General features: G+C 42.9%; 1 protein-coding gene across 1 annotated transcript; it reads left to right on the forward strand.

Moving 5' to 3' along the window:
- Window positions 1-31,623: 31,623 nt before the first annotated feature.
- On the forward strand, window positions 31,624-38,415 carry LOC146640187 (general transcription factor II-I repeat domain-containing protein 2A). The gene is made up of 2 exons (XM_085351216.1): window positions 31,624-31,750; window positions 37,466-38,415. The coding sequence occupies exons 1-2, from the start codon at window positions 31,624-31,626 to the stop codon at window positions 38,413-38,415; spliced, it is 1,077 nt and encodes a 358-aa protein (XP_085207342.1).
- The last annotated feature ends 26,794 nt before the right edge of the window (window positions 38,416-65,209 follow it).

Genomic DNA, 65,209 nt, shown 5'->3' on the forward strand with positions numbered 1-65,209 from the left:
GTGGCTGCGTGCAGCGGGGCTAGGGGAGGGTCTGTGCTGACGGACGTGGGTTACTGACCTGGTAGCCTGGCTGCCCCTGGGTGGGTCCGGGATGGGCGTGAGGTTCTGGGGGCGCTCCGTCTCTGGGCTGGGGCCCTGGCTGGGCCTCGGGGGCTTGGGTCCTGGTTGGTTTGTTGCCGGGGTTGTGGGCGAGTGGGTGTATGGGGGCCCAGTCCTGGCGCAGGGTGCCGGCGGTGTATCAAGCCACCTGGGGGGCTCTTCAACTGTTGGGGGAGATTGTCACATCTTGCAGGAGCTCTCCTCTCTTCAGGAACTCACTCTGCAGGAGGGGGAGATATAGGAGAGGTGGAGGAAGATCTCAGCCTGGGCGTCTATTGTCTTGTGTAGTCTGGAAGATGAGTGGATGATGGGGTGGGTGCAGTTTTCTCTGAGGTGGGGTCGGGTGGGTTGTCCCGGGCTCTGTGGGGCCGGGCAGTGCTGCTGCACTGGGCCCCGGTCCAGATGGGCCTGGGCCCCCTTTCCCTGGTGGGTTGCAGAGTATGGGGGTGCCTACTGGGGTCAGCAGGGGAGCTGGCCCCAGGGAGGGGTCACTTGCCCCTCCCTTCCTTCCCTCCCCATCTCCAGCTGCCTCCCTCTTCCCGCTCCACCGCAATCACCCACACATGCAGGGCCTTGGGGTAAAGATGTGTCACCAGGGTGCAAGGGAGACATCCCCCCCTCTGTCCCCTTCTGGCTGCCTGTGCCTCAATTTTATCTCACAACTTAGACATTCACATTACTCACACTCTCATAACACATACATATAGGATCATGGGGGTGGGCACGATACACGGAGTCCAAAGTACCATCAGGGTGTACACCCCACCCCTGGCATCGTTGCCCACCTCTCAATTTTAAATACACGTAGACATTGAGGGCTAGCAGGAGGGACTATGCGCTTACCTGCTGCTCTCTGGCAGGTAGCTCCATGCCCTCCTGGGTTTTAAATGCACCTTAGAACGCACATGCATCAACACTACATATGAGCGGGCGGAGGGAGGTTTGGAGTCTTCACACACCCCCGTTCTCTGCAGCCTGCTGGAGCGGGGCGGCTAGGAGGAGAAGTTGGCTGTCCGATTGGGGTCTGGAATGTGGGGCCTCCCTGCTGCTGTGATTGTGTGTACAGTGTCTCTCTATGTCTGTCTCCACGTTGGGTGAGTGTTGAGTAATTGCATATGAGAGCATGAGGGTGGGAATGGATGTTTGTATCTGTGTGTGCCTGTTTGTCTGTGTCCATATGTCAGGTTGGGTATCAGACGCCACCTCTCTGGGGACATCTCAGGTCCTCCAAGGTATGGAGGCCTTCCCCCCCCCACCACTTCCCCTACCAGTGGCAGACACCCTCAGACATCGGTGCGTTGGTGGTTCTTTGTGTCCGGGGTGGGCGTCCAGGTACACACCGGCTCACTCCTTGGTGGCTGCTTGTCGGGGCCTGGAGCCTGGGGCTCACTCAGGCCACTTCGGGGGTGGGGTGCCCTCGGCTTCTCAGCCTGGAGCTCGGTCACTCTGGCACCGCTGGCTGCTCACGGAGCTCACGGGCACGTCACTGCAACCACCCCCCCCTGACTTCCGCTCCACAGCTGCTGAGTGACCCCTCATCTGGGACTCTCCTCAGCTCTTTCTGGGATAGTGGCGCGGCTGCCCCTCTGTTGGTCTTCCTTGGTCTCTTGTGTTCTGAGGGCCTCTGGATGTCTGGAGTTTTGATCTCCTCCATACCTGCTTTATGTCCTGGTGGACGGGGCTGTGGCCCCCCCCACACCCTCTAACAGATCATTACATGAAGAACCTTTTAAAAACAAGCGCGTTCATGCTCCCAGGTGTACACATGGGTGGTCACACACACAAACTACACCCTTTTGGCTCCTACCTCAAAGCACACTGTGCGCTGTCGATCTTACATGCTGTACAATAATGTTTAATATTTAGTATTTACTGTTATATTCCCATATATCATAGTGATGTTGTTTATTATGTTGCTCTCGTTTTCTTCTGCTTGTTTTCTTTTTTCATTCTCAACAGGTGAAATTAAAAAAACAAAAAAAAAAATACAATAACATGTAATATTTAGTATCTACTGTGTTAGCCAGTTTATTGTGATGGTATTGTTTGTATTATGTTGCTCTTTGTTGTTTGTTTTCTCTTCTGTTTTCTTTTTATCTCCATACAGGTGATCCAGGTGTTTTGTTTGTTTTTCTTCTTTTTTTTCTACCCCCTTTCTCACCATCTCTTCTCCCCTCTATTTTTCTTTTTCTCTCTCTCTTTCTTTCATTCTTTCTCCCTGTCATATCCCCCAGTCATGTCTGTCTTTAAAAAACGAAAATGAAATAAATACATAATTATAATAAAGGTCAATCAAATGGACCAACATGGCAAGGCCATGATGATCCACTTGGTAAAGTAAATCCACTTGGCATCTTTCTTGGCCTTCAGACAACAATTCTGATGGCTAAAGATCCAAATGGGACAGACAAAAAAAAGAAAAGAAAAAGAAACGGGAGCTGGAAGCATGTAAATACAATAATAACCACTGCAGCCAAAAAGAGTGCCTGATGAGTCCAGTTGTAAGTACGCTATTAAGACTCGACTGTACATGGTGTTCGTGTTTTCCTCTGAAACAATAAGTTCAGTTGGAGCAGCCTTTCAATGCCTCTCTCTGTCTCTCGCTAGCAAAGTTGACCCAGACAACAAAGTAAGGCTAGTTTTCGGCTACGCGCCCGACGTATTAGCCAGAGGTCCCTTTACTACGGTTCGGAGCCGCGGACCTGTTTTATATACGCGCGGAATAGTTTTCTATACGAGTTGTGGTTGCTCGTTTTCCTTTTGTTTTGCTTTGTTCATTTGTCTCTTTTAATTCTATTTTGTTGTACTTTTTCAACATGTTCAAAATAAAGATTCAATCAATCAATCATTCAATCACTGCAAAAAGTGCAGCCTTACCTAATGTCCACCTACTGTTACTCATTTTATATTAAGATTTAAACATCTAGTTGGTATGTCGAGTAGCCTTCAGTAATAGTAATAAATCACACAGCAATAGGACATTCATGTAGTTGTAAAAAAGCAAGATAATATATTAAGTAATCCAAAGTATTCAGAATACGTTACTTGAGTAACATAACGGAATACGTTTCAAAATACATTTTGGGGCATGTAATCTGTAATCTGTAGTGGAATACATTTTAAAAGTAACCTTCCCAACACTGCTCTTGTTTATCATCAACAGGAACACAGTGGAAAGAAACTATATCATTCGGATTATCTGCATTGGAAGGAACTACTTCCTCTTCCGCCTTTCATAGTAATGTGCGAAATACGGCTGTATAAATGTGTAGCAGCCCCTGGCATGCACACTCGCAACAATGGCTGAACGTAAACGGAGTCATGTGTGGGCGTATTTTACCTCCACAAACAGCCAAGACGTGGTTTGCGATACATGTGGCAAGACAGTGAGGTGTTGTGGCAACCAGAGATGGGCAGTAACGCGTTACTGTAATCCGATTACTTTTTTCAAGTAACGAGTAAAGTAAGGGATTACTATTGCAAAAACGGTAATTAGATTACCATTACTTTCCCGTAGGAACGCTGCGTTACTGCGTTACTAAAACCGTGATTTTTTTGCGAGAATGTCTCATGACAGTGACGTAAGCAAGTGCGACGTTCGTGAAAACAGCTGCGTGTAGATCAACAACCGATCATATATCGAGTGCGGGAGAGAGTATGAGCGTGCAGCATTTAAAGCTTGGAAGTACTGACCTTACTTTGAGTTTGATTCCATAAAAAGTGACAAAAACATTAGCGTACCTTGTGCGTGGGAAGAAAACTTCTTTTTACAGCGAAAAAAACCCCTAAACTTCCAAGCAAGCACCGAGTAGCTGCGACGTGATGGGAAACTCACAGAGAAACTCGCGGATTCTTCCACTGACCACTGCGGCACACCTGCAGTGGCGCTCCTAGCCAGTTTGGCGCCCCCTCCCCTTCTCACACACACACACACACACACACACACACACACACACACAAAACATATTAAGGATTGTACATTAACATAAAATTGTTGTACACACACACACACACATATGAAGAGAGAGAAAGAGTATGCATAGTATGCAAACGGCTACCAAACAGCCATCATAATTCGTCATACAATGAGAACAGTACGAATCAACAACTGACAATGACTAATTAATATTAAAATCTGTAACATAATGTATTGTTTAGAGTTTAGTCTGTTACTGTTGCTATTTTTACCATTTCTTCTGTAACTCACATAATTTCCTTAGGGATTAATAAAGTATTCTGATTCTGATTGTTTCAGGATGACCTGCCATTATCCAATGACACATCTGCTTACCTGCATCTTTTGCTCGTTTCTCCTCCTCTTCTTTCCTATTTTTCTAAACTGAGCACCTGATGGCTTTGAACTTTTCTTGTCCATCTTCCATTGGTTTTAATTTTGCACTCCAGTATGAACACCCATCTCAACCCAAGGATCACCACAACATGATCTAACACACCTACACCTTAGTTCACAGATTAACTTTGTCTAGGGTGCATTTCTGAGATTTCACACAACCCAGGATTCAAATCATGAATACATAATGGGTTTGGATTTACAACATTATAAATGAAATGTGCTCTATTTGGAAGCAGCAAGCCCCCCCCCCTTTCGACGGCTTGTATGTGAGACTTTAAATCATCAAACTGTAAATTTTAAATTGTTATTGATCCCTTTACCCCTGGTCCTAAAGTGTATATTTATTTTCTTACTCTTCTTACATATATTTTTTGTTTGCTTGCACTGCTGTAACTGGAGCCTTGTCGTCTCGTCTCTCTATATCAGGGGTCCCCAATCCCAGTCCACGTGGGCCGGTGTCCCTGCAGGTTTTAGATCTCACCCTGGGTCAACACACCTGAATCACATGATTAGTTCATCACTAATCTGAAGACATGGAGAACTGAAGACATGTTGAGAAGGTAATTTATCCATTTAAATCAGCTGTGATGGATCAAGGACACATCTAAAACCTGCAGGGACACCAGCCCTCGTGGACTGGGATTGGGGACCCCTGCTCTATATACTGGACTGTATGTAGCGGAGATGACAATAAAGTTTACTTTGACTTGGCGCACCAAGGGCTCTCACGCTCACTTTTCGTGTATAATTTCGAAAAAACATTGGTGCAAATTATAAGTCTGTATCATAATGTCTGGTATTTTTGTGTATGCTGATTTATTTTTATTTTGTTTTACTTTGCGAGTTGGTTATTAGATGCTGCTCCAGCCGGTCAGAAAATCCCCCGCCGCCCCGTGCTCTCCTCTCTGCGCCGCAAACAGCAGGCGCACCTCGCAAACGAAGGGCGTCCTTACTCCCAGCAAATGGGCGATAGAAAACCGATCGGTGCCTATGCCATTCCCAATATGCGCTGGCTGACGTCGGGGCAGCATGAGTACAAGCATTTTTTTTTTTTTTTGCCGATGCCCGTGATGCCGCCCCCACCACGATGCCGCCCCGGGCAACCGCCCGTGTCCCCCCGTATCTAAAACCGCCACTGCACACCTGCACCAGGGTAAACCTCCGCCTACCCTACTCCTGCTTTACAGGTGAAAATAGAGCAAAAGGACCGCTGAGTCTTTGACTTTATTTATTTTCTGCTGTGTTTTACTTGCATCTATTTGAAAGAGTGAGTGTAAACACAAAAAATATTTTATTTTATGTGCTGGAATGTGCAGAAAATAAGTTTAAATATTATACAAATTTCTTCATTTTTGCTTGATGCATAAAGTTAAAAGATTAAAACTAATAAAACAAGTTTTAAAAAGAGACTTTTCCATTTGATCACATTTTGTATGATGGATTATGCAGAAAAAGTAGAATTGGGCTGAAAGATCTATCGCTTTATCACCTCTTCAGGTTGTAAATCGGGTTTTTAAAAAGTAACTAAGTAATTAATTACTTTTGAAAATAAGTAATCAGTAAAGTAACGGGATTACTTTTTGGGGGAAGTAATCAGTAATTAGTTACTGATTACTTTTTTCAAGTAACTTGACCAACACTGGTGGCAACACCACTGACCTCGTCAAACCCCTCAGAGTAAATCATATCCCAGAATATAACGAGCGTATGTTGAGCAAAACTGAAGAGGAGGAGAGGGACAGGTGCTGCCAGGGCGAGACAGACGTCTCTCACGGAGTCCTCTAGTGCTGCAGACAGGCAACATGCTCAAATGGCGCACAACTTCAGTTGTTTTTATTTCTATATGATAATTCTGCATTACTAAGTGATATACTCAAAAATGGCGCCGGTGAGGTCAGCTGCCGTGCTGGATGCTCTGCCCTAACTTCTCCACTTTTTGCAGTTTTTCATCACTTTTTGCTATATCTGCGATAATCTTGCATGGGCATCATGCAAAACACACAAATCCGCTACAGTAGAGACACTTTGGTTTCTATTGGTCTGCAATACACGAACATTTCACCATGTTTAACTCCGGACCCAACCTGGCCAAAGGAGATCCTGAGAGAGAACAAAGGACGCGACCCTAAGCGACGGCCTCGAGGTAAAAGAGCCGGCATCAGGTACAGGCTACGGGCTCGCGCACACCGCGCACCCATGCCCAGTATCCTGCTAGCCAATGTTCAATCCATCAAGAACAAGCTTGATGACCTCAGAGCCAGAATCAAGTTCCAGAGAGACATTCGGGACTGCAACCTCCTCTGCTTCACCGAGACTTGGCTGAATCCAGCGATACCAGACCACGCCGTGCAGCCGACGGGGTTCTTTTCGGTTTACCGCATGGACAGGACAATGGAGTCGGGGAAGAAAAGAGGTGGTGGAGTATGTTTGATGGTGAACAACAGATGGTGCGACAGCACAAACATCTCCCCACTCACACACTCTTGCTCGCCCAATCTGGAGCTTTTGATCGTTAAGTGTCGCCCTTTCTATCTCCCTCGGGAATTCACTGCGGTCATTGCCTGCACTGTTTATATTCCGCCTCACGCGGACTCGAACACTGCCTTATGTGAGCTACATGAGGCTCTCACATAGGGATGGGTACCGGTGTCCGGTGCCATGATGGCACCGGTTCTGACATAAACGGTAGTAACCAGACCGAAAAGCAGCGCACATTTCGGTGCTTTATTTCGGTGCTTTTTTTTTCCTGAGCTGTGATACACTTCTAGCCAATAATTTTACGTTTCCGAGGATAGTAGGCGGGTCCAGGTACGTGCGTTCTTTTAGAGCAGAGCTACAGATTAAAAATGTCCAAGGCGAAGCGGTCAAAAGTCTGGCTGTACTTCACAGCAAAATATGCAAACTCAGCAGCAACAAGTGCTTTAAGGTGATACCGTGATACTGTCAAAGGAGGTAACACCTCAAATCCGATGAAACACCTGGCGACGCATAGCGTTTTTTTTTTTAAAGCCCAGAAATGCGCCGTATTTGATAGCTTGCTGCGAGACCTCACACCGAGCGCATCTACTGCGGGTGGGTTGCCTGTTATGCAACATCCCCCAAAAACACGAAGAGGAGAGTCCTGGCCCCTAGCCCTGCCAGTGTAGCAGAAATGATGAGAATGATGATGCAGCAGCAGCCGTTCTTCTCTGCGTGAGTAGCTTCATGTTGTTCGAGTGTAATTTACGTTGAGTAGGCTAACCACGTTATTACATTAATGCATGTAAGGTGAACTAGCAAACATCATCATAGCTACATGCGGCTGTCCTCTTGTTTGATGGCAGATACTCCCTTCACCCTGGCCAAAAAGGCTAAAATGACCAAAGAAAAAGTGGAAAACAGTTAAACATGAGAGGTTTTGGACAAAGTTTGTGTTTTTTTCTTTTTTTTTTTTCTTTTTTTTTGCCTGTCCCGTTTGGCTCTTTTGCCATCAGAATTGTTGTCTAAAGGCAAAGAAAGATGCCCAACGGATTTACTTTACCAAATTGACCATCCCAGCCTTGCCGTAATGGTCCATTTGATTCACCTTTTATTGTTTATTTTATTTTCACTTACTGAATACGGGACAGACTTGACTGGGGTAAAGAAGGGGAGAAAGAAAGAGGGAAAGAGAAACAGCTGAGAAGAGGGACGGGGGAGAAGGGCAAAAGACAAAAACCAACAGAACGGGCAGAGAAAAAAAATGCATATATCAATCACCTGGGTCACCTGCTGAGAAAGAAAAAAGAAAACAAGCAGAAGAGAACAAGAGTAATAGAATAAACAACATCACAATGATATATGCGAATATGACAGTAAATACTAAATATTAAACATTATTGTGCAGCACATAAGATCAACAGAACACAGTGTGCTTTGAGGTAGGAGCCAAAAAGGGTGTAGTTTGTGGGTGTGATCACCCGTGTGTACACCTGTGAGCATGGACGTGCTTGTTTTTTGTTTTTTAAAAGGTTCCTTCATGTAATAATCTGCTAGAGGGTGTGGGGGGGCCACAGTCCCGTCCTTCAGGGCATGAAGCAGGTATGGAGGAGATCAAAACTCCAGACATCCAGAGGCCCTCAGAACACAAGAGACCAAGGAAGACCAACAGAGGGGCAGCTGCGCCACTGTCCCAGAAAGAGCTGAGGAGAGTCCCAGATGAGGGCTCACCCAGCAGCCGCGGAGCAGAAACCAGGGGGAGTTGCAGTGACGCGCCCGTGAGCTCCGCCGGCAGCCAGCCGTGCCTGAGTGACCGAGCCCCAGGCCGAGAGGCCGGGGGCACCCCACCTCCGAAGTGGCCCGAGCGAGCCCCAGGCTCCAGGCCCCGACAAGCGGCCGCCAAGGAGTGAGCCGGTGTGTACCTGGACGCCCACCCCCGGACACAAAGAACCACCAACGCACCGATGTCCGAGGGGGACCGCCACTGGCAGGGGAAGTGGTGGTAGGGGGAGATAGGCCTCCATACCTTGGAGGGCCTGAGATGTCCCCAGAGAGGTGGCGCCTGACACCCAACCTGACATATAGACACAGACATACAGGCACACACAGATACAAACATCCATTCCCACCCTCATGCTCTCATATGCACTTACTCCACACTCAACCAACGTGAAGACAGACATAAAGAGACGTTGTACACACGATCACACTCCCCAAGCGTACTCTACAAACCGGGTCTAGGTGCCCTTGCCCCTGGAGGGGGGAACCGCACCCAGACCCAGGTGGTGTTACCCTTTTCCCTACGGTGGGGGGAGGCAGACCGCCCCGACTCTGCAGCAGCAGGAAGGCCCCACACTCCAGACCGCAGTCGGACGGCCAACTCCTCCTCCTAGCCCCCCCGCTCCAGCAGGTCGCAGAGAATGGGGGTGAGAGAAGACTCCAAACCTCCCTCCACCCGCTCATTGTAGTGTTGATGCATGTGTGTTCTAAGGTGCATTTAAAACCCAGGAGGGCTTGGAGCTACCTGCCAGAGAGCAGCAGGTAAGCGCATGGTCCCTCCTGCTAGCCCTCAATGTCTACGTGTATTTAAAATTGAGAGGTGGGCAACGATGCCAGGGGTGGGGTGTACACCCTGATGGTACTTTGGACTCCGTGTATCGTGCCCACCCCCAAGATCCTATATGTATGTGTAATGAGAGTGTGAGTAATGTGAATGTCTAAGTTATGGGATAAAATTGAGGCAGAGGCAGCCAGAAGGGGACAGAGGGGGGGGGGGGGGTAGCCTCCTCTGCACCCTGGTGACATACCCCTACTCCAAGGTCCTGCATGTGTGGGTGTTTGTGGTGGAGCGGGAAGAGGGAGGCAGCTGGAGATGGGGAGGGAAGGAAGGGAGGGGCAAGTGACCCTTCCCTGGGGCAAGTGACCCTTCCCTGGGGCCAGCTCCCCCGCTGACCCCAGTAGGCACCCCCATACTCCGCGACCCGCCAGGGAAAGGGGGCCCAGGCCCATCCAGACCGGGGCCCAGTGCAGCAGCACTGCCCGGCCCCACAGAGCCCGGGACAGTCCTCCCAACCCCACCACAGAGAAAACTGCACCCACCCCACCATCCACTCATCTTCCAGACTACATAAGACAATAAACACCCAGGCTGAGATCTTCCTCCACCTCTCCTGCATCTCCCCCTCCTGCAGAGGGAGCTCCTGAAGAGAGGAAAGCTCCTGCAAGATGTGACAATCTCCCCCACCAGTTGAAGAGCCCCCCAGGTGGCTCGATGCACCGGCGGCAACCCGCTCCAGGGCTGGGCCCCCATGCACCCACCCGCCCACAACCCCGGCAACACACCAACCAGGACCCAAGCCCCCGAGGCCCGGTCCGGGTCCCAGCCCAGAGACGGAGCGCCCCCAGAACCTCACGCCCATCCCGGACCCACCCAGGGGCAGCCAGGCTACCAGGTCAGTAACCCACGTCCGTCAGCACAGACCCTCCCCTAGCCCCGCTGCACGCAGCCGCGAGGAAACAGTCACCTGAGAGCCAACAGAGCCCCTAACCGGACATGACCGCTACCCCGGGTTGAGCCCCCCAAGGAAGATGCCTCCGGGGAACCCCCCGACGCCCTAAGCCTGTCCCTACCCCCACACCAATCACAACAGTGAAGGCGGGACCAGACTATGACCCCCCACCCCCACTAGGTGATGGAGCTGATCAAAGGAGCCCAGAGCAATTGATCTGATGTGGTGGCAGAGGCTGTATCAAGACTAATGTAATCTAATAGATAATTTCTATATTGGTTAGAATTAAGATTATTTTTATTTTTCCAGTTCATGAGGACTGTTTTCTTGGCTATGCATAGGGCAGTGAAAACCATATGGGAGATATTCTTTTCTGAAGTGACATTATCTAAACTGCCCAACAAACACACTAAGGGGGAAGTTGGAATGTTACATTTCAGACACTTCGATAAGTCTTCACATATCTCGCGCCAAAACTTCTGAACTGGTGGACAGAACCAAAGAGCGTGGATATAATTGTCCGGTGAATTGGTTTGGCAGTGTGAGCAGTTGTTGGTAGACGTAAAGCCCATCTTGAACATCCGATGACCTGTATAGTGCACTCTATGTAATATTTTGTATTGAATTAATTGAAGACTGGGATTTCTAATTAGATTAAAGGTTTTTAAGCAAATCTGAGACCAGAAGTTTAGGTCCAAGTTAACTGATAAATCCGCTTCCCATTTTGCAATAGGAAGTGATATTGATTCATCTGTTTTAGAAAGCATTCTGTATATTTTGGATAGTAATTTGGGGGTTTTAAGAGTAAGAAATTGAACCACACTTGGTGGTGTTTGTAGTTCAACTTGACCCGGTTTAAATTTCTTTTTTACTATGGATTTAATTTGTTGATATTCTAAAAATCTTTTCTTGTTGATCCCATATTGTGTAACTAGTCTGTCAAATGAAATAAATTCTGTTCCTTCTAGTATATGTTCTAAATATTTGATTAGTGAAATAGTTTGATTTGATTAGTGAAAAGTTTGTGTTTTTTCCATTGTTTAAGCACTGCTCCCAGCCAAGAGTGATACCATATATGCCCCATAGCTGCAGAAAAGGCTAACATTGTTATCTTTTTACAAAAAACAGCTGACCATGAGAGGTTTTTGGACCAATTTTGTGTTCTCCATTCTTTAAGCACCGGTTTGAGCACCGTTTGAGCACCGGCACCGTTTCAAAAGTACCGATTTGGCACCGGTATCGGATAAAACCTAAACGATACCCATCCCTACTCTCACACATCAACAAACACTTCACCAAGATGCCGCACTCATTGTTATGGGAGATTTTAACAGAGTGAATCTCAAACGGACATTTCACAACCTTCACCAGCACATCAACTGCCCCACCCGGGACACGAGGACATTAGACCACTGCTACACCCCGTTCAAGAACTGTTACAAGGCTCAGCCCCTGCCGGCATTTGGAAAATCGGACCATTCCGCCATCTTCCTCATGCCTGCTTACAAACAAAGGCTAAAGCAGCAACCACCAATCAGGAGGGAGGTCGCTCGCTGGACGGACCAATCGGTGGCCGCGCTGCAGGACGCACTGGATGACGCAGACTGGGACATGTTTCGGCGCAGCTCTGATGACATCAACATGTTTATGGAAGCGGTTGTGGGATTTATCGGGAAACTAGCGGACGACACAGCAGAAAGAACTATCATCCGAACGTTTCCCAACCAGAAGCCGTGGGTGGATAAAAACACCCGCAATGCTCTGAGATCACGCACCGCTGCCTACAATGAAGGGCTTGTCTCCGGTAATATGGACCTATACAAGGCTGCGTCCTACAACGTGCGCAGCGCGGTCCGAAAGGCAAAGCGGAGCTACGGGTAAAAACTAGAGTCACAGCTACGACAGTGCGACTCTAGGAGCCTGTGGAAAGGACTGCGGACTATAACGGACTATAAACGACCAGCTTCTTCAATGATGAATGCAGATGCTTCACTGGCTGATGAGCTGAACACGTTTTATGCTCGCTTCGACGCCGCAGCAATTAAAACAACAAACGGCTGCGCGCGCTCGGAGTGCACCAGTGAAGAAAATGCATTCGTCATCACAGAGCATGCCGTGAGGAACACCTTCAGGAGGGTGAACACCAGGAAGGCAGCAGGACCAGATGCAATCCCTGGCTGGGTCCTTAGAGCCTGCGCTGATCAACTAGCACCGGTGTTCACGGAGATCTTCAACCTCTCCCTGGCCCAAGCTGTGGTTCCCACGTGCTTCAAACAGTCCATTATTGTCCCTGTTCCAAAGAAACAACAGCCCGCTTGCCACAATGACTACCGTCCAGTAGCACTGACTTCAATTGTGATGAAGTGTTTTGAAAGACTGATGAGAGATCACATCACTTCTTCACTTCCTGCCACCATCGACCCACTTCAGTTTGCTTACCGGACTAATCGTTCCACAGACGATGCCATATCTCACCTGCTCCACACATCCCTGAGTCACCTGGACACTGGCAGAGGGAATTATGTTAGGATGCTGTTCGTGGACTACAGTTCAGCATTCAACACAATAATTCCCTCTAAGCTTTTCACCAAGTTGACGGATCTAGGACTCAGCTCATCACTGTGTCAGTTGATCCTCAACTTCCTCACAGACAGACCCCAATCAGTGAGGGTGGGAAAACAAGTCTCCCCCTCCATCTCACTCAGCACTGGAGTGCCTCAGGGCTGTGTTTTAAGCCCCCTGCTGTACTCACTGTACACTTATGACTGTGTAGCCACATCCGACACCACCTCCATTGTCAAGTTTGCTGACGACACTGCTGTTGTGGGCCTGATCTCCGACAACATCGAGACGGCCTACCTGGAGGAGATTAGGAACCTGGAGACCTGGTGCCAGGAGAATAACCTCCTCCTAAATATCAGCAAGACTAAGGAGCTGATCGTGGACTTCACTACAAAGCAGGCGAGGAATTACAAACCCCTCATCATCAGTGGCACGCCAGTGGAGAGAGTGGACAGTTTCCGATACCTGGGTGTCCACATCACTCAGGACCTGTCATGGTCCTGTCACATCAACACCCTGGTTAAGAAAGCCCGTCAGCGTCTCTTCTTCCTCAGAAGACTTAGAGACTTCCATCTGCCACTGAAGGTGCTCAAGAACTTCTACTCCTGCACCATCGAGAGCGTCCTGACGGCAAACATCTGCACCTGGTTTGGGAACAGCACCAAGCAGGACAGACGAGATCTGCAAAGGGTGGTGCGCTCGGCAGAACGCATCATTCAATCAGAGCTCCCTGACCTGCTGTCCATCTACACCAAGCGGTGCAAGTCCAAAGCTAGGAAGATTATGATGGACCTCTCCCATCCCAACAATGGACTCTTCTCACTGTTGAGGTCTGGGAAGCGCTTCCGCTCCCTTAAGGCCAAAACAGAGAGAATGAGGAGGAGCTTCTTCCCCCAGGCTATTCGGGGCCTGAACCACGTGTAGGACTGGACTCTACCAAACACGTCACTATAAGACTGGACTCTCACACACGTCACCACACGCACCACCACACATTTCCTATAATCCTATAATTTATAATCCTTATCTTTATAATCTCTTCTGCTATTTGCACATTCTTTACTGTAAATTCCCAAGTTAATTTGTAAATTTTTGTAGTAAACTGTAAATTGTAAATATTGTAAAACTTTTCTTCTGTCATTTAATGGTCGGGCATTGTACAGCTACAAGCATTTCACCTCATGTCATACTGTGTATGGTTGTGTGTGTGTGACAAATAAAATTTGAATTTGAATTTGAATTTGATAACATCAAGTAATCTGATGTCCTGTAATCATTATGAATCTATAATGTGAAATACAATAAAAGATACAGTAAAAAAAAACAAGTTTTTGTAAAAAGTATCGGTATCAGATCAGTATCGCCGATACCACCCTGAATTTTACGTGGTATCGGATCGGAAAGGAAATCAGTGGTATCGCACATCACTACTTGGTAGTTGTGGATCAGTCCATCAGGGTCCCTCCCCTGGCCGCCGCCCAGCACACATTGCACCCGACCCCTACAGAACCTCCTGTGGGTGGTGGGCCTACAGGAGGGTGGGCCTAGATCTCTTTTTCGTCCTGTGCCCAGCCGGGCCCCATGTACTAAGTCCCATCCATCAGACATTCACCCTTGGGCACCCTTCCCGGGCCTGGATCCTGGGTGGGGTCCCGGTAATCCTATCGCGGGCAACGTGAACAGTTCCCTCAATCTTTTTCTCATAGGGGGTTTGGATTGCTCTTTGTCTGGTCCCTCACCCGGGACCAATTTGCCATGGGGGAACATACCAGGGGACAAAAAGCCCCAGACAATATAACCCCTGGGACACACAAACCCCTCCACCACGGCAATTCAAGAAGGGGAAGATTGCAGCATAAAAACATAATTGGAACTTTTTCTGTGATATTTTTATAACTATTTTTCTTATTCTTATTAACAAGTCTTCTGTGCTGTAGAGCTCCATTCTTACATAACAATTAAAAACACAATGGGTGCCACTTTTCCAGTAAATGACAAATACTCATTTGTTTTAACTCATTCCCTTATAAATATTATCTGCTCAAAAAAACAAACAAAAAAAACCTAGTAAGAGCTTCAAAAGCAGTTTTATCCAGTGATAACAGATACAGCAGCCAGCTGTTTTTAGGAAGTAACTGAGCCATTACAAACACATAACCATATATTTGTTATATGCACATCTTCAGCAAAGGCAATGAGCCTGGATGGGGAACGCAGGAAAAGAGAAGTTAGGAAGGACAGAGAGTAATCTACAAGCTGACTCTTCATTCAGTTTCTTTGTTTCACAACATTTACAGACTTATTGCTTGTTTATTAGCAGACATAGTTTAGATCTGATAAGATATAATTGTAACAGAAGTAAAATAATCTAGACCAAAAAAAGAGACTCTCTGGGCTGAAAGATCTATCGCTTTATCACCTCTTCAGGTTGTAAATCTTGTTTTTAAAAAGTAACTAAGTAACTAAGTAATTAATTACTTTTGAAAATAAGTAATCAGTAAAGTAACGGGATTACTTTTTTGGGGAAGTAATCAGTAATTAGTTACTGATTACTTTTTCAAGTAACTTGACCAACACTGGTGAGAGGCCACAATAAAATCATTTATAACCTTTGCTAGCAATGTTTCTGAAAACTGACTGAAACTCTTTAAATAAACCATTCCTCTGTATGTAATCAATTAGCTGTATATGGGGCGCCGTTTGTAAAGTGAAACATGCTGAAATTAACGGCAATATTTTTCCAACATTTAGCTCAAAACCTTACAAAAACGTGTTTTTTCAAGTCATTTTTTACAACATTTTATTTTATTTTAACTTTTTCTATTTAAAACAATTTTAAATGTTAAATCTAAATATTATATTTATATCTAAATGTTAATTGTTAAATCTAAATATTTAGCTAACATGCAAATTTATTGTGCGGATCAACGGAAATACCAAAATAAAAGCTTTACAAAAACCTCTGGTGCTAAAGTGTGCCGGTAGCGGTCAGGTTGTGTCTGTTCTCCCCTGATGGTCACTTTTCAATGCCATGAGCTGCTTCACAGTTCATAACATCAACACACACATATAGCTTTGGGGCGCAGGTTCATCAGGCAGATGGTGGTGGGGGCCCCATTCATCCCTTCATTGCTGTCTTCTCTTTGAAATTTATCTTCAACTTAGGCTACGTCCACACTAGCCCGGATAGATTTGAAAATGGCGTTTTCAGTCGTTTTCAAAGAGTTGCGCGTCCACACTAAAACGGCCGAAAACACTGACGTTGCAGTTCTGCGCCTGCATGAAACGCAAGAAGACTCGACCTGCGTCATTTCCCCATTTGCCGAAATGGCAAGAGAAAGCACCAAAATTTTTCAAGTGGACTGATAATGAGGTGGAATTGTTGTTATGAGTCACCAACGAGTACAAGGTTTCCAAAGCACGCGAGAACATCGACTGCCATCTTGGATTAAGTGGTCACATGACTGCATCATATGACCAACATGCATCATCATTTTCGAAAGTCTGTGTTTTAGAGTGTCCACACTGCGACGGGACATCTCAGTTTTGAAATGTATGCGTTTTCGAGAGCCTTTTCAAAACGCTCCGTTTTCCTTGGGGAAAACGCCGTCTCAGTGTGGACGGGAGGCCAAAACGGAGAGAAAACGATGCATTTTCAAACGAAAACATATTAGTGTGGATGTAGCCTTAGACACTGAGGGTCTTGGGGTCGGGTTGGGGGAATCAGCACTTCTGGGTGCTTGTGTTGCAGGCACCTGATCTCAGCTTGTACCTGTGCATGTTTGTGTTCCAGGTGTTGTATGTTTATGTTTCGTACAGGTGAGGCAGTTGGCAATACATTGTTTATTTCTATTTGTGCTCTTTATTACGTCTTCCCCAATCCCCACCCCCACTTTTTTGCTGCCTGTCCCGCCTTAAATACTGTCATACTGTATACCACTTGTAATGCAATAACTGGAGAAATGAGGAAATAAACTCAGGAGCCTATAGAGAATTTATAGAGCTGATCTTGGAAAAGCAAAATGTGTTTGGCACAACAGCACATCCAGATCATAATTCTGACTGTGAAAGCTGCCAGACAGGACAGGATAATAAAAAGTTCTGTTCTCCTTTTCAATACAATTCCTTGTGCATTACTGTCATGTATTCATACAAGGACCTCCCAAGGCAGGCAAGGTTAAATTTAAAGGATGATTTAATAAACTTTAATTAGATTAAAAGGGTTTCTTTGCACTGCTTCTTCAAAGCGCACAAAGAAAAAGTGAGCTTTACCTTTCATGGCTGAGGAAAATCTGTTTGAAGTCAAGATGCAGACTCTGGCGCTCAAGCTCAGTGAATGTTAAACAATGAACACAAACAAGGTCTGCTTGTCCATCCAGCACACACCGAAAATCTGTCTCCTGCTTAAGTAACAGCCAGCTGATCAGAGGATTGTCAGCAGGTGAGTTCATTACCACAGGTGTGCTGGACTGAAGGGTGGGAAGCAGAGAAATGACCACCTCGTAAACACAAGGTGTGGTTATCTCATATATATGCACACACACATGCGTGCTGACACAGAGAAGAAGAATAAAGAGACAGAGAATAGACGATTGTGTTACACTCCTGCTTATTTTAACGCAGCCTGTGAGAAGGAAAGTTTTCCCTCTTGTGGGAACATTGTGATTTTAGCTTTACCAATAAAGTCAGCACACTTTTATTAATATTACATGTGCTCTATGTGATTGGTAAGTGTGAGGGTGCTGGGGAGCATCTCCCTCACTAAATGATGTACGCACTCACAGTGTCTAATAGGAAGTTTTGATTTTGTTATGCTTTTGTTTTGAAGTCCATTAACTTCTCTCTCTCTCTCTCTTGAAGTCAACTTCCTGAAGGCCTTAGTCATGGAGTGCACACATGATTATGGCCTAATGATGTTCACCTGAAAGGAGTGTTCCAATCACCCACTGATAGTGGGTTGAACCATCTGATGAGAGCTGAGGGTGGAGTGGGTTGAATTTTCAGTTTGATTTGATTTAGTTTGTTGGGATATTGTTTAGCTAAGGGGTGTTTTGTAATCAGATATTTGTGAGGTGTATCAAAATAACTGCAATGTTTCACTGTATAGGTTTTTGTAGCTGGGTTGTGTCGAGGTGGGAATAGGGCTGCTCAATTAATCGAATTTTAATCTAAATTACGATCTGGGCTTTCAACGATCATTAAAAATGACTGAGCCTATTATTAGCACCTCCCTCGTGCTTTACTCTCGCGCTGCTCCGTGTGGCAAATCGAGCGCACCTCTCTGCGTTTCGAACACGCGTCACAACAATTAAGAGGACCCGAGGGAAGCTCGAGAAAGTTAAGCAGAAGTTATTTGGAGAGGAGAGTGACTACCGTTGGTTGAAAAGAGAGGTAAAAAAAACTTCAGTGGTGTGGAAACATTATGGGTTTGCGGAGTCAGACGTGGATCAAGTAGACATAGTGTGTAAACTTTGCTACAGTGTCGTAGCTGCACCACAGAGCAACACTGCAAAGTTCACTAAACACAGATGTTTACATTTTTCATTTATTTTTTATATTGCAAACATTTGCACTGTTATCAGTATTTGCATTGCATTTTATATTATTTTTGACAATCTTTTAAGCTATTATTCAATACATTGTTATTGTTAAATAAATATCGTCAAATAATCGAGATCTCAATTTCAGTGAGAATAATCGTGATTATCATTTTTGCCATAATCGAGCAGCCCTAGGTGTGAAGACCTTTTACATTTTATTGGTGATGGTATGACCAGCATCTATTTAAGGAGGGGTTTGTTGAGAGGCTCGGGTGGTTTTATTTCCAGATGTGTTGCTGGTGAGCATGACAAAAAACCTCTGTACCAGAAAAAAGAGAGAATATATTCAAAGCTTTGATTGATTGATTGATTGATTGGTAATTTATTTCAACATGTGAACAATATACAAGTACGTTTAGAAAAGAAATAAGAGAGAAAAAAATACTATACAAATTACATACAAAAAACCATTCTGATTAATTTACATGTTGAAAGGGAGTGGGAAGAAGTATACACTTATTTAATCCCACCCCTTTGCCATAAATTATCAGTGAATATTTAGTCAGCTTCCTTACTGATATAATTTGTAATAAAAATAGTGAACAGATTTCTGATATACTATATACTATAATATCACATCATGAATTTTTTGTTTGTTTGTTTGTTTTTAAATAGAGACATTCACTTAATTTAAATATTTTCCTTTTCTTTATAGATCGAGAAGATCATATTTTTATAACTCTTTTTGAACAGTTTTATGTTTGGACATTGCTTTAATTCCATATTCAGTTTGTTCCATAGTTTCACTCCATGAACAGAAACACAAAAGCCTTTTCTTGTAGTACGTACCTTAATTGTTTTGAAGTTACAAAAACCCCTTAAATTATAATTTCCTTCTTTCAAAAAAAACATACTCTGAATATTACCTGGCAGTTCTTTATTTTTTGCTTTGAATAGAATTTGTGCTGTTTGGAATTTCACTATATCGTCAATTTTCAATATTTCAGACTGCAAAAATAGTGAGTTTGTATGTTCCCTATAACCTGCATTGTGGATGATTCGAATTGCTTTTTTTTTGAAGAGTAAAAAGTGAATGTAATGTGGTTTTATAGTTATTGCCCCAGACCTCTGCACAATAGCTTAAGTATGGTGAAACCAGTGAACAGTAGAGAATATGAAGTGATGTTCTGTCGAATACCTGTTTTGCCTTGTTTAGTACTGCAATGCTTCGTGATACTTTGGAATGAATATATCTTACGTGAGCTCTCCAGTTAAGTTTTTCATCTATTATTACCCCCAGAAATTTTTTTTCACTGACTCTTTCAATATCAACACCATTTATTTGAATCTTTGCATTTGTATTTAAACTACTATTTCCAAATAACATCAGTTTAGATTTATTCAAATTTAATGATAATTTGTTTTTATCAAGCCAGAACTTCACTTATTTCATTAGTCATATCCTCCAATAAATTCTGCAGATCATCACCAGAGCAAAAAATGTTTGTATCGTCAGCAAAGAGAACCATTTTTAATACTTTGGACACTTTACAGATGTCGTTAATGTACAAGTTGAAGAATTTTGGACCCAAAACTGACCCTTGGGGTACACCACAAGCAATGTCCATACATAAGGAGCAACCACCATTTATTTTCACAAACTGCTTTCTGTCACTTAAGTAACTCCGGACCCAATCTAAAACTACCCCTCTGACACCATAACGTTCCAGTTTTCTTATTAATATATCCTGATCTATAGTGTCAAATGCCTTTGTCAAGTCTATGAATAACCCAGCCACATATTGCTTTTTGTCTATGGAATTTGTGATGTATTCTATTGAATCTAATAGTGCCGATGATGTTGATCTGCTTGATCTGAATCCGTACTGACTCTCAGTGAGTAGTTTATGTTTATCTATAAATTTTTCCAGTCTGTTTTTAAACAGTTTTTCAAGAACTTTTGAGAATTGAGGTAGTAAAGAGACAGGCCTGTAGTTTGTGAAATGGTGTTTGTTTCCAGATTTGTATAGAGGTATAACTTTTGCTATTTTCATTCTATCTGGAAATCGACCAGTTTGAAATGATAAATTACAGAAGTATGTAAATGGTTTTATAATAGCCTCAATGACTCTTTTAACCATTATCATATCAATATCATTACAATCCAAAGATTTGTGATTTTTACATTTTTTGACAATTTCAAGAACTTCATTTTCATCAACGGCTGTGAGAAACATAGAATATGGATTTCTGTCAATCAGTGTATCGGGTTTTTCCTGTGCTTTCCCAGGATGAGTGATTGTTCTTGCTAAATTTGGTCCAGCAGTTACAAAGAATTCATTGAGACTATTTGCCACAACATCCATATTGTATTCTTCATGGTCATTACAAATGAAATACTTGGGATAGTTCTTTTGTCCAGTCCCACATTTTATAACACTGTTCAGGATTTCCCATAATCTTTTATTATTATTTCTATTTATATCTAATTGCTTCTTATAGTGTTCCTTTTTACTAAATCTAAGTATATTAGTTAACCTATTTTTATATCTTTTGTATCTGATTTCAGCATCTTTAGTTCTCGTTCTTAAGAACTCTCTGTATAGAGCATTTTTCTTTATACATGCATTTTGCAGACCTTTTGTTATCCATGGACAGTCCATATATTTCTGTTTCCTACTATATTGCTTTATTGGACAGTTGGTATTGTACAGTAATGTAAATATTCTAAGGAATTTATTATAAGCACTATTAACGTCCTGTTCCTGATATACTTCACCCCAGTTTTCCTTCAATAAATCTTTTTTAAATGCATTCATTCTTTCTTCTGTTCTTACTCGTCTGTACTCTTTTTTACTGTCCATTTTATTGATCTTGTAATTCCTATCATAGATTGTAAAAATTGGAAGATGGTCACTTATGTCGTTAATCAGGAGTCCACTTACAGTCTTATTTTCAATGTCATTTGTAAAAATGTTGTCTATGAGAGTTGCACAATGTGATGTAATCCTGGTAGGTCTAGTAATTTTAGGGAATAGGTTCATACAGTGCATTGTGTTTATAAATTCCTCAGTGGTTTTATGTTTATTTGGGTTTAGCAAATCAATATTGAAGTCTCCACAAATGAAAACTTTTTTGCGAGCTATTTCAATAAATGTTTCTTCTATCCAGTCTTTAAATGTCTCAATACTACTACCTGGAGCTCTGTATATACAGCTAATGATTACATTTTTACTTTTTTCTTTACAAATTTCAACTGTAATACATTCTAGTACATTATCAATCACCATCGTCATCTTTTCCACCACATTAAATTTCAAGGATTTGTCCACATACAAGGCCACTCCTCCTCCTCCTTTGTTTCGCCTAGTTATAAATGTGAATTCATAACCCTCCAGTTCAAAGTCTGTTCCTTTTTCCATATTGATCCAAGTTTCTGATAAGGCAATGACACTAAATGGATGTGAAAACTGGTTAAGATATTCTTTGATATGACTAAAATTAGCATAGAGACTTCTACAGTTAAAGTGGATAATTGATAATTTATTCTCAGTTTTAATCCTCTGATTGTAGTCTTTATTTGTATACAGTGGGGCAAAAAAGTATTTAGTCAGCCACCGATTGTGCAAGTTCCCCCACCTAAGATGATGACAGAGGTCAGTAATTTGCACCAGAGGTACACTTCAACTGTGAGAGACAGAATGTGAAAGAAAAATCCATGAATCCACATGGTAGGATTTGTAAAGAATTTATTCGTAAATTAGGGTGGAAAATAAGTATTTGGTCACCTCAAACAAGGAAAATCTCTGGCTCTCACAGACCTGTAACGTCTTCTGTAAGAAGCTTTTCTGTCCCCCACTCGTTACCTGTATGAATGGCACCTGTTTGAACTCATCATCTGTATAAAAGACACCTGTCCACAGCCTCAAACAGTCAGACTCCAAACTCCGCCATGGCCAAGACCAAAGAGCTTTCGAAGGACACCAGGAAAAGTATTGTAGACCTGCACCAGACTGGGAAGAGTGAATCTACAATAGGCAAGCAGCTTGGTGTGAAAAAATCAACTGTGGGAGCAATCATCAGAAAATGGAAGACATACAAGACCACTGATAATCTCCCTCGATCTGGGGCTCCACGCAAGATCTCATCCCGTGGGGTCAAAATGATCATGAGAACGGTGAGCAAAGATCCCAGAACCACACGGGGGGACCTGGTGAATGACCTGCAGAGAGCTGGGACCAAAGTAACAAAGGTCACCATCAGTAACACACTACAACGGCAGGGAATCAAATCCCGCAGTGCCAGACGTGTTCCGCTGCTGAAGCCAGTGCATGTCCAGGCCCGTCTGAAGTTTGCCAGAGAGCACATGGATGATACAGCAGAGGATTGGGAGAATGTCATGTGGTCAGATGAAACCAAAGTAGAACTTTTGGTATAAACTCAACTCGTCGTGTTTGGAGGAAGAAGAATACTGAGTTGCATCCCAAGAACACCATACCTACTGTGAAGCATGGGGGTGGAAACATCATGCTATGGGGCTGTTTTTCTGCCAAGGGGACAGGACGACTGATCCGTGTTAAGGACAGAATGAATGGGGCCATGTATCGTGAGATTTTGAGCCAAAACCTCCTTCCATCAGTGAGAACTTTGAAGATGAAACGAGGCTGGGTCTTCCAACATGACAATGATCCAAAACACACCGCCCGGGCAACAAAGGAGTGGCTCCGTAAGAAGCATTTGAAAGTCCTGGAGTGGCCTAGCCAGTCTCCAGACCTCAACCCCATAGAAAATCTGTGGCGGGAGTTGAAAGTCCGTGTTGCTCGGCGACAGCCCCAAAACATCACTGCTCTCGAGAAGATCTGCATGGAGGAATGGGCCAAAATACCAGCTACTGTGTGTGCAAACCTGGTAAAGACCTATAGTAAACGTTTGACCTCTGTTATTGCCAACAAAGGTTATGTTACAAAGTATTGAGTTGTATTTTTGTTATTGACCAAATACTTATTTTCCACCCTGATTTACGAATAAATTCTTTACAAATCCTACCATGTGGATTCATGGATTTTTTTTTTTCACATTCTGTCTCTCACAGTTGAAGTGTACCTCTGGTGCAAATTACTGACCTCTGTCATCATTTTAGGTGGGGGAACTTGCACAATCGGTGGCTGACTAAATACTTTTTTGCCCCACTGTAGTAGCAGCTAGGGCTGGGCCATATTATACCGTTCACGGTAATACCGGTATAATGTTAGGCAACGATAGGAAAATGAAATATCGCGATAGAATGGGAGTAAAACGCGCATGCGCAGTGCCTTTGTTTTCATACGCACATGGCCGATTGTTGAGTGAAACAGATGAACCAGAATTGGTTTGTAAAAATGGTGCAACTTCAGTGATGTGGAACTGGTTTGGTGTTTGTCCGTCAGATACACAACAAAGCACATTTTTTTGCAGAACATGCAAGCGGCCGTTGTTATTGTCATATTTGTCGGACTAAGATGCTCTTAAATCTGGGAGTAATCTGGGTCCTAAACTCCGTATTCTTCAGGTCAAACAACACTGCAGCATCACTTAGAGTTAAAAACTGTCTAAATTCTTTCATCTTTAATAAAACGATCAGCATTGCTGCTTTACCAGGTGTAACTATAAAGTTTAACTTCCAGGCATCCATGAAAACAAAAGTTATTACATTTAACGGAGTTAGAAGTTAGCAGGAAGCTAGCGGAAGTTAGCTCGCTAGTTTCGCTAGTTACCTAAGCATGATATAGCATGTTCTGACGGAGAGATTTCTGAAAAAAATCAAACGTACAGCTCTGCTATCACTTCCAACATAAATGAAGACAGGAAACTAAACAGCAGTGACGTTTGTAGGGTTACTGAAGTTGGGCTAGCTGGTATATAATGATGTGCTACGTGATCGCTAGCGACACAGCTATGTTAGCATAACATAAACAGTGAAGCTGGAGGACGAACACTAACACTTTTCCACTTATAAAAGTTAACGTGAAGGTTCTTCATGGTTAGAGACAAATGCAATCGCATGGCAGGATACTGTAAACGGACCAAACTTCAGTCAGGAGAACAACTGAGATAATCCATCCACAATACGAGGTTAGTCATTAATATACTGCAACAACATGGGAATAGAGCAGCTGCCAGAGAATTCAACATTAATGAATCAATGGTACAGAAGTGGAGGAAGCAAGAAGAATGAGTTTAATAAAGTTTGATTTATCTGACTGCTTTGTTTCGCTTAATGTGCCTTATAATCCCGTGCACCTTATGGTCCGAAAAATACGTACTGCACACTGCAGTTTAATGTTGCAAAGCACCTCTTTTTAACTTCAGTGGATATTATACATGGTTATGCTCAGGATATGTCAGCCCATTTCTACTGGAAATGCCTTTTGGTTAAACTTTCAGCAAGGAATTTGCATTTGCACTGTTACATTTTTATAAAGCTTTAATGTACATAAAAACCAGCTTCTTGTTTAAGTGAAAATAAATGGAAGGTTGTCTTTTTGCGCTAGTAATGTTGTGGAGTTGTATTTTGTCTCGCATCAATTATATCATCGGTTATATCGTTATCGCAAATTTTCAAATATATATCGTGATAAATATTTTTGGCCATATCGCCCTGCTCTAGTAGCAGCAATTGTTATTGTTAGATGAGAAAAAATTGTTGTCTGGATCTATTTCATATTCCAAGTCATGTGTATTGTGATCCATATAGTTAAATGTTTTCAGTTCCAATTGATCATATTCTGCAACTGTCTAACTGATGCAGCTGATTCTTCCAGATGTATCTGAGTTCTTCCTTCCAGTGTGTGTCATAAGTGAGTGTGTGGTTGTCTGTTACCTTGTTTGCCGTCCAGATCGTGTTGCTCACTGATATTTTTCGAGATCCGCCATATTTTTAATGGTCAGAACTTTGGCTTCCTCTGGTGATCCGTTTAGCTTTGAAAACAATTGAAAACAATTGAAAACAATTGAAGGCTCGTGTGGTTGTTTTTTCCATTTGGTCCCCTTCACATTGCCTTGCCACCGCTACAGTAAGGTTCTCTCTTTTTTCCACTGTATTTTCCACCTTATCGGTGTGGAGTACTTTTTGAGCTTTGCATGACAATAATTTAACTCAGAAATATCCACTGTAGGAACACTTTTCATTGCTGGCATATTTCTTAACAAACTATAGTTTAGTTGGCCTGAGTAGGACGCTGTTCAACCCCTTCCCAAGAGGGCTCAGGCTGATGATCTGGCCCCTGAGAGGAAAAGGCTTCTGGTCTTAGGGCTGCCTGAGCCTGAGATATGAACTCTGGGGGAGTCTTGTGTACCAACCACAAGGGTTGCCTACTCCAACCACTGGAGACTGTTTGCCGCCAGGTGTGCGGTCCACCAGTTGGACCCCCACAAGGCTGCAGCAGTTCCTGCAGTCCTAGCTGGAGGTGGGTAAATCTGCAGTCTCATTGCAAGGTATAGTTGCAGCGATCAAGGCGGTTCGTATTGTTCGCTCATCACTGCATGGGACTGACTTCTCCCCAATCTCCCAGTTTCTATGAGGTGCCCAGGCCTGGACTTCCAGTTCCCCCATGGAACCTGTACCTGGTCATTAGCCTTTCAGTATCTTCCGTTTGGGCCACTCAAGGACGCTGAGCTGAAATGACTGTCCCTCAAAACGGCCTTTTTGGTGGCCGTAACATCTGCAAGCTCCATGCTCTATCAGTCCACAGGGATTGCTGCAAAACGGGTGAACACACAGTTAGTCTATTCACACACACACACACACACACACACACACACACACACACACACACACACACACACACACACACACACACACAGGTAGAAAAGAAACAGAGAGCAACAAAGAACGAGAGCAAATAGAAAACAACTTTAATCTAACATTAAAGTTGTTTGATGATGATAAAAACAAAGAAATCACAAAGTATGTTTTGATAGCAGGCAGGAAAGCCATGATTCTTGGGCAGTATAACTCAGGAAACTGGTGCTATTTATTATTCATGTTAACCAGGATTGGTTTGAACGTTTTACTTTTGCATTCCAACTCCAGTAGCACCATCCCAGCTGACACTGAGCAAGAGGAGATCTTTATCCTATTGTCAGAACCATTTGCACCCACAACAATTAACTAACAACAGTGACACTGACCCGCAAGCTTCACAGCAGAGGTGTTATGTGCTTCAACACTGTTTTTGGTTTTTGTCAGGTCATCTTGACACACTCTTATCAAAATATTGCAAAGACTGCATGTGCCATTTTGTGCAAGATTTCATGCAAGTCATCTGTTGCACTACGAGGAGTTTTTCCATCATAGTCAGAAATCGTATTGATCAACAAAGACACAGATTTTTTATATATGTATATATGTATACATACATATATACATACGTATACATATACATACACATTAGCACACTAGCATCTTGCACCCTGCTGTTATGTGCTGGATTGTCTAAAGGGCATCTTTACACAGCCTGCACCTGGGGTCATGCCTTTTATGGTAGATCTAAGCCACTTTCAATCTTGTGCTTAGAGCTTGCTTGTGGCTGTCTTCCTGATGTACTCATGGATGTTTGTTGTTTCATCCTGGACAGTGTTTCTGACACTCACTAGTCCTCTGCTTCCTTCCTTCCGCTCGTCATACATTTTCAAGTTGCTGAAAATTGAGGTGATTGTCCCAGTAGGTTATATGATCCACGACAGAGCGTAGGTGTTGATTATCCAGATCTCGTTTTTCCCATTCAGCTGACTCCTCGGGACTTGCCTCACTCTCTGCACGTATGTAGTGGTTGCGGCTTTCCTAGGGGCCTCTTCATGGTTCTGTTTGCCTGGGATTCCCAGGTACTAGCAGCTGCCCTTAGTGTCTGTGCTGTTGACTTCTGGTAGTGCTGTTCCCTCAATTTTGAAAACCTTCCCTCTCTTCATTACCATCCAACTATCCAGTGGCATTGCTATAGATCCTCATTTTGTGGACCAGAGAATTGATGTCTTATTCAAATGGCTTGAAGTTGACCTCTAGTGTTGTTCGCCATCTACCCATCAAATTCCTGTTCTTAGGGGGTTGTTGATCTTGTACAGTTTTAGGCATTCCCATATCTCACAGTTTGGTGAGTCTGTTCTTACAGTCTAAGGCATTTGCTCAGTATCCCAGTAGCTGGCATCTTGTCCCTTTGGTGTTTCTGCCTCTTCCCTTCTGGACCCCACTCATGTACTGAGCAATTTGCCTGTTTGTTTTAGCTGTTATGATGGCTCAAATGAGCTTCAAAGCTGTGGCTATTGGCCTGTAGTTGGGTGGGATCAGTCCCTTCCAGGAGGAGCAGGACTGTCTGGCCTTCAATTATTCATTCTGGATGAGTCTCATCCAGTAGCAACAAGTTGATTTGTGCTGCCAGATAGTCATGGAGTGCAGATACAGCTGGTTGCTGGCCAACTTTTTCATATCTCAGGTGGATATCCAAGGCTGCGAGTCTTTGCTTGGGACTTTCTAAGGTCTCGAGTGTGGGCAGCTTGCTGTACTTCACCTTAAAACTTTGAAAAGATTCACAAGGAGTAAATTAATGTTCATGTTTGTGCATCAAGAGCGGCACACGTCTTCAGAAAAAAGGGTGCAATTGATGCATTGTGTGATTTCCTTTGTTTGAGAAAAATCATGAAATCAGAGATCAACACCTGACAAAGTAACCAAGACATAATAACCTAAAAATGAAAGAAGCCTCAATTTTACATTATCTCATTCCAAGACAGGCAGTAAGGTGACTGCACTTTAACCAGGTTTTTGCTATGCTAAAATATAAATTCTCTTCTCAGACTTTAAATGAATTATTTTGTTTTGCCATTTGGCACCGGTAATTCAAAATAATTGAATTTAGTTTGTCTAAACAATATGGGATTCATTTTGCATGTAGGGCAGATAGTCTGACTGTCTGCAAAAGAAATTGAATTGTGTCAAGACGGTGAAAAAACCATCAGCGTAATAATAAAGAAGAGACAATCATTTCTGGGCTGGAAAATGGATTCCATTTGTGTCTGAGGCACATTTCATTGTAGATCACACAATGAGTGACACAGTTCATGGTACAGAATTCATCAATTAATTTGCATCCACCTCCATTCATCCACCCCTCCTATGCTCTCTCTCTCTCTTGCTTTTCTATTCTCTCTTTTGTCTATTGTATTCAAGGCATTTCTACTTTTTTCATGTTACCACTGAGTGGCACCTCTCCATTTTTAATCAACGACTTTAGGACTAAAGATAGTGCCTATTCTTCAGTCCAGTCAATGAGGTTTGGCTGTGTTATTGAATTATTCTATCAGCCGTCTGTCCCCACGATAAAGAATACATCCTATTGTTAAGAAATAGATTCCCATCTGGGAGAAGGAAAAAGGGAGTGTGGGAGAAGAATGGCTCTGTCATGTTCCCACCACCCTCATCTCTTGTGCTTGCCATGGATAACATCAGAGTCAGAGCCAGGAGGTTAAATCTGAGAGCTTTGTCAGGTGGAAATATGATGAACTGCATATATTACCAAGATTAAAATGAAATGAGTTGACATTAGACCAAAGCATGACTCAATTATCACAATGTGAAGCAACAACAGGAAAAGTGGAGCCATGGGCAAAGGTTCTGTTCACACGTGGCAACATTGTGGGTCCTAAGTTGACATCAAGTACATTGGTTCACACCTGATATTAGAATGCACCTCTGCATGCATCTCAAGTGATCAGATGCCACTTTATATGCAAATAAACGTGACTTTGAAGAAGAAATCTCTATGTGGTCGTTTTGCACCTCCTTGTAGCAGAGGTTCATGTTTTATTTACTTATTTCCAGACTTTTGGTAATAGGAATTGTAATTTGGGGTTTGCGAGTTTTAGTGGAGTGTAGACTGAAAATGCTTGTGATGCGTGCATGTCCACGTAAAGCAAGGTAAAGTCATACATGAATCAATGAATCAGCTTAAAGTAACTGAAACCAAAAGCAATAATGTTTTGACAAATTTATACTCACTATAGCTGTGGTTCAGCTTGACGTGTATTCAACCTGACGCTGGCCCCAGGACTTTGGCCACATGTCGCCATTTGCAAGGATGTTCATAGCAAGTATAAACTGTCAGTTTATTCAACCCTTCAAAGTTAGATCACAATCATGCAAATGATCTGGTCTTAACTGAATCAACTAATAAAAATAATATAGGACAAAAGTTAAAACCGTTACGTCTCATTTGCCTACCAGGTCGGAGACGTTCAGGTTTATTAATAATAATAATAATAATAATAATAGTAATAATAATAAATGTTATTTATAAAGTGCCTTTCAAGACACCCAAGGACACTCTACAATAGGATGAAACACATAATAGAACAATGACACAATGAAGAACAATAAAACAAAAGCACAAGATAAAATTAACAAACAGTGGGTTCAAAGTGAATATGCAGATGTGAACAGATGGGTTTTGAGTTGAGATTGAAACTTGGGGAGAGAACCAATGTTTCTTATATCTGGGGGTAGAGAGTCCCACAGCCTGGGAGCAGAGCAGCTAAAAGCTCTGCTTCCCATGGTGGTGAGGCGGAAGGAAGGTACAGCAAGCTGGATAGAAGAAGAAGAACGAAGTGAGCAGGCAGAAGAGGTAGTGCTTAACAGGTCAGAAAGGTAAGGAGGTGCAAGGTTATGAATGGCCTTGAAGGTGAGCAGAAGAAGTTTGTATATTATCCAAATATATGGATAATATACAATGGGGCGATCGTGGCTCAAGAGTTGGGAGTTCGCCTTGTAATCGGAAGGTTGCCGGTTCGAGCCCCGGCTTGGACAGTCTCGGTCGTTGTGTCCTTGGGCAAGACACTTCACCCGTTGCCTACTGGTGGTGGTCAGAGGGCCCGGTGGCGCCAGTGTCCGGCAGCCTCACCTCTGTCAGTGCGCCCCAGGGTGGCTGTGGCTACAATGTAGCTGCCATCACCTGTGTGTGTGAATGGGTGGATGACTGGATATGTAAAGCGCTTTGGGGTCCTTAGGGACTAGTAAAGCGCTATATAAATGCAGGCCATTATCCAGCATTTCACAGGGAGCCAGTGAAGTTCCTGAAGAACAGGAGTGATGTGCTGGTAGGAGGGGTTCTGGTGATAACGCGAACAGCAGAGTGCTGATTAGAAGATCATTAGTTTACTTTAAGTAAAGCAGTTTCTGTACTGTGACATGAACAAAAACCAGATTGAAATCTCTTATAGATGTTATTATTAACCAGGTGTGAATGAAGTTAAACTGCAAATACTTTTTCGAGTATTTTAGAGATGAAGGGTAGATTAGAAATCGGACAGAGGTTGTTAAAGTTGTTAGGATCTAAAGAAGGTTTTTTTCAGTATGGGAGTGACTGAAGCAATCTTGAATAAGAAGGGAACGAAACCGGTGATGAGTGAAGAGTGAATGATAGCAGAGATGAGTGGGAGTAAGGAAGAGAAGCAGGATTTCACAAGCCCTGTAGGCATAGGGTCAAGTTGACATGTGGCAGACTTTGATTTACAAATAAACTCAGAAATATCAGATAAATCAAGAAGATGAAAAGTGGAAAACGGCTCAAAATAGAGAGAAGGTTCTGGAGAGGGAGCAGACACAACATCCAGTCCAGTCAGGTCACATGCAAGGCACTCTAGGGGACTAAAGGTATCAACGATAACTGGCAGGACATTTAAGTGCTGACGAAAAATGATCGTGAGACCACCCCCACGACCTGAGCAGCGAGGTTTAGAAAAGTAAACAAACCCCGGAGGAGTAGATTCATTGAGCTCAGAAAAGTCATCAGGTTGTTGCCAGGTTTCAGTTAAACAGAAAAAGTCAAACTTACAGTCAGATGTGAGGTCTTGGATGAGAGGTCCCTTATTTGTCAGTGAGCGGATGTTTAGAAGACCAAAGTTGAGTGGAGTATTTTCTTTTTCGCTAATCGCGGTGGACGCCCTGGTCAGGTGGGCTAGAGATCGGTGGTTGACAGCCCGATGAGGTTTCCTGCGAGGTTGGCGAGTAGCAGACCAAAACGAATTAATTTTGTCTGCTTTGTCTGGAGTTGAGGAAAATCCTGCGGGACCCACGATGGCTGTATCTCCGGCGAGGCTTGGAAGTGATGTCCAGGTGGTAGTGGAGCTCCGCCGGCGATGGGAGCGGCAGCTGACCGCGAAGGCACAGGAGCTCAGCGGCCGTATAGTGGAGCAGTCCAGCCGTAGGATGGTAGACAAGCGTCAGGAGAATCCAGAATAGTGCTGACCAGCTCCAAAACATCTTGGCCCACATCTTAGACAATGTGGAGGAAAAAGAGCAGAGCCTCAGATCAGATCTGTTAGCTGTTACTCTTTCAAGGATGTTTGATATGAAAGGAAGGTTGGAGATTGGCCTATAATTAGCTAAGACTGCTGGGTCTAGAGATGCTTTTTGAGTAAAGGTTTAACTACAGCCAGCTTGAAGGCCTGTGGTACATAGCCGATTATTAGAGATGGGTTGATCATATTTAAGATTGAAGCATTAATTAATGGCAGGACTTCTTTGAGCAGTTTTGTATGAATGGGGTCTAAAAGACACGTTGATGGTTTGGAGGAAGTAATTATTGAAGTTAACTCAGAAAGATCAATTAGAGAAAAAGAGTCTAACTTAACATCAATGGTACTAAGAGTAGCTGTAGATAATATTACATCTGTGGGATGATTATTGGTAATTTTTTCTCTAATGATAAAAATTTTATTTGTGAAGAAGTTCATGAAGTCATTACTAGTTAACGTTAAAGGGATGGTTGGCTCAACAGAGCTCTGACTGTTTGTCAGCCTGGCTACAGTGCTGAAGAGAAACCTGGGGTTGTTCTTATTTTCTTCAATCAGTGACGAATAGTAAGATGTTCTGGCTTTGCGGAGGGCTTTCTTATAAAGCAACAAACTATTTCTCCAGGCTAAATGATGATCCTCTAAATTTGTGACACGCCATTTCCTCTCCAGCTTACGAGTCATCTGCTTTAGGCTACGTGTTTGAGAATTATACCACGGAGTCAGGTACTTCTGCTTTGAGACCTTAGTTTTCACAGGAGCTACAGTATCCAGAGTCGTACGTAGTGAGGAGGTTAAATTATTAACAAGATGATCAACTGCTGTTGGGGTAGTGTTTAGATAGCTGCTCTGCTCTATGTTGGTACAGGGCATTTCGAGATGATAAGAGTGGGTGGATTATATTCTTAAACTTAGTTACAGCACTTTCAGAAAGACATCTACTTTGATAAATTCTACTCTCCACTGCTGTGTAATCAATTATTGTAAATGTAAATGTTATCAGGAAATGATCAGACAGGAGAGGGTTTTCAGGAAACACTGTTAAATGTTCAGTTTCTATGCCATATGTTAAAACAAGATCTAGAGTGTGATTAAAGTGGTGGGTGGGTTCTTTTACAGTTTGAGAGAAGCCAATTGAGTCTAATAACAGCCATGTTGAGGCTGTCATTCTTAGCATCTACATGGATGTTAAAATCACCCACAATAATTATTTTATCTGAACTGAGCACTAAATCAGATAAAAAGTCTGAGAAATCAGACAGAAACTCTGAGTAAGGCCCATGTGGACGATAGATGATAACAAATACACACAAAAGGGGTGTTTTTTGTTTTGTTTTTTTATTTTTTGCTCATAAGCAGAGAGTGCTTGCTAGTGCTATCCTTAGACGTTAAACGTGATGAAACTATTCAGGAAAAAACGCCGCGTATATATTGTTTATCATGACTCTACGTGGCCTATCAACACAATTTAAAAACTGGTATACATCACCTTGTTGCTTTGTCATCCTAAAGTGGTCATGTGATTGGCTTACCACGACTACTATATTCTTCCTCATGTGATTATTTTGCCCCCTTAGCTCCAGGTGTTGTGCCAAAAAGTGATCGTCTGTTAGAAAGTGATTGCCGTCCGCGTGAGCGCACAGCTGCTGAAAGCTGTAGCGCCCAGATTACTTACAGCTACTTCTGTGTAACTGATATAAGATGCGGTAAGCTGAACACAGCTTCAACTGTCTGTTTGTTGAAAAATAGTAACGCGACCGCACCACTTTTTTTTTTTTTAGTAACAGCGTTGTATCAATAGAAATAAATGGTAAATGGACTGATTCTTATATAGCGCTTTTCTACTCTACCGGAGTACTCAAAGCGCTCTATACAACATGCCTCATTCACCCATTCACACCCACTCATACAAGCACTTCCTTCTATACTTAAGTGCAATCTAAGCATTCACACACATTCACGCTCCGATGGACGCATTGGAGAGCAACTTGGGCTCTGTATCTTGCCCAAGGATGCTTGGCATGCAGACTGGGGAAGCCAAGGATCGAACCACCAACCTTAGTAACGCCGTTATTCCCATCACTGCCACCGGCAGATAGAAGAAGTGGCTGAAATCCTCCTAGTGGCACAAAGCTTGACTGAAATACAGGGGCACTAATCATGGCAGCACAGGAACAAGCTCTGAGGACAAGAGCCATAGAGGCTGGGGTCTGTCACACCAGGCAAGACCCCAGGTGCAGGCTGTGCAAAGATGCCCCTGAGACAATCCAGTGTTATGGTTGGCTGTGTGGCAGGCAGGCAGGAAAAAGGACCCAAAATGCAGGACTCTCAAACATGGAGGTAAAACTCAAAGCACAGCTTTATTGCTGGGAAAAACCTCTTAATAAATTAAACTGAACAAAAAACAAATTAAAACTCTGGACAGAGGAACTAAGGACTGAAACACTGGAAGAGGAAAAACTAAACAGGAGCATGAGACAAAACACACAGCATGTTGAGGGTACAAAACACACAGCATGTTGAGGGTACAACACGCCAGAGAGCACAGGAAAACACAGGGCTTATATACACAGGGGAGTAATCAGGGAATGGGCAACAGGAGGGAGACACAGCTGGGAGAGATTAGGGCTACCGAGACAGGGGCAGGTAAAGCTGGCTAGTCGTGTCCAAATTCATGGGCTGCATCCTCCTGAGGACCCGGCCTTCACAGTCTACGTGGGCTGGGTTCTCAGAAGGTTGGGTAGGCCGGAAGTAAACGGCTGTGAATTTGGACGGTCTAGCCTTTTGATTAGCGTCACCGTTGTCTCGGTGGAGTTTAATAAACTCGGCCGTCTGCTCCTTGCTATCTAAAATATAACAGGACACTGGCGTAAATTCTCGACCGTCTCACACTTCTGTTTAATCAGTTTTCTGTTTGATGTTTATTCAGCTGTGTGAAAACCAAGGAGGAACCCACCCGAGGTATTAATAAAGTTTTATTTTATCTAATCTAATAACTTTAAGCTCAGTCAAACCGATTTACTCACGAACAAACAAAACACTGAAAAAAGCCCAACAATAACATTTTTAGGTTGTCTAAGTGACTTATATATTACGTTTAACCCGAGTAGCAAAAGTCCGCCGTGATCTGAAAATGATGTGCCGGGAGTTGTGCCGTTCTCGGCAGCTCTAGTGACCCTCGAGCTCTCGGCTAGCTATTGAGCTGGTGGGTAACAGACGTCTCCGAAAACGTCGAAGCACTTTTGCAAATATGCGATGTCTTGATAAACCGAGCAGATATTTTAAGTTTACACAGCTACATTCTCGCCTGAAAATATGTTAAAAGTTTATTTTGTGACCCAGAAAGAGTAATAAGAGTAATTTTAAAACTTACTAGCGGCCGCCAAACTGGAGTTTGGCTGGGCCGCGCTAAGAATTCTGGGATATGGTGGGCCACAAAGGACACACCCGACCCATTCTTCAAATTCGGGGAAAAGGAGGACGCATTTGTCGGCTGCATTCAGAGGAGTCTACGAATTGGGACAGCCTTCGGCGAGTCGCTGTGACGTAATCGGTCTACAAATGCATCCTCAGGAGGATGCAGCCCATGAATTTGGACACCCCCTCTGACATAGGACTGGGACTGTCAAAATAAAACAGGAAATAAGAAACAAATTACAAAAACACAAACTTGAAACTGAGAGGTAGATAGAAAGAATATACTGTAACATATAAAACAGAGACTTAACAGAGACAGTGACTTAAACTAAAGGCCAGAACACCAAATAATGTAAAGAGAACACAACCAAGAATAACCCTTAATACAAAATCAAACCAGCACAACTCAAAAACCCGAACAAATCATACTTTAGAAAAACACCAAAACAGAAACAGAAAATGCTGGGTCAAAATGACCCAGAACCGTGACATCCAGCATATAACAACAGGGTGCAGGGCTAGGCACTCAGGTATGTACCAGCTCACTCCTGGTGGCTGCTTGGTGGAGCCTGGCGCCTGTGGCTCAGTTGGGCCCCTTCCGGTGGGTGGGGGGCCTCTGGACCTGGGGCTCGATCCACTCTGGTGCGGCTGGCTGCCAGCAGAACCCACAGGCACGTCACTACAGTCCCCTGTGACTTCTGCACGGCTGCTGGGTGGCCCCACGTTTGGGGCTCTCCTCAGTTCTTTCCAGGAGGGTGGAAATCTGAAAGCTTTTTTCATTTTGAATATTTTATATTAAAACTAAATTCAGCCAGATGTTGGCAGTTCTGGGTCGTCTGTTCTCACCTTGGAGAGTTTTTCCTTTTGGAACAGGTACAGTCAACTTTTGGCTTATTTTCCTTTAAAGCAGCTCATCTTCCTCTAAGTCAGGGGTCGGCAACCTGCGGCTCCGGAGCCGCATGCGGCTCTTCAGCCTCCTTGTAGCAGCTCCCTCTGGACTTTACAAAAAAAAACCATAAATGAAAGGTATTTCGAAACTCATTTTTATTCATACATGATTATTAGTTTACCTTTTTTTGCCTAGTTATCTTGGAGTTTGAGTTGATACTATCTAATTTTAAAAAAGCAATTTTTAATTTATAATTTTTCAACAAAAATATACGTCACATCAACGTCAACAGACCCCGCCTTTACCTGCTGGGGGATTTTAGAGTATGCTAACCCTGCAAAAGGCTAACCATGAAAAAATCCCAAAAAAGAAAAGTTTTGGAAGAAAATAAAGAGTTTAATTCAGCGTGGACATATTTATTTGCATTCACCGCCAACGACGCTGGCTTACCTGTGTGCTTAATATGTGCCGAGAGAATATCGAACAACAAAAAATGTAATGTTGAAAGACATTTTCAAAACAAGCACTTAGCATTCGCTGAAAAATACCCATCCGAAGATGAGCGAAAGAGAGCAATTTCGGAACTGCTGTGAAAAGCTGAAGAGAGCAAACTATGTTTCAAGAAGTGGATCAGCCAACTAGCTAGTTGTGTGGCAGCTCTGGAGATTGTAAAGAGGGGGAAGCCGTTCACAGACGGAGAATATTTGAAAGAATTGTTCATAAAAACATCAGAGCATCTATTCTCCGACTTTAAAAACAAGGGGGAAATTGTTCAGAAAATTAGAGAAATGCCTCTCTCCGCAAAGACCGTCAGAGACAGGACCATTAAAATGGCAGAAAACATCAGGCATAAGCAAATTGATGACATCAATTCAGCTCAAGCATTTTCAATTGCCTGCGATGAGTCAAGTAATGTAAACGATGTTGAGCAGACAGCACTGTTATGCAGATATGTCAACTGTGATGGGCCTCAGGAAGAACTGATTGAACTCATACTGCTAAAGGACCAAACACGAGGGCAGGACATTTGTGAGGCTGCTGTGAGTTGTCTAGAAGCGAAAGGAATAAACACCACTCACCTGGTGTCAGTGTCTACTGATGGGGCACCCAGTATGAGAGGAGCACAGAAGGGCTTTGTGAATTTGTTTCAAAAGTTACTGGATCGAGAGCTGATGGCGTTTCACTGCATCCTCCACCAAGAAGCACTGTGCGCACAAACATTCCCCCCCGAATGTGTCGAAGTGATGAATGTTGTTAGTGATAGTGAACAAAATAATTGCGAACGGGTTAAGCCACCGACAGTTTTGTTCGTTGTTAGAAGAAGTCGACAACGCATATGCAGATCTCCTGCTGCACAACAAAGTCCGGTGGCTGTCCAGGGGAGAGGTGCTGAAACGCTTCGCTACCTGTCTGGAGCATGTGAAAACGTTCTTGGAAAGCAAAGGCCTCCGCTATCCTGAACTGGAAGACCTTGATTGGCTGGGTAAATTTTACTTCATGGTGGATATGACAAGTCACTTGAACACGCTGAATACAAATCTACAAGGAAAGGGAAGCACGACCCTGCAGATGCTGGAGAATGTTTTGGCATTTGAGCGCAAGATGACAGTGTTCGCAAGAGATGCACAAAAACGTACGCTCTCTCACTTCTCCTCCCTAAGAGAGTTCAAAGAAGCGAACAATGAAATAAATTATGAATATTTCCACCGGGCCATCATTCCAATGCAAGCTGCATTTGGAGAAAGATTCAGTGATTTCAGAAAGGAGAAACATACTCTCTCTTTCCCTGTCACACCGCTGGACATCGACCCATCTCTGCTGAACACAGTTGCATTCACCGGAGTATGTAAGTCTGATCTAGAAATTGAACTGGCCGACATAGCGAATAAAGATTTGTGGGTAAATAAGTTCAAAACACTGACGGCGGATCTTGAAGAAGTCGCCCGTCAGAAGGCTACGCTCGCTAAAGAGCGCAAATGGAGTGATATGGAAAAACTCCCCCACCCCGACAAACTTGTTTTTGAAACATGGAGTGCCATTCCTGACATGTATATTAATGTGAAAAAGTATGCATTTGGAGTCCTGTCCATCTTTGGCTCAACATACTTATGTGAGCAAGTTTTCTCAAGCATGAATTTTATAAAGTCCAAACACCGCTCCCGCCTCAAAGATGAGAGCCTACAGTCCTGTATGAAGATCAAAGTCACATCTTACAGCCCCGACATAGGGAAGATCTGCAGCGAACTTCAGACACAGAAGTCACATTAAAATGGTAAGGTCAATAGCATTTTACAAGCTATTATTTTTCAGAAAAAAAAATATTTTAGACTCTGAGCTGATGTAGATTTTTTGTATGTTCAGGTGTTTCAGTTGATTGCTGGCTGAGCAAAAAACTGGAAGAGGACGAGAGAACACTGACATGGACTTGTCAAAGAATCTCCTTATTTTTCTTTTTCCTTTAAAAGCTGCTAAGCTTCAGCTACATGTTTTATTTATATTAAAGTTACTTTAAGGTACTTTTACAAAAATATACGGCGGACTTAAATAGGCCTACAGTTAGCAGTTTAATTTATTTCAAAGCAGGCCTACAAATGCACATTGCACTTCTGTTTGTTTTATTCAGTGGTTGTAACAGGTAAAATAAAAAAAAAATGAAAAGTTAAATTATTACGTTATTTTTTGCGGCTCCCTACGATTTTTTTTTTGGCTCTTTTGATGATAAAGGTTGCGGACCCCTGCTCTAAGTGATTAATGTGCTTAGGGGGAGGGGGAGGGGGAGACCAGCAAACGCCAGGCGGTACATACACATGTGTCTCAGTGGTGTGCTACAAAGTATGAGAGCACAATCTGTCGTAGTTTCATGTCATCCTGGAAAATAGTCACAGGACTCTGAGATTTTAGAAGCATTTTGTCACTCTGACATATAAACTGAGGACATTTCTGTATCTTCACTATTTTAAGGTTAATAATGAAAGCGAAGCAGATGGATGGCTTTGACAAATAAGATTTTTTATATAGACAAACTATATATATATATATATATATATATATATATATATATCCAGATACAGACGGACAGAATGGTGGTGGCTAACCAACCGGACATAGTGGTGGTAGACAAACAGAAGAAGACGGCCGTAGTGATCGATGTAGCGGTTCCGAATGACAGCAATATCAGGAAGAAGGAACACGAGAAGCTGGAGAAATACCAAGGGCTCAGAGAAGAGCTCGAGAGGATGTGGAGGGTGAAGGTAACGGTGGTCCCCGTGGTAATCGGAGCACTAGGTGCGGTGACTCCCAAGCTAGGCGAGTGGCTCCAGCAGATCCCGGGAACAACATCGGAGATCTCTGTCCAGAAGAGCGCAGTCCTGGGAACAGCTAAGATACTGCGCAGGACCCTCAAGCTCCCAGGCCTCTGGTAGAGGACCCGAGCTTGAAGGATAAACCGCCCGCAGGGGCGTGCTGGGTGTTTTTTCATATATATATATATATATATATATATATATATATATATATATATATATATATATATATATATATATAGAGAGAGAGAGAGAGAGAGAGAGAGAGAGAGAGAGAGAGAGATAGATAGATAGATAGATAGATAGATAGATAGGAAGAGAGATATGAATATTTAAGCTTTATTTTCTATTCTTCAGTATGCATTTATATGTATATGCTGGTACTTGACATTTTATAGAATCACTCTTGGTTTAGTTAGAGCCCAAGACAGTAATAAACCGTACTTCTACACACCTTTGTGTCTGTGTGTCCGTTTGTACCTACATGATGGTGTGTGTACAGTGTTGCGTGAAACTGCTTACCTGGAAAATTGTTAGGTTGATAAACCCACTGTGACCCCCCCCCCCCACTTCACTATGTCATCTGCTGACATGTGCAGAAAAGTGGAATGTAACTCTCTGTGCAGGTGTGTGTGTGTGTGTGTGGGTGTGTGTGTGTGCGTGTGCGTGTGTGTGTGTGTGTTCATACGTTCACTCTCAGGTTCATCTTGTTGTGATTTCCTGGATGTTATTGCCTGATTGTGACGATAACAGGTCTCTGTCAGCAGTCTGCAGAAAACCAGCAATAAGCATTTCTGCCCCTTTAGTACCAACAGAGAGCCTCTCTCTCACACACACACACACACACACACACACACACACACACACTTTGTTAATGCTGCCATATATATCAGGCTTCCTACTGCACTTCATTAGTTTTGGGATCATTGCTGCTGGCTCTTCTCTGCATTCTAGCTCCTCTTAATAAAACTAAATTAAAAACTTACTGCAAAGTTATTGCAACTCCATAATTGAAGTGCACATTAACTGTTGTAGAATGTCAGTCACAGTAAAGTCACATTCTTTTATTAAAATAACACAATAGATTTGAAATCTTAACCCATAGCAGAACTTTAAAATGAAACAACCCGCTGTTAAAATAGACCATTATTTTTAATTTTCACTGTTTTCACTGTTTTGGTCACATTGTGTCAGCTAAAAGCATCAGCTTTTGTTTCAAACTGATCTGAGTTGTGTTTGAACAATCTTTGCAGGTGATGAGAGCGCAAACACATGAGCCCAGTTAAGATAAGAGCATGCTTGTCATATTTTTCTGACTTTAACAAGATTTTAAATTGTGAATTTGTCACTCATGGTGACACAGCTAAAGTACCATTTTGATGTCATGTCATTTTGTGTGTTTAAGTCAGTGTATGGTCGGGGTGGAGGAGGGGGGCGGGGGGGAGTAGAAAAGCGCCGCGTAAGAACCATGAGAACTGTTTACATTAGGATCATGTTGGCTACCAAATGAGTTTAGGTTTAAGTTTATGAGCCAGATAACACACACCAATTAGTTAAACTGCAGGAATGTCTAGACCTGGATGACCTCTAATCTTCTGCTTCTAAAGTCAGCATGTCTCCATGCTAAAGTATATAGTTAGGGCTGCAGTAGGTGTAGGCCGCTGGGGGATTCCCATGATGTGTTTCTTCTTCACTCACTATGTGTTAACAGACCTCTCTGCACTGAATCATATCTGTTATTAATCTCTGTCTCTCTTCCACAGCATGTCTTTATCCTGTCTTCCTTCTCTCACCCCAACCAATCACAGCAGATGGCCCCGCCCCTCCCTGAGCCTGGTTCTGCCGGAGGTTTCTTCCTGTTAAAAGGGAGTTTTTCCTTCCCACTGTCGCCAAAGTGCTTGCTCATAGGGGGTCATATGATTGTTGGGATTTCTCTGTATGTATTATTGTAGGGTCTACCTTACAATATAAAGCACCTTCAGGGGACTGTTGTTGTGATTTGGCGCTGTGTAAATAAAATTGAATTGAATTGAGTTTGCAGCGTCATTTCTTTTCTCAGTGAACTGCTCACTTTTCATGTTTGTTTCAAAACATTAAAAGAAAGCAAGTGTCAGCTGGAAGCTTCTGATTGGGACTCAACCAGGCGGTGACATGTCCACTGTCTATGTCCATCTTTTACAAACACCCAGTGTATTGCAATGACTCTTCTGGTGCTTGTATAGCAGTGTTGCACAGGGATTCTTCTTTAATAGCAGGAAGCAGTCTTTGAGATGTTCAGAGTGGCGCTCGGGTTGATTCTGTTCTACTGTTAGGTTTTTCACGACAGTAGAACAATATTAATTAGCTACATCTGCCTCGTCTGTCAGTTTAAACCGTGAAAGTGATGAAGAGCACCAATAAAAGGAAAGGCTGCCTCCAGGATATCTTTTACAGTGATGTGTGATTCTGTTGTGCATTTAGCCAACCTCAGTGTTAGAGTCCATCACAGATGGGGCCAAATAAAATTTAAGATGCTAATTATCAGTATCATTTGCAGTGAAATGCCGCAGTGTTGGAGCAGCTGTCATTAAGAAGAGCAGCGAGCTGAGTTGGACAAACTAGAGTTAAGGAAAGACGAGGTTCTATTTTGATCCACTTTAACCAGTTTTTATCTCCAATATTTTTATCTTACCTGTTTTCACTACAACTGCAAATATAAGCTGCTACTTTCTGAATGAGGGCAAAAGATGAAAACCCCAAAAGAATATCCAGGCCTCATTTCCTTGCGATTTATTTCATGGTGTTATTTGTTCTTTTTTGGCTATTTGTTTGTTGTAGCTGCTGGAAACGTGGCTTCGTGCAGTGTCACATCAGCCGTGCAACGGCTCTGGACCAGCTGTATTTATAGATCAGCCCGTCAGAGGATGGAGCCAGCAGCCAGAGAGTAATGATGTGCTACAAATGGGACTCATCCAAAACTCATCCACACACACAGTCCTATTAACCTCCACACACACAAAGAAACACACAATACACAGACCACACAGTGACACAAAGTCATTTATGGTATCTTTTTTTATAGGTTAAATGCTTTAAACAGTCATTTGGCAAGTTCTTCAAACTGCTGCGAGAACAAAATAATGGGAGGGCTACTTTGCACCAGCACATCTAGAAATTTCTGCCGAGGCCTCTGTAACTGCACAAGATCGACGCTCACATTGGTGAGATGCATGGCCACAGTGACCCTGTGAGGCTCGATGTGAAGCCGAGGGCAGACACAGAGTTCACACAGCAGGGGACTTAATAGCCTCCTGAGAAGATTGCAGTTCTCAAAGCACAATGAAAGAAAAAAAATCAGTTAAAGTGACGGATACAAGATTACAATAACCACAAGAAGCCCCTCTGTTTAGGCTTGGTGCTGGACTGGATGAGTTGAAGGGATGCTCTCTCTGCTGTGATTGGTTTTGTGGCATTCAACAAACTCACAACAGTGGCAAATGTGTCTGCAGCAGATATGGTGAATCAGGAGTTAGCTTTAATAAATGTCAAAACATCTCAAATGTTTTTTGTTTCACCTTGGATGAAAGCACACATCATCCAATAGATCTCTGTACCCGCCTCAAAGAAATATTTTTTAACACTTTGTGTCTTAGTTTGTGTTTTGTTCTTTTGTGAGTGTCTTTATTTTCCTCCTGTGTGAGTTTGTTCTTGCTTGGTTTGTCAATGTAATTCAAATCAACTCATATATCACCACAACAAAAGTTGAGTCAGTGCATTTTATATTGTAATGTAAAGATACTACAAACAACCTTTGGTGACAGTGGGAAGGAAAAAACCCTTTTAACAGGAAGTAACAGCCGAGTGCTTTTTTCTTTTGTTCTTACACGAGACACCAGTTTGCACTGGTGCAACTCCTCTGCAAATCTGGCTCTTAGTATTTCCCCATATCTGCGGTAGTTTCCATCTCAGAAAGCTTTTTTGGTTTTGGATGTTTGTTTTTGGTAGTGACGTGAAACTGCAGTTGTGCAGAGAATGTATCAAGGCTTTGAAATAATCCAACATTAATCACCACACTGAAGAAGACTAACATCACAAACTGTGTCGCAAATATTACCCTCACCTTTTCAAATGTTCTGTTAAGAGTAAAAAAGTAAAAAAAAGTACCATCCAGCATGGAAATACCGAAATTTCCCCACTTGTAATGGTGGTAAAGTACAGCCTGTGGCTTATTTGGCTTTCCTACTGAGTCTGAGCTCAGGTTTCATGCAAAGCCCAGTGGGTTGTGACTCCTTCACACAGAACAGGAGTTAAAATTTTACAAAAGTCTTGAACACCTTGAAATGAAACTTATAATAGGTGTTTGGATGTTTGAGTGGTTCTGATTCCTTTTTCTTTCAGGCAATTGCAGAAAAAGTATCACAGCCAGGCGACTGGTCAGGTCCACTGAAAATGTCTCAAATGGTTTGTCAGTAATTATGTCTGAGGCTGCGTCCTGTACCTACCTGGAAACGTTATAATTAGCTCAGCTGTACTGCAGTGCCATGCTGAGCCTCAATACACTTGTAAAAAAAAAACAAAGAAAACTACTTGCAACTCATTGATAACTGAGTGTCGGTGAGATATAAGTATCTCTAATCTTCAGTCAAGCACAAAGAAAAGGCGAGAATTCAGCTCTTTTGACACAAAGAACAACTTCATTGTTTAGTGCTGCACAATACTATAAGTCTCACTGGGTACGGCATAGAAATTAATGCCTATTCTCATTCCAATTCAATTCAATTTTATTTATACAGCGCCAAATCACAACAACAGTCACCTCAAGGCACTTTATATTGTAAGGTAGACCCTACAATAATACATACAGAGAAAAACCCAACAATCATATGACCCCCTATGAGCAAGCACTTTGGTGACAGTGGGAAGGAAAAACTCTCTTTTAACAGGAAGAAACCTCCAGCAGAACCAGGCTCAGGGAGGGGCGGGGCCATCTGCTGTGATTGGTTGGGGTGAGAGAAGGAAGACAGGATAAAGACATGCTGTGGAAGAGAGCCAAAGATTAATAACAGATATGATTCAGTGCAGAGAGGTCTATTAACACATAGTGAGTGAAGAAGAAACATGCAATGCATCATGGGAATCTCCCAGCAGCCTACGTCTATTGCAGCATAACTAAGGGAGGATTCAGGGTCACCTGGTCCAGCCTTAACTATATGCTTTAGCAAAAAGCAAAGTTTGAAGCCTAATCTTGAAAGTAGAGATAGTGTCTGTCTCCTGAATCCAAACTGGAAGTGTGACAGATTAATTATTAGTTGAAGTTCATAACGGGGTAAACAGTAGTGGTTAAAAGTTACTCAATTTATTATTCAATTTATTTCAAATATGTAAATGTATAAACAAGGGTAAAAAAAAGTCCCGTCAAAGAGATGTAATGTAACACAGGCAAAACAGTAAAAGAGTTCATGACTTCGTTCAACCGGATAACAATTCTTAATGTGACTACAAGCTGTGTAAAATTCAATCTGTGATCTACTTGTCGAGCCTGGGGAATAATCCATGTGATTTAGTGATCATGATTGATTAGTTATGCCTGCCATTGCCGGAAGGGGGATCTCTGGTGACTTATCCCCTTTCAGCCCATTTTCAGGGTGTAACAGAAGCTGGTTCCACAGAAGAGGGGCCTGAAAACTGAAGGCTCTGCCTCCCATTCTACTTTTAAATACTCTAGGAACAACAAGTAGGCCTGCAGAGCGAGAGCGAAGTGCTCTAATAGGGTGATATGGTACTACAAGGTCATTAAGATAAGATGGGGCCTGATTATTTAAGACCTTGTATGTGAGGAGCAGGATTTTGAATTCAATTCTGGATTTAACAGGAAGCCAATGAAGGGAAGCCAAAACAGGAGAAATCTGCTCTCTCTTTCTAGTCCCTGTCAGGACTCTTGCTGCAGCATTTTGGATTAACTGAAGGCTTTTCAGGGAGTTTTTAGGACATGCTGATAATTCCCAGGGTATTAATAGCATTTTGATGCTGGTGTGGGTCATTTATAAAGCACCTTCAGGTGACTCATGTTGTGATTTGGAAATACTTAAATTGAACTTAACTGAAAGCCAAGCTGTTCTACCACGGTACAGATAGTAGGAAGTGAAACAGAGTATGATAAAGGACAAAGATTCACACAGGTGGACTATGTAGAAGGTGCAATCTGAAAGAGATAGGAGACTGCAAGGTGGTGGCAGTGGGGAGCGTAGTATCAGACTTTGTACATCTCTCCAAAGAGAGGAGGAAAAAGAAAAGGCTTATAGTGGATTGCATGTACTCCTGGACACTAAGGAAGATGAAAAGGACTTGTATCGACTGACTGGTCAGAGAGGTTGAGCTAGAAAGGATATGCAAAGAAGTCAATGATTCTATCCCCAGTTCCTCTATTCTGATGGCGTGCATGATGCTAAACCTGCTCTCAGTGTGTGTGCATGTGCATTCATGCTTGTGATAAACAAAGTGCTGCATGCACAGAACAAAGCCCTAAAAACTGGGCTGGTGAATGTGGCTTGTAGCAACAGAGCAACTTCAGTGGTCACAGAAACCAGAAGAGCTGAATGTAAATGCTAGCCTATTTTACAATGTGAGTCTGCATGTCTTTTTGTTTCATTCATCAGTCACTTTTGTTACAGGTGTGTTATAATATACATTACAGCCTTGCTAGAGCTGGTTACTTGCTAAATGTATGTTCCACAGTCACCGATAATGACTTCATGCTTAAATAGCTGTGGTGAGTGGAAGGAGCTGTCAGACCACAGTAATGTCTCCTGACTACCATGGGACTCGTTTTTTTCTGCCCTGCCTTTACTCCACTGACACAGTGTAAATGTTTTCTATTTCCCATAAGAATCCTACAAGATTCATGACAAATGTAAGAAATACATTAGCTTTTTGTCACATTTTCACACCATGCCATCTGTTGCATAAAACATGTTTTTTCCCACAGTACCCGAAGAGCCTCTCTGTGTGAAGGATTTTTTTCATTGAAATAAAAGAGCCTCTGAGGCTCTCTGCCATTTCTTTAAATGTCACGTCCCTCTGCAACAGGAATAACTGAGTCCAGGTGATTTGGGGTTATTTTTCCGAGTGTGGCTATTTGTAGAAAAATTTGTTTGTTTGTTTGTTTGTTTTTTTCAAATAGATCATATATTATTATTATTATAACATATTATTACATGAAAGATTATATGACTTTTGTCTCCTTAGTGTAGTGGTGACACAATTGCCTGACAAGCAAAATATTCCTGGTTTGATGCTGGGAGGGCATCCAGTGTAAACACAGTGTCTTCTATCTGATTTATGTCAGCATCATATCTTCACTTGGGTTCAAATGACATATATTTTATCTGAACTTTTTTTAATTCTTTAAACGTGGGCGGTTGATGGAAGTTTATGGGAGTCAGCATCCAAACAGCCTGAACATAAACTGCAGTTTTTGGAAACTTCCATTGTGGCTTTATTTTTTCTCCCTGGAGGTCACCACTTAATCAATACACATATGTCAAGCAAGTATAATGCCATCCTTACAGACAATGTTTCTGCTCTATTTCAGTTTCTGTCTGTTTTCTCTTCTAGAAACACAGAGAGAGAGCAGGAAGGAGTGCAAACAGGGAAAGATGCAAGACCACCCCGGGGGAAATTGCCCTACATTGTATGTGCTGACAACACGCCAACGCAGAGATTAACTCTGTGAAGCGCCACTGAAAACATCCCTCCCCTGCACGTCTCCATAGGCCATTAATCTGAGATGACATGCAGGAGACCGGCGAGAGGTATAAGGTGTGACTGAAAAAGAAAGAGGCTGTGACATGTATTTCCAGAGATATTGGCACTATCATCAACTTTCTCACTGTCATGTTTGTTCAGTGCTTTCACGATATGAATAGGCGATGAACTGTGGTCCAGCCTTTAATTCTTTTTTCATATGAGTTCTTGTTTAGGCTGTCAGAGCCAGTGCAGCAGGAGAAAACATCATCGATGCAGGAAGATAGAGTGTAACTATGTAGACTCAGGGTCTGATTTAGCAGTCGTGAACGAGATATGTAAGTGTAGTTTGACTGGACTTCAGCAGTTGATGTGTGTGAGCAGGAGAGCCTTTGTCAGCTCTGTTTAGATTATCTGTGCACGTCTTAGAAAATAAAACCTTAGAATGTATTAAATTAGTTATTTTCACAAAGACCTTGAATGTAACTTATTTTCAAGTGTCAAGTTTCAAGTTTTATTGTCATGTACAGATAAACAGTGTAGCCACATTCATCCATAATGAAATTCTTTGGCTCCTGCTCCTGAGCTTTACATGAGCATATAGAGAGTGTGCAGTTATATTAAGAAGAAAATAACAGAATTTAGCAGTAGAATAATAATAATAATAATAACAATAACAATGAAAAGGAGAGAAAAAAGTACTATTTGGTATTTACAAGTTTGTGCAAGAGTATTTACAGGTTGTGCAAAGTTGTGCAACAAGCATTTAAGTGGCATTTGTTGAAGTGATAGTGTGCAGACTCCTGTAATTGTAGTGAGTGTGTAGTGGTGTGTATGGAATGTCAGCAGTTCAAAAGCCTGATGGCTTGTGGGTAAAAACTGTCTCTGTGTCTGCTAGTGTGGGTCTGGATGCTCCTGAACCACATGCCAGGCGGCAGGAGTGTGAAAAGTCTGTGGCTGCCAGTTCAGTCCTGGTGATACGCTGTGCTGATCTCACCACCCTCTGCAGAGCTTTGCGGTTCAGAGCATTACAGCTGCCATACCAGGTGGTGATGCAGCCAGTCAGAATACTTTCAATGGTGCATCGATAGACGTTTTCTGGGGTTTATGCTGAATCTTCTCAGGAAGAGCTGCTGTCTAAATCTTACTAATAATGCTTCACTGAGTGAATGGGTTAAATGCAGAGGAATTTCCCCATGGGGATCAATAAAGTAACGGTGGCACGGTGGTTAGCACTGTTGCCTCACAGCAAGAAGGTCCTATTAATGTGTCAGTTAGCACATGTGATGAATTAAACAGTCAGCGTTTAAATCCATCTATTTAAATTTAATAATAATAATAATAATGTTACTTATTAAGAAATAGCCAGGCCTTTGCCACAGGACACTAATAGATCCCATGCACAAAGAATAACTCAAATAGACTCAGCTGGTCTCTGTGCAGTTGTTTCGTCTGTTGTGGTTATTTTTGATCTTTTGTTTTTCTTTACAGTCCTTCTGATTGAGCACACTCATAATTAATAAATTCTTATAACAATCAATAAGTTAGCAGCCAATCATGACTCTGAACGAGTACTGTACTAATTCTACAATCAGTGTAAAGTTACTTCAGCTAATGAAAAATAATGGATATATAGCTGAAATAATTGCTTGCCTGCAAGGCCTAAAGACTTTAGCAGAGAGCAAATTATAAAAAATAATAGGCTAATGGTTAATAGCTTATGCTCAAAATAAAATTGTATTGCAGTACATTTAACTAAGAAGGTTCAAAACAAAAAAAGGGGTAGAACAGCAGATAAATAAAGTCATAAATAGAAAGGAAAATGTAAAAATCCTCACTTCCTCAAAACTTCTATAACCTTTTTGCTATTGACAAAAACCCCACAAATCCGTTTCAGTGGCAGTCAGGCTGACCAAATGTTCTCACGTCTGCTAACGAACAGGCAGCAGCTGCTGGGGGCGTTTGTGTGTTACTGATAGTTGTGGTATGAATGTGGATGCTCCACGCTGCTCGCTAAGCTGTTCGACTGCTGTCTGATCTGAGGTGACTTTGGCTTGATGGCACTCTACTGCTCAATTAGTTTAATGTGTGGAGTTTGTATGATGTCACAACAGAGAGCTGCTGACTGCGTGCTGAAGGCGCTCCAGCCACCACTTCATCACCCCGTGTCAAACACGCACAGTTTAATAAGAGCATCTGAGGCTCTAATTCTAATAACCATCTCTTATACCATCTGAACCCGCTCCAGATCGATTACCAGATCAACCTGCTGTCATCTCTTGATCTGCGGTTTCACCTTTGGCTGAGCCCCACAGATCCATCAGGCCTCGCCTCCCTCACAACAAAGGAGTGAATCAGCTTTGTTTCGCATACGTCGGTGTATTTAGAGAATTCACTGTCAGTGATTTATTCATCTGCTGTCTTTGTTGTTGAAGAGACTTCTTCTTTGTCTTGACTTAAAGAAGCAGCAGGCTTGAATATAAATTAGTTAATCAATTTCAAATGGCACAGTTGGCACGGTGGATGGCTCCAGCGCTGTTGGCGTGGAAACCACAACTCCAGATAAGACATTTAGAGCTTGTTAACTGCAATCAGTGCACTCTGTCAATGTCGCTGCCCGCAGAAGCTTCAGAAACCCTTCAAACCACCACTGGGCCAAATTTTATTTCAAGGAACTTCTACTAATTAAGTTACTGGAAAAGAAAAACACAGTCAAACACACTGGAAAAGTATTTTATCTGATGTAGCATATGTGGTAAATGGTAAATGGTAAATGGCCTGTATTTATATAGGGGACTAGTAAAGTGTGAGGAAGTTAGCGACACTCTTATTGGGCTGACCATTTGCTTGTGTGACCAAGTGGTCGGCGGGTTTATGAAAGAAATAATAAAATGACAACGCCACCTGGGGGGAATTCTAGCCCCCGGGAAATATGAACTTTAGAAATGAAATGTAATTAAAAAGAACAACGTTTGCACAGGTTCAGGGATGCACACTGAGGCCGGCTCAATGTATTAACACCATTTTATTTATTAAAAAAATAAAAACAAAACAACAAAGACAGCACACTAAATGTCTAAAATAGTGTCCCAAATTACAACAAAATAAACATACAACTGGGACTTACCAGCAGCGGTGGACCAAAAGAAAACCACACAAAAAAAACCCACTATAGTCTATTCACCTGGTGCTGTACAACAAAAGTGTGGAAACGACCCGCCACCTAAGGTCCCACGGCCGCTGGTAGATCCTCAGTTCACTGAAATAAAAGCACAAGATATACACATTAAAAAGGATAAAAACATGGGACATAAACAGGCTCTCTATATACTAAAAAAAGAAATTAAAAGAAAAACGGAGACCTGCAATAAAACACACTCACATACACACCACAGAGCACAGATTGGAAATACTCGTGCTCTGCGAGCCAGCCCACAGCTGGTGCTGGTTCCGATTGTCCGTAGCCCTACTCAGTCTCGCGCAGCTCTCCACAACTGGGAGAGGGAACGGGAGAGGCGGTACCAGTTTTTGTAACACCAGCCCAATATGCAGCTGAAGATCGCCCCAACCAGCCGCGAAAGCTGGAGTAAAACGATAGTCCAAAAAGGGGCTTAGCGTGAGACCCAGAGCCCCCAGGGGCGAGGCGAGGCCAGCAGCAGGAACAAAACTGGACGGCCAACAGATCGGAACACAAGATAAAACAGGGCAAGACAAGACAGCAGCTAGGCAGGCGTCTCGACTCTTTGCTTAAAATCAGGCAGTTGGTCCCTGAGAAGGTGCGGCAGCAATCAAACCCTACAAACAAAAAAGGCAAAGATAACCTTAATCGTCTCTAATTTACAAATACTAGCAGCTATAATATAAGCGGCTTACCCCAAGACTGGAGGCGCTGTACTGTACGGTGGACGCGTCTCTCCACCACAGCTGGAGTAAGGAAAAGAGAAACAGCCGCGCTGTAGCGGGCCGCAGAATTATGACTACTAGTTACCGACTTTTGAGAGAAATCAGAGGTCGAAAGGAGGCCTACCTGTAGCAGTCACAATCCGATCGTATCGGTAAATTAACCAATAGGCCAGCATTTACTGCTGTATCGCACCAGAAGCTCGGGAGGAATGATCCAACAAAAAAAACGGCTTCCCTTTATACAGGTAAACACCACCCTGTAATCAATATGCAGGTGGGTTCCTAATTAACCCAATCACACGATACAAGGAGCGAGTGCAGCGGAAAGAGAGCGAGGGTGGTAGAGCGAGCGAGAAAGAGAGAAAAAGAAGGGCGAGTAGCCCATCCGGCTACAACTGCTCTCTCTAACAATTTCAGATTTACTGGCATTGCACACATAAAAACATCAAAACATTCCCAGGTTAGAAATTCCTAGATTACCTTTTATTAAATTAGTCCTTAAGGGTCCATCTGAAATAATAGTAACATAGTATCAACCTCTATCTCCAAAACGAGCATGGTGGCATTCTACTTTTTAAAGTTATAAAATCACACATCTGTCTTTTCACCACACAGCAGCCCTGGGAACAGTGCTCCCAGTTTGGAAGTCCATTTAGTGTTTTGTGGGTCACAGAATAAGCCGCTGACTGTTGTTGTCATTTTCAGTTTCAAATTACAGTTCTCAGCCAAACTACAAGAGTGCATATTGCAGAGTATTTCCTTCTTATTATGCCATCTACAGCATTAAACTGTTTTTTTTTAAATCCACAGACGGGAATAAAAGTTTGGCTGTTTCAAAAGTCACATTAAAGGACTTCCGGTCGCTCGGGGGATGTAGAAGGTAGAGGAAAAGACTGCTCCGCTAACTTGTCTACCTTTTCCACTCCTAAACCAGCCAATTCACAACAAAACTACTGAACTGAGTACGTTTTATTTTACGGGTTCCGAAATTGGGTTTTGCTCGTTCTAACATGGCCTCAAAACGAACTAAAGCGGCAGAAAGGGAGGACGACGCACCTAAGCTGAACATGGCAGCCATCTCCTCCCTTCTGGAGCAGCATAGGGAGGCATTGGCCAGCGACTTCAAAACATCTCTTAGCCTACTGGAGTCGAAGTTTGACGAAGTCCACTCTGCGGTGGAAGATCATGGCCAGCGGCTCGGATCTTTAGAGCTAGCAGCGGTTGACTTAAGCCAGCGGGTTAGAGAACTCGAGAACATTTGTTCCAATCTCAGCGAATCTAACACTAAACTTCTGGCTAAAGTTACGGACTTAGAAAGCCGAAGTAGGCGCCAAAACCTGCGTATCCTGGGACTCGAGGAGGGCGTTGAAGGTGGGCGTCCCACAGAATTCTTTGCAGATTTGCTCTGCGAGGTTTTCGGGAGGGAGAGGCTCCCGACCCGCCCGGAGATCGACAGACCCCACCGTATACCTGCCGCTAAGCCAGCCCCAGAACAGAGACCGCGCCCCGTAATTATACGCCTTCATCGGTACCAGGTAAAGGACCTTCTTATCCGAGAGGCCCGGCGAGGAGGAAAACTAGAGTACCATGGTCGGCAGATTTGCGTGGTGGAGGACTACTGCCCGGAAGTTATGAGCAAGCGAGCGGAGTACCGTGATGTCTGAGCTGTATAAACGAGGTCTCAAGCCCGCTCTGCTGTATCCTGCACCACTTCTCCTGGCGGCGCAAGACGCTGGCTTCATTCGGCCGATGAAGCGAGGAGATACTTGGGTGACCTGCCCGCTACAGCCGAATCACCCTGAGAGCCTGCTTATCTGGTCTTGACGTTTGTCCGTGGGACAGCCCTGTGAGTAGATTGTCCTGACTATCTTCCTCTCCTGGGATATGCAAGGACTTTCGTTCATATTCAGGCATTCTACTCTCTGTTTTAGTCTCTTATTTGTCATCTTTCTCATACTCTGTTTTCAGCTGCACTTGTTTTCTTACATTTTCAGTGCAGGACTATGGGTAGTAACTTAAACTTTGTAAGCTGGAATGTCAAAGGCTTGAAAAGAAGGAAGGTGCTCTCACACATAAAGCAGTTTAAAGCAGCTGTTGTCTTTCTACAAGAAACACATTTCCGTGATTCGGATAACTCTCATCCTATATCCCGATGGGCAGGGCAGCATTTTCTTTCCACCTTTCAGGCTAAGGCCAGAGGCATTTCTATTCTAATTGACCAAAATATTCCCTTTGAGAAACATAATGTAATTTCTGATACGAGTGGCCTGTACGTTTTTGTTTCGGGTAAACTTTACAATACGAAAGTAGTGTTGGCCAACATATATGCCCCCAATATTGATATTATAGATTTCTTCCAGTGTGCTTTCTCATTGCTGCCTGATCTGAGCTCATACTCTCTCATACTTGGTGGTGACCTGAACTGCTGGCTGGACCCTGTGTTAGACCGATCCTCCCCGAATCCCTGCACTGTCAGTAAAACTGCTCTTTTCATTTAATCCTTTTTATCTAACTGTGGTGTCTCTCGTATGTTTGGCGCTGTTTACACCCCCACAGAAGAGAGCGCTCTTTTTTTCACAGGTACACCACACTTATTCTAGGATCGATTATTTTCTTATTCATAAGCAGCTGACTCCATGGGTCCAATCCTGTGAATACCAGACCATAGTAATATCAGACCGTACTATATATACAGGGAGTGCAGAATTATTAGGCAAATGAGTATTTTGTCCACATTATTCTCTTCATGCATGTTGTCTTACTCCAAGCTGTATAGGCTCGAAAGCCTACTACCAATTAAGCATATTAGGTGATGTGCATCTCTGTAATGAGAAGGGGTGTGGTCTAATGACATCAACACCTTATATCAGGTGTGCATAATTATTAGACAACGTCCTTTCCTTTGGCAAAATGGGTCAAAAGAAGGACTTGACAGGCTCAGAAAAGTCAAAAATAGTGAGATATCTTGCAGAGGGATGCAGCAGTCTCAAAATTGCAAAGCTTCTGAAGCGTGATCATCGAACAATCAAGCGTTTCATTCAAAATAGTCAACAGGGTCGCAAGAAGCGTGTGGAAAAACCAAGGCGCAAAATAACTGCCCATGAACTGAGAAAAGTCAAGCGTGCAGCTGCCAAGATGCCACTTGCCACCAGTTTGGCCATATTTCAGAGCTGCAACATCACTGGAGTGCCCAAAAGCACAAGGTGTGCAATACTCAGAGACATGGCCAAGGTAAGAAAGGCTGAAAGACGACCACCACTGAACAAGACACACAAGCTGAAACGTCAAGACTGGGCCAAGAAATATCTCAAGACTGGTTTTTCTAAGGTTTTATGGACTGATGAAACGAGAGTGAGTCTTGATGGGCCAGATGGATGGGCCCATGGCTGGATTGGTAAAGGGCAGAGAGCTCCAGTCCGACTCAGACGCCAGCAAGGTGGAGGTGGAGTACTGGTTTGGGCTGGTATCATCAAAGATGAGCTTGTGGGGCCTTTTCGGGTTGAGGATGGAGTCAAGCTCAACTCCCAGTCCTACTGCCAGTTTCTGGAAGACACCTTCTTCAAGCAGTGGTACAGGAGGAAGTCTGCATCCTTCAAGAAAAACATGATTTTCATGCAGGACAATGCTCCATCACACGCGTCCAAGTACTCCACAGCATGGCTGGCAAGAAAGGGTATAAAAGAAGAAAAACTAATGACATGGCCTCCTTGTTCAACTGATCTGAACCCCATTGAGAACCTGTGGTCCATCATCAAATGTGAGATTTACAAGGAGGGAAAACAGTACACCTCTCTGAACAGTGTCTGGGAGGCTGTGGTTGCTGCTGCACGCAATGTTGATGGTGAACAGATCAAAACACTGACAGAATCCATGGATGGCAGGCTTTTGAGTGTCCTTGCAAAGAAAGGTGGCTATATTGGTCGCTGATTTGTTTTTGTTTTGTTTTTGAATGTCAGAAATGTATATTTGTGAATGTGGAGATGTTATATTGGTTTCACTGGTAAAAATAAATAATTGAAATGGGTATATACCCTGCCTCTCGCCCTATGACAGCTGGGATAGGCTCCAGCGCCCCCCGCGACCCTGAAAAGGATAAGCGGAAGCGAATGGATGGATGGATGGATGGATGGATGGATGGGGTATATATTTGTTTTTTGTTAAGTTGCCTAATAATTATGCACAGTAATAGTCACCTGCACACACAGATATCCCCCTAAAATAGCTAAAACTAAAAACAAACTAAAAACTACTTCCAAAAACATTCAGCTTTGATATTAATGAGTCTTTTGGGTTCATTGAGAACATGGTTGTTGTTCAATAATAAAATTATTCCTCAAAAATACGACTTGCCTAATAATTCTGCACTCCCTGTACATTGTGCTATCAATGAGTTTCCCAGACATCCCTCAACCCAGACGACACTGGCGTTTTAATTCGACTCTCCTGGCAGATGTAAACTTCCTAGAATTCATGAAAGAACAAATAACCTTGTTTCTTAAAACAAATGCCTCAGGAGAAACTTCTAGCTTAATAATTTGGGATACACTAAAAGCCTTTCTCAGGGGACAAGTTATTTCCTATACTGCTAATATGAAGAAAAAGGGCCGGATACAACAACTTGATTTAGTCAACTGAATCAAAGAAGTAGACCTGCTCTATGCTAAGATAAAAAGCCCAGATCTATACAATAAGCGTGTGGAGCTTCAGACTAAATTTGAGCTCCTCACAACGCACTCAAGTGAAAGTCAGCTCCTGAAGAGTAAGAGTTTGTTTTATATTCATAGCGACAAATTGGGTAGGATGCTTGCCAGCCAGATAAGGGGCTTTCAGGTAAAACAACATATCACAAAGATTAGAATGGCTAATGGTAATATCACTTCGGACCCTTCCAAAATTAACGATACGTTTAGGGCTTTTTACTCCCAACTTTACACCTCTGAATTCCCACAGGAAAGCACCTTAATGGATAACTTTCTAAAGACTTTGAATGTACCTATGCTTTCCTCTGATAGTAAAAACAGATTAGATGAACCCATCATGCCAGAGGAGCTGGGTGCAGCCATTTCTTCACTGCAGCCTGGAAAATCCCCTGGTCCTGACGGCTTTCCCGTAGAATTTTTCAAAGCATTTTCACCCTTGCTTTTGCCTCAACTACATTTAACCCTGTCCTACTCATGGAAGTGTGGTAAACTTCCGCCATCCTTTTACGGGGCAAGTATTGCTCTTGTCCCAAAGAAAGTTAAGGATCCTGTGGAATGCTCATCCTACAGGCCAATTTGTCTATTAAATGTCAATGCTAAAATTTTGGCCAAAGTTTTTGGCCAGACTGGAAAATATTTTGCCCTCAGTTATATCCGAAGATCAAACAGGCTTCATTAAGAATCGTTACTCTTATTCCAATATCCGCCGACTATTGGATATATTATACACCCCTTCCAGTCAGAGTCCTGAGTGCATTCTCTCCTTAGATGCGGAGAAGGCATTTGATCGGGTCGAGTGGAAATATTTATTTGCAATTCTAGATAAATTCAATTTTGGATCGAAATTTATTTCATGGATAAGGTTATTATATATGTGTCCTAACATTTCAGTTTTTACTAATTCCAACGAGGAACCCGTCAGGAATGCCCCTTAAGCCCTCTTCTTTTCAATCTGGCTATAGAGCCACTTGCCATTGCACTCCGCTGCTGTGGGGAGATCGATGGGATCTGGAGGAAAAGAGTTGAATATAAAGTATCCTTGTATGCAGATGATCTCTTAATCTTTATCTCAAACCCCAAAATATCTATACCTGCAATGCTATCCATACTTCGCCAATTTGGCCAGTTTTCAGGATACAAGCTCAAAGTGAGTTGTTTCCTGTGGATGGAGGGGTACCAGTGTTTGACTATACTACCCTCCCCTTTAAAATAGCAGGAAATCAATTTACATATCTAGGTGGAACAATTACAAGGACGCATAACTGTCGCTTCAAAGCGAACCTCCTTCCTCTGTTAAATAATACAAAAAAACATCTGGCACAGTGGTCCCCTCTCTCCACCTCTTTGGTGGGAAGAATCAACTCAAGCAAAATGAATATACTTCCTAAATTTTTGTTTCTCTTCCAATTGTTGTCAAAGGAGCTTGCAAAGAAAAGCATCTGGACTTCTTTAGGTTACTTGAAGACGTTTCACCTCTCATCCGAGAAGCTTCTTCAGTTCTAAGGTCAAATGGTGGAGAGTCCCAGATATAAACCTAGTGGGAGTGTCCCCCCACAGAGGGACAAAAGGACCCCCTGATGATCCTCTAATCGCCTGAGCCAAGGTGTGAAACTGGGTGTGGGTCCCAATCAGCCAGAGTTTCGGGTGTGTTCATTGTGAAACCTGGCCCTACCTTACCATGCGCATTCCTGAGATCAGATGGCCCAGGATGTGAGTGGGCGTTAAGGCGTCTGGGAAGGGATCTCCTGGGCCATCTGATCTCAGGAATTCGCATGGGGTAAAGGGTTTATCTCTCTTATCTATGACAGTCTGGTGAGCATGAACGGTTCTTCGATATATCGGATTAAAACGGCCTCGAACAAGATTTAAATCAGTCATTGTCTATGGATACATGGGACTTAATACTCAAGTTAGTTAACTCCACATCCCTATGTGACCGCCACTGTCTTTTACAATTTAAGTTTGTGCATAGGTTCCATCTCTCCAAAGTCAAACTATCTCGTATGTATCCGAATCGAAGGAGCTTGTAAAGAAAAGCGTCTGGACTTCTTTAAGTTGCTTGAAGACGTTTCACCTCTCATCCGAGAAGCTTCTTCAGTTCTAAGGTCAAATGGTGGAGAGTTTACAAGGTTTACAAGGTTTACAAGTTTGTGGACAAGGCTCAGCGGGCCCAACACTCTAAAGGAAAAGAAAGACAACGCAGGAAATTTCACACCTTGCTTTCAAAAACACACACTCCTCATCCTGAACCTACACAACCCAGAGAAGAAAACACACCTGAAGTCAGTCAGGAGAAATGGGTTAAGAACTTTTCAGACAGGATTCTCACTGAACCTGAAAAGAGAGTATTAGCCAAAGGACTCAATTTTGCCATTTCTCCACAACAGTTGCCCATAGTGGACCTCATCACAGCCACAGAATCTGCCATACGGATTAATAACAAATAATAGACAGAAGCAGAGCAAATCAGAATGAAAGTCTCAGCCATGCTCTCCAGTGCCAAAGTCCCTCCATCCAACCTCACAATACAGGAAAAGAAGGCCGTCGCTTCCCTGAGCAAAGACCACAACATCACTGTTTTACCAGCTGATAAGGGAAGATGCACCGTGGTCCTAAACACTACAGATTACCATACAAAGATCACTACGCTCCTCAGTGACAACAATACCTACGAAGCCCTAAAGCGAGACCCCACAAGCAGCTACAAAAAGAAAGTTATAGCTTGCCTTCAAGACTTTGAAAAGGACAAAATTATTGACCGCCTTACATATCACCGCCTTTACCCAGGGGATGCCATACCCTGCATCTATGGACTTCCTAAAATCCACAAGGAAGCTGTCCCACTCAGACCCATAGTCAGTAGCATAAACTCAGCCACTTATAACATTGCTAAACACCTTGCTACCATCCTTGCTCCTCTCGTGGGGAACACCCCACACCACATCAAGAACTCCACCGACTTCACCGACAAGGTCCAGAAACTTACCCTGGATCCAGATAACACCATGGTGTCCTTTGATGTAGTCTCTCTCTTCACTTGCATACCCACCACGGAGGCCGTGGAGACTGTCAGAAAATGACTACAAGAAGACAGCTCCTTGGAGGACAGATCCAACTTCACACCCAATCAGATCTGCACACTGTTAGACCTCTGCCTCACCACTACATATTTCAAATACAACGAAGGCTTTTACAGACAAAAACATGGCTGTGCCATGGGCTCCCCCGTGTCACCTATTGTAGCCAACCTTTACATGGAGGAAGTGGAAAGGAAGGCTCTTGGCTCTTTCAAAGGAAGAGTACCCAGCCACTGGTACAGATATGTGGACGACACCTGGGTCAAAATCAAGACACAAGAAGTGGAATCCTTCACTGCGCACATTAACGCTGTGGATAAAAACATCATGTTCACCAGGGAAGACACAAATGACAACTGTTTGCCTTTCCTGGACTGCGCCGTGCACATTGAAGAGAACGGCAAACTCAACATCGAAGTTTACCGGAAGCCCACACACACGGACCAGTACCTCCTCTTTGACTCCCATCACCCTTTGGAACACAAACTTGGAGTAATTAGGACCCTACACCACCGGGCAGAACATGTTCCCTCTAAGCCTGAAGGAAAAAAGAAGGAACACACAAACTTAACAATGTGGTGTATGCTGTACAGTGCAGCGAGGAATGCTCAGACCTCTACATTGGAGAGACCAAACAGCCACTTCACAAGCGCATGGCACAACACAGAAGAGCCACCTCCACAGGACAAGACTCAGCAGTCCATCTGCATCTAAAGGTCAAAGGTCACTCTTTCAAGGATGCCAATGTTCACATTTTGGACAGAGAGGACAGATGGTTTGAAAGAGGAGTGAAAGAAGCCATCTATGTCCACTGTGAGCGACCATCTTTGAACAGAGGCGGGGGTTTACGACACCAACTCTCTGCCATCTATAATCCTGTTTTGAGATCCCTTCCCAGACGCCTTAACGCCCACTCACATCCTGGGCCATCTGACCTCAGGAATTCGCATGATAAGGTGGGGCCAGGTTTCACAATGAACACACCCGAAACTCTGGCTGATTGGGACCCACACCCAGTTTCACACCTTGGCTCAGGCGATTAGAGGATCATCAGGGGGTCCTTTTGTCCCTCTGTGGGGGGTCACTCCCACTAGGTTTATATCTGGGACTCTCCACCATTTGACCTTAGAACTGAAGAAGCTTCTCGGATGAGAGGTGAAACGTCTTCAAGCAACTTAAAGAAGTCCAGACGCTTTTCTTTACAAGCTCCTTTGACTACGATGACCTGGATGACTGAGAACCTTCACAGACATATGTATCCGAATGTTGACCCCACTTGTGATAAATGTGGGAGTGCGGAGGCTTCCCTTATCCATATGTTCTGGGCGTGACCTTGAAGGATTCTGGAGAGATGTATTTCAAACCGTATCCCTAATTCTTGGACACCATATGGATCCTAATCCATTAGTTGCGCTTTTTGGAACCACTGTAGAGGCTGATGCACAGCTGACCTCGTCACAGCGTTGCATGCTCTCCTTCGCCTCCCTTGTACCTAGACGTGCAATCCTACTAAGATGGAGGGGTGCCCCTTTGCCCACCCAGGCTCAATGGCTGAGGGACCTTATGTACTATCTGAGCCTTGAAAAGATCCGGTATGCGATTAGTAATAACAGCGGTAAGTTTTAGAAGGTGTGGGGGCAATTCCTGAAATACTTTTCCAGCCTCCAGGTTGCGAACCCGACTTCCAGCATTACTCAGTAAATCCTCCCCCCTTCTTTTTCTTCTTCTTTTTATTTATTTATTAATTTTTTTTAGTCATTTGTGTGTTTGTCTTATTTTGTTCTTGTTGTATCTGCGATGTTGTTTTTGTTTGTTTGTTTGTTTTCTTTTTTCTTGCATTGTTTGGCTTTTTTCTACCTGGCCTGAGGGATAGGGGTTTTAAGTGGTATGGGTTGGGGATAAACTGATGAAAGCAATTATAAGACACGTGAGTGTGTCATTAATCTGTATTCTAATATTTCAGTTCAAACAGTCACTGTGAAACTTGCTTGTTTGTTGTTTAACAATTCTGTGTGTATCTGTTTTTCTTTGTTGCTTCCATTCAATAATATCAATTTAAATATGTTTATATTGTCTATTCTTTAAAATAGTCAGATGTCTATTCTTATTAATGTACAGAATTCACCTGCTTGCTGCTACTACTGCACATTCACCCAATGTATATACCAGCAGTCCCCAATCCCCGGGCCTCGGACCGGTATCGGTCCGTGAGTCGTTTGGTTCCTGTAGTCCCCTCTCTACTGACCGCGTTGTAGCGCATGGCCACCCTCCCAGCTTGTCAGACTGTTCCTGGTTGTGCTGGAAATTTTTGTCTGAAACACAGCAGTTTTTCCTTCCCACCGTCACCAAATGCTTGTTCATAGGGGATTATCTGATCATCAGTGTACTCGCGGAACACTGTGAGTCCTTTACCTTGTTGTGTAAAGTACCTTGACAGTACCTTGGTTGCTGTGATTTGGAACTGTAAATACAACTGATTAACATTGCGAGCAGATTTAAAAATGATCTGCACTTAGAGCATAAGTCCTTACATCTACGTAAAGGTTCACATGCACACACATTATACCGTACATAAGTTGGTTGTTGCTTGAGCTAACCAGGCTAATAGTCCCACCAGTTTTTTGACTGGTTTACTCAAGCCATACACTAGTATGCACTAGTACATTCTGACTGACAATATAACACAAACAGATTTCCACACGTAGCATAATGTGACTGACAAAACAGCACAGCATAGGTATGAGCTAGCTTTGTTAACTATAAACTCATAATACATATACTATAAACTGATAGTAAGGATGGAAAAAAGTAGCTGGTAGCTCTGAAGATGTTCCAACATGTGCACTTGCTTTGATTTGAGCTTTTTCAATGAAAGCATCACTGTTTTGAAGTATATTCTTCCCACTGGTTGAACTCATATAGATCCAGTTGATCTTTGATTCAAATACTACCAACAAGAAGGAATCATTTCATAACCAAGTAATTAAACACGTGCCTTAGTTGACTTTTTTGAGTATATAGAGTATATATATGGGTTATATTTACTTAACTTTTGCTGGGGGGGGGGAGTCCCACTAATGATTTAGAGATCTCAAAAACTCATACAAAGGCATTATGGGGTTAAAAACACTAAACAGGAACTTTTGACATTTAGTCACAAATTTTTTTTTTTACTTTGTTATTATTGAAAATTATTCATGCAATTAAAGCAGATTTTTAAAAGGTTCCACACTCTCTGATTATCACTTGAAAGTCTCGTGCTTCTCTATAGGGAAGCAATCCTGCACCAACACCTCCTGTAAGTCTGAATATATTCATGTAGTTAACAAGGATCAAAGTGTGAAAACATGGCATTGCACAATGTTGAACAAAATAACAGAAAAACAATGCAGGAACATTTCCAGCAACAGGAGCCTTCATTTTCTTATTTCTCAGTATGCACATGCTCTTCAGCCTCAGTCTTTCCCACCAGAGATGAGGAACGAGGTGAGGAAGAGACCAAGGAGAAAGGAGTTGAGGTGGCAGGATTTTAACAAAATGAAATACCCTTATCTATAAGCACCATTTTAAAGCAATGCCAGTTAAGTGAGATGTTTGGCACAGCTGCATAATCTCTTCACTCTTCTGTTAGAGCAGTGTACTGCTGTATGCTCAGATATCTTATAATTATAACACTGTGATGGATGAATTTGCACCGTGGACTTGTAAGCAGAAATACATGAAAACAAACTAGACAGCGCTGAAAGACACAAGCTGTAATATAAATATAACATGCAACATGTTTGCAGAAGACAAACAGAACAGGTGGAGGACACTGAGCACAGATTGGAGACATTCAGAGACAGCTGGGCGGCCCTGTTCCAGAAAGACGGCTCAGTGTGAACTGGTGACAAGTTTTCTGTTCTAGGGGAGTCACTGGAGTAACTGGCAGGTGTTCTGCTTGGCTCCTCCCCTCCTGCTGAAGCAGCTGTGTGACACACCGTAAATAACATTAACTTCTAGATTAGCTTGTACTGCTTATATGGAAAAGTTGTTTGTGTAGAATAGAGATAACAGTGGACATGGCTTTTTTTTAATTTAGCTATCAATAAAGTGTGTGCCAATCTGTTTATCTGCACTGAAACATTTATTCTTCACTACTGTACAGGGTGGGCCATTTATATGGATACACCGTAATAAACCAAGCACACCATTGTTTTTCGTGTGACATTACCAATAAGTTTGATGTGTCACATGGCCCTCTTCCTATTGAAAAAACAAAAGTTGTATCCAAGATGGCCGACTTCTAAATAGTCACTATGGTCACCACCCATCTTGAGGAGTTTGCCCCCTCACATATACTAATGTGCCACAAACAGGACTTTAATATCACCAACCATTCCCATGTTATTACGGTGTATCCATATAAATGGCCCACCCTGTAGTTCCCATAGTCCAGCCTAAGGCTCAGGAGCCAGCCAGACAAGGACCGTTTCTGTTAATTAACAAAAACTTTCAGTTTTGTCTTTACAGTCTGGACAATAACCTATCAGAACTTTTACCTGTAATTTTAACCAGTTAATTCTTACAATTTAAGCCCAAAGAGTCATGCTCACAATTTCTTTCATTACCAGAACAGAATTTCAACGTTGTCTAGAAAAAAATGACCTGCTGCAGTGACAGCACTTTTAGGATATCTCCATGACCGAGCACTTAAAGTGGGCCATATGTAGCCCCTGATGTAACATGAGTTTGACATCCCGGCCATAGACAGAAGGACAAAATGGATGCAGCTTATGTCTAAAGTGCTTCTTACTAGATTTTTAGTGTTGCATTCAAAACAACAATACTGTGTCAGCCGCTTGCCTGATCATATGCTCTGGAATTCTCTACAAAGACGAATTGTGCAGTTTCTTCTTTCTTCTTATTGAACTGCAGCAACACACCAGGGTTGCTTTCCACCACAGCCTACAGAAACCTTGCTGTGAAGGGCATCTTCACTTTCTTTGTATATGTACAATGGCAATAAAGAGCTATTCTATTCTATCTCTGAAATGTGTGGTTTGCTGGCTTTACAACTGATGGGCTGACACACACCAGTGTGAAGAGACTGATCCACGATTCACTGCACAAGTTAGAACCTGTGGTGTTTGATGCTGTGAAACACATTGCAGAGCCAAGTTCTTGTTACATATTTGTTAACGTTCTGCAGTAAATAAACAGAGTTCCTTGTCTGGAGATTTGCACATGTGGGTTAGAGAGGGTGTAGCGACACACAAACCTTCCCCCGGATTTTTTTCACAAATCACACCCTGGATGTAGCAACTGTGACGTCACCGTTTGGTTTCTGAATTCTTGTTTTTAGGCCTTGAGATTAGGGATGGGTATTGATAAGATTTTCACGATTCCGATTCCATTTTCGATTCTGTTTAACGATTCGATTCTTTATCGATTCTTTTTAAAAAAAGGAGAACACTAAGGTCGATTAGCTTAGAACTTTGTTTTTTATCTTCTCTTTGAACAAGATAGAAATTTAGGAGTAACATGGCCTTACAAACCCAACAGTGAGATCTTAAGAGATCCAGCCTACAGCTCTTCAATGGGGTGTCACAGGGACCCCGGGGAAAAGAAATTATAAATGTAAAATAATAAAATAAATATTCTTCTGTAGCAATAACAAAGTATAACATAAATTATTCTGTAGCAATTACACAAGAATATCCAGCAATGTCCCTGCCTACACATTCACCTACCGAAAATCGGGGGCATCTGCTGTGGCAAATGGGTGCAAGCCTTTGACCACAAACTTAGTCACTGCTCGGTGACTGTTAGGTATTTTGATACCACGGTAAGCATTTACAGGATATTGTTTTATACAGGAAAACTGTTACTCAATAAGGCTCATCTACTAGTTGTTTTTCTCTTTCTCTGTGACCCAAGAATTAATGTGTAGGACTCACAAGCTGGTACCTCAAGGTCGAAAACACCACAGAGATGAGACCACTTCCCTACTCCCATCCTCCCTTCCTTATCTCTTAGAAAAAGGCTCGTTAAAGGCTAGGTGGTTTGTTTCAGAATTCACTAATGAAAGAACTCTGTATTTTATGTCTAGGAGTGTATTTTGCTGGGATGATCATAAATTATAGCTGAACTGATAAACTACACAAGGGATACTTTGCTCAGAAGGCAGGAAGACGTTTCCTTATTTAGTCTGTACCGGTTTGAACTGGGAAAGCTGACACACGAACCTTTTTTTTCTCTATATAAACTGCTGTGTATCAAATAAACCTTTGAGTTGATTCTGGGAAAGCAATCTGAACAGTTTCTGTATCACTTTGTTCTCCTAACTGCTCCCGATATCGTAACTAACCCCGCTGAA

The sequence above is a fragment of the Diplotaxodon limnothrissa genome, linkage group LG1 (assembly GCF_057381915.1).
Source record: "Diplotaxodon limnothrissa isolate DT_005_m linkage group LG1, D_limnothrissa_male_GT1.1, whole genome shotgun sequence".
Lineage (NCBI taxonomy): Eukaryota > Metazoa > Chordata > Actinopteri > Cichliformes > Cichlidae > Diplotaxodon > Diplotaxodon limnothrissa.

Bases quoted from the DNA above. Each gene is read 5' to 3' on its own strand.
- LOC146640187 (XM_085351216.1), top strand. From the start codon at position 31,624: ATGGCTGTATCTCCGGCGAGGCTTGGAAGTGATGTCCAGGTGGTAGTG. The intron at 31,751-37,465 runs GTAGGATGGTAG...GTTCGTTGTTAG, and splicing joins TATAGTGGAGCAGTCCAGCC to AAGAAGTCGACAACGCATAT.